At 43.3% G+C, this 72,089-nt stretch overlaps 1 protein-coding gene across 1 annotated transcript; it reads left to right on the forward strand.

The window, feature by feature from the left end:
• The first annotated feature begins 3,596 nt into the window (after window positions 1–3,596).
• Window positions 3,597–36,551, forward strand: INO80C (INO80 complex subunit C). Its single transcript, XM_075706144.1, has 5 exons — window positions 3,597–3,731; window positions 25,684–25,794; window positions 29,676–29,787; window positions 31,507–31,574; window positions 36,338–36,551. The coding sequence occupies exons 1-5, from the start codon at window positions 3,597–3,599 to the stop codon at window positions 36,467–36,469; spliced, it is 558 nt and encodes a 185-aa protein (XP_075562259.1). The 3' UTR covers window positions 36,470–36,551.
• Window positions 36,552–72,089: the final 35,538 nt, after the last annotated feature.

Raw genomic sequence — 72,089 nt, forward strand, 5'->3', positions numbered from 1 at the left:
CACCGCAACCGGCCGCTCTGCCGGGCCAGTTCACCAGTACTGCTAGGAAGGGAGCTGGCACAACTCTCCACTTGCTAGGAAGCCACTCCTGGGGCCGGGGCAGGGAGTAGCTCTGACGAAGCGTATGCTGCCCCAACCGCTTCTGCCTATGGACCTTCTCCATCTGCTGTCCCTGCACCTCCAGATACACATTACTGACATTCATAATGGTAGGCCAACCTCCTCCTCCAGTTCAGGTCGGTCCTTGCTGTCCCGGCGGGTGATGTCACGCCTTGCAGTCCACCGCAGAGCCGCCTGCATGGCAGAGCCCTCCCAGGACCCCCACAGCTCATGGACACAGCCTGCATAGGGGCAGAGAGTGGCTGCTTCACTCTCTCTACTCTGCTTTATCCTAACTCATGCTAAAAAGCCTTCTGCTGGTTTTCCAGACATTTTCTTCTCTCATCACTTTCTTCCTCCACTAAGGAAAAAAAAAAATTAATCTTAAATTATCCTAATCATGAGGCACCCACCACCCTTCATATGCTTCAACAGCTTCACGCTGGAGTAATCCCCTCTGCATGACAAGAAAGTATTGTTAGGGGTCAATTTTCATCCAAAGGGTGAAAAAACCCCCCAAAAACCAAAACCCCACCTCACAAACCTGGGACAGGAGCCTGAGATCTTCCCTCTCTCAGGAGAGTCTTGCATTTCGCATCACTTGTTACCAAGAAAAGTACAAGGAGCCTTTCCAGGTCACTGAAACTATTACTAACAGGAAGGTGGGTGACTGCTCCCATCAAAGAGCATGCAGGGTTATTACTGAGCTGTATTTAATTTTCTTATTAGTGAGGCAGCATATAAAAAACAGACCTTGCAGGACCAGTGAGGGAAACAGTGTTCACCTTGAGCCAGGTTCAAAATGAACAGCAGGAAGAGCCACATCACACCAAGCCAGACTAACAATTGCAATTTGCACTTCTTCAGGCAAGCCCTCGTCCTCCATATGCCAAAGCAAATGCCTGTTTAAGTGTGTAACAGGAACCTAGCAAGATATATTGCACTTATTCACCAGAACAACACCTCTTTATTCTCAGCAGGGCTGGGTGTGGACAGCCACTCAAGGAGTGGGGAAAAGGCAGCCTTGCAACTCCACAGCCCTTCCCACATCCCTAATTCTATTACTCATCCCTTGCAAACACTCTCACAGTTTACATTGCCATTGCTATTTACATTGCTATTTTCCAATGAGTTGTAGGCCTTCTGGGATTGTAAAGCATTTGATACCATGTAAAATTGCATTGTACTTAATACTGCTGCAATACACATGGGCCTTGTGATTTTGTTTTTACTAAACCAATTGATAAAAATGGGTACAGATAAGAAAATGCCTGGCTAAGTGCTACTTAAAAACTTCCACAGGTTAATTCTCTGCATGATTCACATGCAACATCTACTCTGCAGCAGCATTAAAGATGCTCCTCTCGGTAAAAACGTTCCTACGATAAGGTGTGCTTTCTTTTTAATTGGGCATGCCTGGGAGCTGAACACACAGCATGCACGTGGGAAAGAGATGGGACCCAGCCCTGGGAACAAAAAAAGGCTGAGTAAGACAAGATCAACTCTTTGAGCACACAGCAAAGCAGATTTGGCTTTGTCAGGGGACACAACTCCCCTGCAATTCCCAGTGCCCCTGCCAATTTCAAACTCAGGCCACCATCTTGAGCAAGCGACACGAGGCTGTCATCTGAAGCGAGAAGAAACACAAACTGCACAACACCCATCAGCCTAAAACGATCACTAAGGGCAAACGCAGTCGTGTTTACCAGCCTGCTCTGCAGCGCTGCTGGCAGCCTACACGCTCAGACAGAAAGACAGCAGCTACAGTTGGGAAGAAGATGGGGCTTGGACATTTGTACAAGGCCTTGCTTACAGGCTTTTGTCCTTAGCTCTCTTTCAGGCTACCTTCAGCGCTTTTGTTTTACACAGCACTGCCTGGCACCCCTACTGTGACCAAGCTCCGTCCTCATTACAGCACCATCTATAAACGTGACCCAATTTTTATGCCTGAGTATCAACTTCTTGGACCTCTGCCTCTCCACAAGGCATGCACTGGGGCAAGATCTCATGCAGCTGCAGCTAGAAACCTAGTTGTCAGGCACTGCATAGAGGTAGCTCAAACAAATATGGTAATAAGTTGACCAGTATGTTGAATGCAGGTGCATGCAAGCATGAAGCAGCTAAAACAGTTTTATCAGCCAGCAAGCAGCTTGACAACTGTCTGCAACCCCCTATTACCACCAACCAGTTCTCTGGGGTAGGGTATGAAACAGCACAGAGGACTGTGAGAACACTCTGGAGCACTGTCCAAATCACCACAAATCTATTCTGATACGCTGCTCCACTGCAAAATTACTCCAGATTCCAACAGAAGAAAAATTGCTGGACCAGGTCACTAGCCATGTCAAAACAGGGTGGAAGCACCCAAATCTGTAACAGTAGGAATTACCCTGAAGGACATTCACTATCAGTTATGTGTAGTCATATTCTGAAAACTTCTGACAACTGTAATTACCTGCAACTTGCATTTATAAAGATCATACTGTTTAAGTGTGGACAATCACACAGAACACTTATAAGCGGGCTTCTCGGAGCTCATGATCTTAAGAGCTGCAGGTATCAATTAAAACCAGCTGCATGTCTTATCAAGGCAATGGGAAAAAGCTGACACATTTGAGACTCACAGACCCTTCTCATGGTCTGAAAGCATTTGCATAAAGTTTCTCTCACTTTGGGCAGGCCTAAGACAGCAACTGCCTGCATACACAGGAATGTCCTCCAGTGCTCACGCTGTGCATGGGTTAGGTTCCCCATCTACCAAACCACAGCTTGCATTCAGCCGAGCCTTACAGCTTTTTATTTTATACTTCCCAAATGACCGCACACTGCAGGATTCAAAAGCCTCTGTGAAATACGGGACTCGGCCACAGCGCCCTTCCCAGCCCTGCACACCGACAACCTCCTACAATTAGCAAACCCAAAGGTTGGGTCAGCAAACCCAAAGCTTGACACATTTTGCCACCTCCCACGCACACGGGCGCCGAGCCGAGCCCGGGGCCGCGCAACCAGCCGAGGTACGCGCCGGTGAGCTCCCCCCGGGGCCGGCTCTGCCGCCACAGCCAGGCCTCCGGGAAGGGACCCGGGCTACGGCAGGCGGGGGCGGGGGAATCAGTGAGGAGGCAGGCTGCTTCCGACGAGCTCGGCCCCAGCTGCTAAAGCGCCGGCCCCACAGGCCCCGCCGTGGAAACCTTCACGGCTGGAGGCGAAACCGCGGCGGCCGCCCCCTCGCTAACGGCTGCCGCGCGCGGGGCCCGGCCCGGGGGAGGGGAAGGGAGCGCAGCCTCGCGCCGCGGCTGCTGCTGCGCATGCCCGCCTGCAGCGCCGCAACGGCGCCGGCCCGCGCCCCCACTGCGCCTGCGCGGGGCTGCCTCGCACCCGCGTGTGTTGGGGGGGGGGGGAGAAGGGGCGCGCGCTCTGCCGGTTCCGGCCCGCCGACGTGCTCAGCCCCGGCGCCGAGGGGCTGGGAAGGGGCGGGGGGGGGGGAGAAGGAAGGAGAAATGGCGAGTCTGATCCCCACGGCGGCCTATTCTCCCGCCGGCGCCCCATCCCGCAGCAAGAAGCGCCCAGCGAGCCCGGGCACCGGCAGCGGCCCCGCCAAGAAAAAAAGAGCGACAGCGCCGGGCGGCTCGCAGGTAATGGGCGCGGGGCGGCCGGCGCGCATGCGCGGCGGCGACCCCCTCCCCTCCCCGCCCTGCCCTCCGCGCATGCTCGCGGGGGGGCGGTTGGGGCGTGGCCGCGCGCAGGGCGCTGTGTCCGTTCCCCACCCCGTCCCCGGGCGCGGGTGCCCGCCGGCGGCCAGCCTTGCCCGCCTCGGCGGCACCGGGGCATGCGGTGTCCCTGTCACCGTCTTCCCCCCCTTCCTCCTCCCCCTCGTTCTCGCCGTTCCCGACCGCGGCCGGGCTGGCAGCTGCCCGAGCCCTAGGGAAGGGATGGCCGCCGGGTGCTTGCTGCGCAGCCGGGGGGCTCTCGGTGGCCCCCGGCCTGGCGGTGTCTTTCCAGGCGTTTGAACGCCGAGTTTCAGGCCTCTTCTTTCATCCGCCTGTAGCGTGGAGCTTGCGCCCCTTCCGTGTGTAGAGCCAAACCCGCCGTGTAGTTCTTATGCCTTCTCCCGTCGGGAGCGTAACTAAGAAGCGAAGCTGAACCGGGATTCAGTCAAAGCTGTGCTTAAAATCACTTAACTGTGGCGTTGTCTGTGTTGAGGCTTTCTGACCAAACCGTCTCGGAGTTGCTCTTTTTTCTGTGCCTGCCTTCAGTAGCTTCCTTTGTACCTGACATTATGCCATACCCAAGTCCTGTATGTACACCTACATGCACAAACGTCTTGATTGTGATGATTGTGATGATTTTAATTGAGGTAGTTGATCTGGCACAGAGGAGGGACTAGCGTTCAAAGGAGCACAATTTAACAGCTGGTAGTTCTGCTGTGTGCAGCTAAAATACAATTTTGCATTATGGCCTTCTCTCAGTTGAGCTAAGTGGACCTAAGAGTTAAATGTGGAATGAAGGTGTAACCTCAGAGCCTGAGTTTTGGGGAACAGGGTCAGGGGACAGAGAAGGGCTATTCATGTGGGTTTCTCCCAACCTCCTACCCCCAGTCACAGCAGGTAGTGCAGCCTCTATTTCTGCACTGTGTGACACCACCATGCAGCTCCACAGACCCATCCCCAGCCGATGACATCTGCCCCTTGATCATGAGGTAGCATCTCATGGTCCAAAACCGAGCTCCGGAAGAGATTCAGAGTCAGTGTGTGTATGACATCTGTATAGGCTGTAAATGCAGTATGCCTTAGATTAGATTTTAGATTTTAGAAAGATTTTGGTAGCTAAAGTGGTCAAAAAAGGGTTGGAAAAAATGTTTGTCTTTCCCCCCCCCCCCCCCCCTTAGAAATTATTATTCTCAGTGATATTTCACGAACTATTAACAGTAGCATAGCTACAAAGTGTGTACTACTGCCAGTTAGGTTGCTTATTTTCACGAGTCATCAGATGAGGGAACGTTTCTGCAGATCTTCTCTCCAGACAACTAAAAGCCATTGTGCCCACACCGGAGCACAGGCACGAACCCTTCCTGGTGCTGGATGATGCTCTTGTCACACTTGTTTTTACCCTGTGGCAGTGACATAGTTTCTTTTTCTGGTGGGCTTATCCCTGGGAGAGGGAGTATGAACCATAGTGCTTAATGTAGCTAACAAACTGCAGCGCAACTGTGAAAAACTACTGCCTGGCATGATTGCGTTAAACAGCTCTTTCAAGGTCTGCTAGAGAGAACGGCCTGGATTTTCCAGCCTGGAGAGGACTGCTCTGTGTATGTGCACGTGTATGTGCGTATGTGTATGCCAATATAAAACATTATATGCTTATATATAATTGAACTGTGTATAAAGTCTTTTATGCTTAAAAAACTTCCCCAAACCCTTCAGCCTCTGAAACTGTTTTCTGAAGTTCACACCAAACTTAAGCCTGTGGAAAGCTTCCAGACAACCCATGATTTCTTACCCAAACTGGGTTTTGATAGTGTGTGATAAACAGGTTTTGCAATTCTTCTCACAAGTGATTTCAGTGGAGAAAGGAGTAATTTCTCAACATTATGTCCAAGTCAGCGTACGCATTCACTGACTTCAGCAGTGCAGATCAATCCCATAAGGACAAGAAAAGAAATGAGTCTCAGAAAATGTGTAACATCAGGAATGGGACAAGAAACAGCTCGTTGATCTAGCAATCACATTCAATGTTGCTGACTAGCTCTTGGAGTGAGCCAGTTCAAACAGAAACAAAATGCAAACATTTTTTGAGTTAGAAACATTGATCATTGGGCATTTTCTTCTGCAGTACCTTATTTAATCTTAATCTCCAGAAGTCCTTATAAAGTCCTTAGTTAATTGCTGAGTAATCTACTTTTTCTCGATAAGGAAGCCTGTGACACAATGAAACACTCAATAATTCTAGTCTGCTGAGCTATTCAGAACATAGCCAGTCAACAAGCACTTAATGCTCTATTTTATAATTTAGCCGATCTTTAAGTGGCTCAGCCAGTCAGGGGCTAGGTCACCCATGAATTTTAAATACTTTTTCTGGATATGTTATATACCGAATATCCAGTCATTGTGGGATTTTTATTTTAATTTTTTAACTCCAAACAAGTAACATTTATCTGGCAGTCAGATAAGTGCACATCTTTAATACACACCACTTTCAGCACAGGTTTGGAGGTAGCACGTGTTACTCCTCTGACTGTTCACTTTCCTAATTAACCCCTTTGATATTTTCTAACAGCCTTTTACAGGCTATTTTCAGCCTTTCAGAAGCCAAATATATCATGCCATAGTTCAGCACAAAATGGTTTCTATTTTAAGTAAACTGACATTGTGAAACAGAGAAATAGTGACTTATTTCCTCAGTTAATTTGCAAACTATAGGTAAGAGGATCCCTACCGAGAGGTTTGTAACTACTTGCAGGGGCCAGCTTAGGATCTGGAACTCCCCATTATATTAACTGGTAACTTCTGCTGAGAGTCTTGTGCCTGGCCTTCATGAAAATACACTTCGCGTTGTGCCAGCCGTGAATTTACCCACATCTGTGATTCCATGACTGTGAAATTAAACAAAAAGGGGTTTTTGTAAGTTCCGCAAATCACATAGTTTGTTCTTCTTTCGCGTGCTTTATGTCACAAGTAACTATCACAGTGCTTGCCCTGAAAGACACTCTGGTCTGGTAAAACTGTAGATTTCAAAGATGTGGTGGGTTTTTTTTTTTTCATATAACACATTTGCTTAAGTATAGCAATGTAATCAACTAGTTTGAGTAACTGTCTGTATCCTACAAGAAGGCACAATTATCACACAGCATACAGAATTTTGTAAACCTAATTTTGATTGTGTTTCTCCAACATACAAATTGCTACTTTTGCTAAGATACACTTTAGGAACATTACCAAAATCATTCTTCATCATTTGTATGAGTTACTGACCCGAAGGTATTGAGTCATGTTTGTTTTGGAAGCACATCACACATAGGGCTTGTCAGTCATGCCTACAGAAGAAGACACATGCTTTTTGGATATAATGCCTGTATTTACCAAATGTAAAATTAAAAGCAAGTTTACAGGAAAGCCTGATTGCAAATTGATTACATCACTTTCATTAGCCTTACACAATTATTCCTCCCATGTGGTTGTGCCACTGAAAAATACCTCAGTCTTTTTAATGCCAAGGGTTGTTATGTATATTAAATGGTAACACTCATGTGTCAAAATGAATGCTGTTTAGTGGTTTATGTAGCACCCACCGTTCAGTTGGATGTCCTTGCCCAATGATTCTGAATAGCTGCTGTGCTGGTTCAGCTCCATTGCTGGCTCTTGTGCAGACTTGTCTCCAGGTCTCCCATCTTTTTAATTACTATCACTTAACCTGAGATAGAATCTTTGACACTGATCTTAAAATGCTACCAGTTCCTCTACCTTAATGTTCACACCATTATTTTTATAGATTATAGAGCAACGGGAAGCTTTTAGAAGAGTATATTCTGCTTCAAGATGTAATTGGTGAAACAAAATGCTTGCCCATGACAGCTAGCAAGCTTTAAAGATAAAATCCAGTGAGATAAGAGAATGATTTTTAAAAAAAAAAAAAGGTCTCTGATTTTGTCAGAGGACAATTAACAAGAGAAAATATGCTAAATATTATGGCAATGTTTATTTGCTTACATTATTTGTGAAACAACTTCAGACATACATGCTGAAGTACGGTAAATGCCTTACTTTGAGAATGCCATCATGTTTCGTCTTACATTTTGAATTGATGTAAACTGCCCTGTAAACTACAGAAATACACAGAGAATGCTTTTTGCTTCCTTCCTCTCCATCGTTATAGCAACAGCAGGTCTTGGAACCATTTAGAAAATAAAGACTGAACTTCCTCTTCTGCAATAGTATTTAAGAGTTAAATTATTAAATATATTGATTTTATCTTTAATTGTGAATATTGCAGCAGTGCTACTGGCAACCTTCATTTTATGTAACTAGCTCTCGTAGGTATACTTGACACTTTCTGTATTTCTTGCTCTATGCTTAAAACCAGAAGCTATCCAACAATATTAGAAAATAAAGTCAAAATGGTTTAAAGTTATCGTCCTCTTAAATAAGCTCCCCTCATGCATAACATGAAAATAAAAGGAGCAACTCAAAGATATGCTTAGAACTCCATTTTTGTCTTAAATGTAACTGAATGATGATGTTTTATATCGCAAACTGAACCTCATCAGATTAGAGTTGTGATAGACAGCTGTAAGTTCAACAAGAAGACTTAAGTACATGCCTAGTAACATGGTGACTGTTACGTACTCAGAAGCTGTCCACTAAAGACAGAGAGCTTACCCTAGTACATAAACAGCATGGAATTGGAGTCTAAACCATCAGTAAATTTAATCAACTCTCCTGTTATGCTATTTTACCAAGCCTATCACTGTTAAGTAGGAAACCATCAAATCAATTTTAAAATAACTTTGTTTTAAAGAGTCCCATTTGATCTGGCTGTAATTTCCTGAAAAATGAGGTTAGGGAGAATGAGTTTAACTACAGAATTGGTGAATACCACTACAACTACTGAGCTGAACTGCTGCTCTCGCTGTTTTCCTGGGACAAGTACCTCCTCTGGTAGATCACAGTATAACAACTTTATGATCTGAAATTAAAAATTACCTACTTACAAATTCAGACCTTGTTTACTCCAATCAGTATAACACTAAACCGGATGGCCCTGCAGAGGGACCTGGACAGGCTGGATCGATGGGCTGAGGCCAGTTGTATGAGGTTTAACAAGGCCAAGTGCCAGGTCCTGCACTTCGGGCACAACAACCCCATGCAACGCTACAGGCTTGGGGAAGAGTGGCTGGAAAGCTGCCTGGCCAGAAAGGACCTGGGGGTGTTGGTTGACAGCCAGCTGAACATGAGCCAGCAGTGTGCCCAGGTGGCCAAGAAGGCCAACAGCATCCTGGCTTGTATCAGGAATAGTGTGGCCAGCAGGAGCAGGGAGGTGATTGTCCCCCTGTACTCGGCACTGGTGAGGCCACACCTGGAATACTGTGTCCAGTGTTGGGCCCCTCAATACAAGAAAGACATTGAGGTGCTGGAGCGTGTCCAGAGAAGGGCAACAAGGCTGGTGAAGGGTCTGGAGCACAGGCCTTATGAGGAGCGGCTGAGGGAACTGGGGTTGTTTAGCCTGGAGAAGAGGAGGCTGAGGGGAGACCTTATCGCTCTCTACAACTGCCTGAAAGGAGGTTGGAGTGAGGTGGGTGTTGGTCTCTTCTCCCAAGTAGCTAGCGATAGGACGAGAGGAAATGGCCTCAAGTTGCACCAGGGGAGATTTAGGTTGGAAATTAGGAAAAAATTTCTTCACAGAAAGAGTGGTCAAACATTGGAACAGGCTGCCCAGAGAGGTGGTGGAGTCCCCATCCCTGGAGGTGTTCAAAAAACGGGTAGATGTGGCACTTTGGGACATGGTTTAGTGGGCATGGTGGTGGTGGGTTGATGATTGGACTGATGATCTTAGAGGTCCTTTCCAACCTTAATGATTCCTAGTTTTTATGTTCATTAAAAATAATCCAGCCACCAAGCCAGGAAACATGAAATTAATTATTACTCTACCCTTAATTGGTTTAGTGGTGGACTTGGTAGTGTTAGGTTAATGGTCGGACTGGATGATCCTAAAGGTCTTTTCCAACCTAAACGATTCTATGATTCTAATTATTATAACACTATTCCATATAGGACTTTCTGTAACAGAAAAGCATGATTTTCCTTTGTAGTTGGAAATGTAATAAACAAGTTGTGTGTCTCACCAATTGACCTGCCCTGAAACAGACAGCTGTTACAGACAGCATGATAGTAGAGAGATGTAAGTACATATGTATTTGCCAGTTTATTAAAAAGCTATCACGTCATTATGCTCTAGACTACACATTTTGTTTTAAACATCTCTCAACCCTTAAGGTTATGGCAGTAACTAAAAATACATGAATTTAACCAATGAAGCAGTGTCAACCTGAAGCTACTGCTTGGCTGGAACGGTATCTTTAAAAGATGTAATGTGCTCCCAGGAGTTGTCAACTCAAACCTAATTAAATTGATTTAAATGACACTTACATTGGATAAAGTATAGATATCATGATACAGTGCAGTCGATAACTAGTTACTGGTAAGAACTGCTGAGGTGAGCTCTTCCAAGGTCAGCTGCTTGCACACTTATTCACAACCCTAGCCAAGAGTCTTGGCTCTTACAAAACTAGCAGCCTGTTTAAAACAAGTTGCCATGTCTTTACAAGAGTTTTAGCAGGTAGCGTTTGAATTGGGATAGCTGTCCCATAGGTAGGTAATGTACTCTGGCATCACACGGCATGTCACCAGGCCACAGAGCACTGAAAATCCCCCAAACTCGCAGTTCTCTGTATGAAGCGCACAGAGCGTCACTGCTTACATCTCGTAATCCTTTCAGACACATGTGACCACAAAAATACTTTCTGCAACAAAGCAGACAGTGAACAGCTGAAATGCTAAGCATCTCTTCTTCCATGGGGTTTTTGAACTCTTCCCAAAAAACAGCTTATTTTCAGGCAGTCCACTAATGAGAGCCAGGATTATCCTGAGGTACCAGTTTTTGTCACTTGTGCATTGGAAGTCAAATCTGTTAGAGAACCAGAATCTCTCCAGTCCCTGACGGGGAAAAATTATAATTAAAAGACAATTAGGAGATTTTGTAGGGAAATCTGGCAAAATTTATGTGTGTTTTAAGTTTAGCTTTATTTTAAAAAAGGGAATTGCTTTTATAGAGCAGTCTAGATTAAAAGGGAAACTGTCAAAACTGAGAGCTAAGGATTGACTTTGCTTGACATTTATCACGTATTGAAGGCTTTAGATGATCTGTAATCATAAAAGTATGTGAATTTCCAAACCAGACTATGCCAGTCTCAGAGTATTACCAACCCCCCAACCAAATGTGATTAAATTTTAGATTTAGAGTAAACACAGATGTGTTATGTTGTAGAAAGGCAAAAGCATATGTGTATTGACTTTTACTATGGGCATCAGTATGCTGGCGTTGGTTTTTTTACCCTTCTCCCCTTATCCTAGTAGAGAATTTTAATTTTTCCTTTAGCTAACAGGAAATGGAGAGTCTTACTATGATCACACTTAATTTCAGGAGTCATAATAAACATGCAAGAAACATAGGAGAGATAATAAGATGGTTCACTGCTTCTATCATAAGGAGATACAATAGGACAGGTTATTTTTTGAAAGAGAAAGAGCAATCTGAAACACTGCACGCATGTACTTTAGCATGACATTTTGTCTGAGAGGCAGTGCTCCTAAAAAGCAATCTCAAAATCCAGATAGCACATTAAAAGGTTCAGATTAACAAAAGAAAAAAAAAGTTAACTGTCTAGATATTGCAGATTTGAAGAGGTGTCAGACTGTTTTTCACATTTTTGTAAAGTGTAATGCTTGTGTTAGGTAATAACTTCAGTTCTTGCTTTAGCAAGGCCTTAGTAGTTATATAAATGTATTAATTTTGGATTAGAAGGGCTAATAGAAATATTAATTTGGTAGCCTGGGAGTGTTTTGAACACATTTTTTAAGCATTCCAAGAAAACTGAATGGAGACATCGGCTATTTATTTAGACCTGCAGAAAGCCATAAAAGTTGTGACGCTCCGTGTTTTGAAATATACCTCACAGCAGAATTCATATCCATGAACAGCATGTCTTCCCTCACTGCAAAGCACACCTGCAACTTCAAGAGGCTCAATTAGGCAATCTATTAGCCTCTCACCATCAAAAAGGAGAGTCCGACTCTCCTCCCATGTTCTTCACTCTTACCCACCTCCACAAGTCTCAGCTGCGCACTCCTGCCACCTGCGTCATGCCAGCTTTGGCGGTCACCAGACCTGCTCAGCCACTGATAGAGGTCACCAGTCAGAAGACTAACTTACCAAACCTTCCCCCTCTCCCAGGATGCTATTTTGTCCCCTGCTGCATCGGCGGACTGGACTGATTCACAGGGAGGACTAATGGGTGTTGGAGGTAGCAGGAAGAAACAGGACCAAGTGGCAAGGAAAACAACTTTTCCACTACAAGTGAGCTATTTCGTAAGCTTAGATACTCTTAACTGCAGGTTTCATTAGTCTTCCATAACTAAATGGAAACTGGAGCAGGTCAAGATCTGATTCATTAGTAGATCCAGTGTCCCTGCCTGTGGGAAGACCTGGGGAGTAACAGTTTCAGCTGTCATACTGCTTGTCTGTCAGTCTCTAAGTACCTTAGAACTAATTCTACAAACTCCAGCAAGCTCTGTGAGATGCCACCAAAATAAGCTAGCAGGAAATACTAAGGACTAGTCCTAATTCTACTTCTCCCTGAAGGTATAGGCGACTCTTTCCACTTGGCATTCAGAACCATGAACATCTGCCTTTCTGAAAGCAGATATTAAATCCTTTATTTCAAAAGTAGAACAGAATTCACACTTACAGCACTTTTATATTACTTGCTTTTTATATCAGGTGTCCTTACAAGTTCTTGCTGTGTTCTCCACTTGAAGTTAGTCCTGTTCCTGTCACTGCCCAAGGGGATTCAAACCCTCTTTTTCGCCACACACACCCTAACCACCAGGCTGGAAGCCAGTCTGGTGTGGTGGGAGGGGAGCGTGGAAATGTTTTTTTCCGAGGATGGAGGTTCTCTCTGTTCCAGAGAGAACAACCCCGTAGTCTGGTATTGAACACAGTTGTCAGAATGGTCTGCTTGTGTATTTTAGGTATTTACTTCTGTTACGTGTTTGGTTGAATGATAATTTTAATGCAAAATACATGGTTGTGCAAACGGATCAGAAATCTTTTCCTTCCAAAACTCTCGCCAAAAAGCTATATAGTCATGCCAGCTAATAACATGCATTTATGCTGTAATAAAAATGCATCACTGTTAATTCAAGAAACAAATTTGAAATGGATAGAAGGAAACAGTTTTGTGAGTAATATGTAATTAAACTGTAGACTCCATCATTCTGGGAGGGGTGAATAGATACTGATGTAGTTACATGGTTTGTAATCATCCTGACCTAGGATGTAAGTGCTGGCTGGCTCAGGAAAAAAAATTGTCCTTGCTGATTATAAAACCCTTCTATGGACAAGGAGCATTTTGAGGAATTAGAAGAAAAATCCTCTGTAAAGCATTGCAGGCCATTGCTAGGATTTACCACATGAAGAGAGACTCCTAGTATTATATCCGTCCTTTTATAGTTTATTAAACAGTGAAAAATGTTTTGTGGTGTATCATATGTCCTTAATTTTCATTAAACAGACGAAATACCGCACTTCCGTTTGCTTCTGTGCACAACCTGCCTAATATGTGAATTACATAAAATCTGACATAATTTAAAAAGATACCTCAGTTTGCAAACATCCACGGGCCTAGAGGTGAAACCTTCTATACAGTTTTAAGCAAGTTAGGTTTTTTACTTTTCTGCCCTTACAGTGTTGGTATGCTTGTAGCACTACTTACCCCTGTGTTTATAAGGATGCAATGTGCTTATCACGACAGCCTTATTTACTGCTTCCTCAGATTTATGCTTTTCTGAGTTCATGAAAGAAGGAAAAGAAGGGCAGAAAAGGCTGAGACACCTGTGATAGTTTCTGCATAAATTAGGCAAGGTTTACAGACATGGATAGTGTCACTTAAGTGGTACAACTGGAAAAATCAAATAAGCTTTGAAGCATGTAACTCTTTTTTCAAATCTGAAAATGAAAACAGCAACTTCCCAAGCTAGATACAGAACAACTGCTTAGAGTTTGGTTAGGTATGCATAAGTAGACCATCTTTAAAGAAAAGGTTAGTGGCATCCCAGGAGTACAGGGTATGTTAATCAGGGAAGGGAAAGAGTATTATGAAAATACTCATCATCTAGGAGAAAGGAGGAGGGAGGTGAAACCCTGTAGGAAACTACATGAAAGTTATGTGCCATAAAAACAGTCTTTCTATTGAGTCAGTGGTATATTGGTATGCAGTCCATCCAGAAGCTTGTCTTAATTTTCTAGAAAAACAGGTACATTTAATAAAAGATGACCCTTCTGCGTAGAAACTTTGTTACATTTATGCCCTGAAACCATCAGGACTACAGCAAAATACTGCTGAAATGGAACATGCAGAAATTAGGGCAGTAATTAACGTGAGTTATATGACTGCTCATGACCAAAAGAGCTTTTTGTTAATAAAAACAGTATTTTCTGTTTTATAGGATATTGATTTCTAACTAGGGAGACGGAGTGTTGCCCAGAGAACTGTGAAATCTCTGTCCTCAGAGGTGTTCAAGACCCGCTGGGACAAAGCCCTAAGCAGCCTGGTCCAAGGTCAGTTTTGACCCTGCTTTGAGCAGGAGGTGAGCTAGTGACCTCCCAAGACTCCTTCCGGGCTCTGTGATTTGGTGTTCCCGTGTCTCATTTCAGACATCTGATTTATGTGATTAAGATGGGTGCACCCTCTCCCTAGACGAGCAGTTGCACACTCCTTCCATAAGCAGGCCAGGGTTCCTCAGTTGGGTACTTTTCTCCATGATTTATTAATGAAGCCCAAACTCAGTGACTACATTTAGACAGTATTAGTTCTCCCTACACTGTAACAATGGTTAAGTTTTAGTAGAACTGTTTTTCCCTGGGAGGAACAGCAGTGTTCTTACAGCAAAATTAACTCTTAAAATCAACAAACTGGAATAGGGGAAGGCCATTTTTCCTTGACATATGCACGGTGTGTTCAGGCTTCTCAAACCAAAGTAGTTAGCTGGAACGTCCTTATTCCTTAAGTTGGTGATCTTTGTTTACATAGTCTAGAACTAGCAATTCTAGTTTGAATCTCACATTAACAACCTTAAATTTTCTTAAGTCAGAAATGCCATTTTCTCCTTAATTTTTGTTAAACGTATTTGTTGCAGCCACAGAATTGCTCTTTTTATCCTCCTCCTTTCCATCTGTCCAAAAGGTATTTTTTATTTGCTAAATAATTAATTGTGGAAAACTTCTTAAAATATCCTATTAAACTCATCACAAAATGTTAAATACTATGTATCCTACGATTGTGGATATGACACCAAAACTTCACTAAGTCTAATGTAGTGGAAAAGTCAAGTCTTTTAATAGTTCTGTTTCAAGTTCAGTGAGAAGGGCAGTCGGGATATAAGTTTATATGCGAAACACTGAACTGTCTGGTGCTTTTCAGATGTGCTGCAGTTCCTCAACTTCAATATATAGTAATAGGGTGAAGTGTATGGCCACAGAACTTGTACAGTTGAGTAAACAACCACCTACTTGTACAAATGTTTCTGCAGAAATATTTCAGAAATCTGTCTCTCCTCCCTTTTCCTCCTGAGCAGCCTCAAAATAGTCTACAATAGATAATTGTATTACCTTATTTTCATCTAAATTAGAATTTGCCGTATGTTTATTTTGGTTCAGTCATCAGGGGTTTTTTTCATTATCCAGTTAAATGTAGGTATCCATAGGATAATGCACCTACCATATTGCTGAGTACAGGAGACCTGCTGTGCTGTTCAAAGCAGGAATGGTGGGTGTTGAGTTTGCTAGATGAAGTAAAGTAGATGTAGTATTCAGGGCATGTACAGCCATATTTTTTTGTCCCATAGTATGAGACAAACAATAAAGATGACATTTATAGTCTGAAGATTTTTAAAAACTAAGGTATAGTTTCTTTTCTTGTCCGCTTTTAAAGACCTTTGGAGCATCTGATACAATTACTGCTCTCTGATACGTTATGTCTTTGATAACTTTTGAAGGTTTGTAGAAAGAATGTTTTTATTCTCAATTGCTTTAGAAGTGCAATGTTCCATACATCACTGTACCTAACATTTGTCTTTCTGACATTGTGTTTGGGTATGACAGTCTTAAGTACCTGTACACAAATGGAAAAACCTTCTTCTGAGTAACTTTAGACTGTAGTGCTAAGTCTTTGCAGTATGACTGCTAGTATTTACTAATGCATCACGGCAGCAGTAGGTGTAGTTAGCAGAAATGTAATAGAAATAGAATTTTTATCATCTACTTAAAAGTGACAAGACAGAGGGAAGTGCTAAAATATGCAAAAAATAGGGACAATGCAAAAGTAAAGTTTTGTTTTCTGTATCGGTTTACCAGTTAGTCCATAACACCTGAATGTAAACTTTGACTATTCTAATTCAGGTCTATTTTTCCTAAGAAAAATAGATAGAATAGGGGCTCTGGAAGACAGATACACCTTATCTTTACTTGAAACTAATTAATTGCCTTTCCTGGAAGAAATGTTGTTTCATTTTTGTTTGTTACTCAAACGTTGTTTCCTGTCAAAATGGATAGTGTTTTAGAGAATGAACTAGAATCAGGAAAGTGAGCATTTTTTGCAGAATGGAATTACCTTCCTGCCAGCCATAGGAGCCGGTATCTTTTTGCTTTCCTTGTCCCTGGTTCAGTCACACACAGATGAAGGGACTTGGATCCTACTCCTACCTTGGCTGAAGCCTGTTATTCGACAGAGGGCTTTTGATATGCTCCCTGAGCAGCATTACAGTGTTGACAGCACATGAGCATATTGTAATCCTCCAGTCTCTTCTCCTGAAATACTTTGACCTTAATTGTTCTATATCAGATGATGTATTTTAAACTTTAAGAAGAAGTTTAGCCAAAGTCCTTGACTTACCTGAATTCTTCTGATAAAGGAACGTACTGGCAGTTTTTATAAAAATTCAGTTGTGATTTACTCTAGTCTTTTTTGCTAGTATGCTTCCATCCATTTCCAGTCTTAAGGCCCATCAATTTAGAATACTTTTTTTCTCTTGGGGAATCAGAATATTCTGTTATCTGGGCTCAGTTTTACGCTTGGTGAAAGTATGAACTAACACGTGCTTTTTCATTCCATATATACTGAAATTTTTAGTTCCAGAGCTGCTTCAGCATGCCATTCAGCTCATGAATTTGTCCAAGTTACAATTTTCTTAATAAAGAAAACTGTCAAATGTTATAAACAAGGAGGAGTCCCAATCCACCAAATGAAATCTAAAAGTGAGAGATCCTTTGCAATTATTTCAGCTGAAGGGAGCTTTGTGGCAAATGCAAATTAAACCAAGCTTTTCTGGGATAGTGTGAAGCTATTCACAGTTGCGTCCCAATTACATTTTATTTGAGGCTTTTCCCCATAGAAAATAGTAATTTTTTTTCCTTGAAATATCTGTAAGTTATAAAACTTTGTCTATCATAGTGCTTGAAAGTTTTTAAATGGAAAAACATGTTTGGCATCTGAAATCTCTTGAAAGGAAATCAAAGCTTTTTATTGAAGATTGTTAGTCTCTTTCTGTGTTTCAAAGTTCAATAATTTTGAAGAGAACAAACTAAACTTGAGTTTTTTGGATTTTTTTTTTCCTTAAGTGAGCAGTACCAGTAAGAAGAGAGTTGTTGTGTCATGAAATTGCTAGGTCTTTTTCCTCTAGGTTTTCAAGAAATGTTCGAGAGGTGGGGAATGTAATTAAAATCTTATTCTCCCTTTGGCTGCATTTTTAATCTTGAATTCAAACCCTCACACAGCATAATAGAGCTTTGCTTTAGGGTGTTTTATACCTCTATCAAAGTGACTGAAGTAATTAGTATTTTATACATTTGGTAAGTATTTTGTCACTGGAAGCACCAGTGCAGGTGAATGATAATGGTTTGAAGCTCAGGCAGTGACAGGACCCTAAATGAGAATGTCACCTTTTAATCAAGAGCACTTGGAGTCTATGGTATTGAAATGCCCTACAGAGAGCATAGAAAAGCCATCCATCACCTTGTGACAGTCCAATCTTTTAGTGCATGAGTAAAATTTTATTCAGCCTTTCTAAGGCAGTTGGAATGTAAGATGTTTTAACTCACCTCAAAACAGCAGTGTAAAAGTTCGAAAGCATAATGTACAGATTGCTTTCTGGACAACATATGTGTCTATGTATTATCTTTATTTATTTAGATTGCAATTGAAACATCTTCCGTGTCCTGCTTCAGACACCTCCCCCCTCCCTCTTACACACCCAACAGGCAAGATTATTTCTAAATTTTAGTCATATGTTTGGAGCTAATTTGCATACTTGATTAACTCTTGATGCTCAGCGGAAATACTCAGCAAGCTAGAGAGAAAGAACTGCTGCTTTAGGAAGAGCAGATTTTCTAAGTCTTCAACAGAAAAGTAGTTTGACACGTGACTCAGAAGTCCTCTAGGGAATGCTTAGAAGAAGCTGAAGTGACATGTACTTGGAATTATAAACTATTATTGTAATAATTCAACAATGTAATTGCAAGCTTTGTGGTGTTATGTTTGTTTTTAAGAACCCTCCTTCAGCTTTCTTTATAAGTGAAAGCAGCAGCAGCATCAAGTATTTTTGTTGTCGGGCATTTGGGAAATTTTCTTTTGATGTCAATGGAAGCAGAAGCCTGTACCAGGAACCTTGTCTTTTAAGATGAGTTGGCAATGTTGAAGCCCATTGACTTAAATGGATTTACTCCCAATTTACACTGTATGCATGACTGTCTTGCCCACCCTACTAGCTGCTTGAAATCAAGGACATTGATCTGCACTGTACTTAATACTTGTTTTCAGCTGGCTACTACTCAGTTTTTTTGTTTAGTAAATCGAGTTTTTCAGTACCCTGTGGAACAAGATCTGCTGTGAATATGCAAGATTAGGTTTTTTTCCTTCCTGGCATTTGAACATTTTCAAGCTGAAATATTTTTTGCCCTATGTCAAAATAAGGTAGGACCTTCTGTGAAGGGAGAATCTTCCTAAAATGCTACCAGGTACCAGAGTGCTGAGAGAGAAAAGGCTGGGGAAATTGTATTAGGCTTCATTTTTGTGAGTGGAAAGGAAGGGGCAAAAAAGTTCTTCCTGCTGAATCCAAGAACCAGTAAAATGCAACCAGATGGTTAAGACATGTTTATACATGTTACTGAATAAGTCTTTCCAGCAAACCTTTCTGTCATGGACGTGGAGAGAGTTAATCTTGTTCAAGACAGTGCTATTTCTTCAGTTTTACATGGTTATTGAATCTTGAGTGAGTTTGCTTTCAGAAATGCACTATGCTAATAACGTTGGTGATGAGAAATTTTTTAGCTATCATTTTAACTTGAGCTTAAGCATGTCTAATTCTGACACCTTTCTCTGTGAATTGTTCTCAGCAGTGTAAAGAGCTGCATTTTTGTCTGCCAGAGTGTACATGTTCAATTTTTAATGGCTCCTGTCATGTCATCATGCAAAGTTAAATAAATTAAATACTCAGAATGTGCAAGAGCCTGTGCCAAGCTTGTTATACAGTGAGAGCTAATATATTAATCAAACAGCTTAATATATGTTCCAGTATGAGCAGTATTAGCTGGGACTCTGTTAAATAGCTGACATTCAAAGTCTACTCCCAATTTTGAAAAGTCTGCTTGTATCATCGCTGCTGTCATCAAGTGACATTCGTGCTCTGTTTCCGCATGGCATTCTCACTCACTGTAATTGGTTGCTAGTGAAAATACAGGTATTATCCATCTATTTTATAAATTACCATTTTGTTCCCTGGCTGTATGCCACAGCTTCATCAGGATGTTACAGAACTTACACATAGCTAAAAGCTGAGTAAGTTGCTACAAGTTGGATATTGCTGCTTTAGAAGTAACCTACTACAGGAATAATTAGACATATACAATCATTGAGGCTGAGTAAAAAAAAAACTGCATCAATGAAACTGAGAATGTCATTGCAGTATTATTGTGATTATGCAAATCAGCTGCCAAAAGTAAGTAAAACTAATTTAAACTATTTACTGAACTTCACGTACAAAGATTGGAGACAAGTGGGTTCCTCAGCAAGCCAAACTGGGTGCTTGGGGCAAAGTTATCACCAAGTGTGAGGGCTTAATTTAGAACCAGACCCCTCTTATTACTTATTTTTAAATAGTGACGTACAAGCCCCTAGTCATCACTGTAAGACAAAGCCAGAGTATGATACTCTGAAATACTGAACACAGAAGCAAAACCAAACTAAAAAAACTACATATGTAATCACCTTCATCTACAATTGCTGTACTCAATATAGTGTTAAAACTGACTAACGAATGAATGATTTGCAGAAAACAAAACAGACAGAGGAAATCAATGTTTACAGTATTGTTTTTGCTCCCTTGAACTAGAAACTCCCTTTCCAGTTCCTACGGAATTTATTTATGCATTTAAGTTTTGCTTTACCAACACACTGTTCCGTTTACCTTCTATTTTTGAGTTCTGTTTTACCATCTAAAACTAACATCTAGCGAAAATGGCCACTGACAATCGTAGTGTACTTTCAGTGATGTGACAATCCATTTTTTTTCTAAGCCATGACATGCATGGTATGCAGTGATAGGATGCCAGAAATGTACAAATTTACATCTTTGACTTTTATGTTTCATATTTTTTTATGTTTTTTACACTTCGTAAAATCCTGTTAGTCTAAAATAATGAAAAATATTATAGAATATAATCCAAAAGTAAATAGGTAAGAAATGTATTTCAGCATGTATCAGTTATTCTGTTATGCAGTTTTAATCCTTGCTGGGGCGGAGGTGGTGGTGGTGGAGGGGATGATGATTCAGACAAGCACTTTCATAATAAGCTAATTCCACTCGGTATTTAGTCCCATCACAGACACCCATCCCAAACCCCACAATGCTGATTCTACCTAGAAATAGCCAAAACAAAGAATTTAGCTTCCATGGTCTACAAGTTTTGCTTGTCCTCTCCCTAAATAAAACCAGACAGATGGAGCAATCTTTAGAAATCATGCGAAAACCAATACATCTGCGGTAGGGAATTTGGAACAGAATATGTTGAAAAAATTAATAGATCTACCAAAACCTAAGATTGAACATAGTATATGCATAGGCAGCTTCCCAATGTGTGTTTTCTCCCAGTACAGACAGCATATACAGTAGGGTCCAAAATAGGCTCATTCCTGGGGTTTGGCTTTATTCAAAAGAAACCAGTGTTAAGGTAGCAAAACTTAGCTCAGGTCTCTTCCCCAGACTCGGCTGCTCTTATAACAAACCTCTTAGGACTCCCAAGTGTTTGCTGCAGGTCTTTGCTCTCTCTCGTATTTTTGCTGTCTCCTAACCAAGTGAAGTCCTCAGCCAGCTTCCTCACTCGGCGACTGTCACCCAGTCCCAGTACGTAACAGGGAGGATAGTGTCTCAGCCAGCTGGGATGCACTGAATACTCGATAGATGGTCCTGTGAACAAAATGCCAAAATGAAGCAGCACCTCTCACTATTGCTCCCATCCATCCCAAGAAGGATAGAGGTTGCCAACCTGTCACACTGTGGTTGTAGTTAAAATTCAGCTAAGCACATAAACACAACTTTATAGAGGGAAAAAAATTGCACAAGTGGTCCTACAACAAGCCTTTGACCCGCTGCCTACAACTTTTAAAGCATGCCACTCCAGTCAAGGTTGGTCTACGCCTGGCTAAGGATGATGCAGGGAGGAGGAGGAGGAGGACAGAGGGAGGTAACATGAGAAGTGGTGGCAGCCTGGATTTCTGTGGAGGTTAACAGCCAGAGGAAGAGTCGATGGGAAAGGATGAATGTAGTTACTGATGGCTTAGCTACAGTCTCTACTGTAGTGTTTTTATTGTTATTTGGGGTAAAACTAGCATAAGCATGTTCAGCTGTACTGAAATCACACCTTCATTTGTCAGTGCAGATGTACCCTGTAAATGTAAAGGCACTCCAAAGTCTTTGTTATAATCTTCAACAGCCTGTATGTGGAGGAATACAGACTGCTTAGTGACTATTCTAGCACAAATTCCCTGTAGCCCTAGTTACAGAAACCACCATTTAAAAGACACAATTTAGTTATAAAGTGCACATTAAAAGCAGCTTCACTGTCTCTCTCCTTGAAGTGTACATTGAGCTCCCCATAAAGGACGTCTACATTACAAGATCAGTTAAAAAAAAGCTTTAAAGAAGCTATCAAGAGTTTCAGCCCATGGTTACACTTTCTTTCTAGCCCTACTGCAAAGCATTTGGGATTATCCTAGGATGCTGGGGTGAGGGAGCTAGCTAAGAGACTGGCTGGCTAGAGAAAATGTGCTGGGCACCGGTTGTGAATTTGGCAGGAAGGGGAAGTTACCCCACACGTGACTTCGGGTTACAGCACACATTGAGCAGTACATGTTTCCCGGTGACAGGTGCTTCCTCACTGTGCTCACAAGACCGCCGTCACTTCATGGGACTACAAAGGGGATTTGAATTCATTCCTGTTTGTTTGCCCCAACACATGACAGTGAAGAATGAACTACCTTCCAAACTAAACGACCAAGCAAACAAGCACACTTGGGAGAGATTTGTTCAACTAATGTTAAAAGTTAAAGATTGCTGTACAGTAATTGTTCACTGAGGAATCTTCTTTCAGGCTGTAAATAATGTGTTGTATTATCACTGTATTAATCACTTTCAGGAAACATGGGTTTTGCAGTACAAAGGTAGATCCATATGGGTTAAAATTCATTTGGCATCTCTCCCCCGCCTTTAAAAAAACTTCCAAAAAACAAACCTGAAACATTAAATGATGTTTCTTGTGCTTTAAATCCTGGCATTTTAAAACATAGGCTGGAGAGGTTTGTAGATTGTTGAGAGACTTTCAGTTTGTGGCTGAAAAAGTGCTGAGGATATCAGCTGAGACTTGTGCAGGCTGCATGGAAAGAGCATTTCAAAGCTTTGTACTTGCTGGAGTTCACTCCTCTGTGCAGTAGCACATTGTTCTGGAAGCAGTGCTTCTACTCAGCTCTTTAATGTTTTTCCAGAAAGAAAAGCACATTAGCTGAGTATCTCTCTTTGATAGTGCTACTGGTAAAAAAATCAGAATTGTCATATAAGCAAGGCTGAGTGAGGGAACTGGCATGCCTCTACAGTGTAGCTTTATCTCAGTTCCCAGCATTTAACTGGGATCATAGTACTCAGTCCTGTTTGCTTCCCAGCCTATCACAGGGCTCTGAAATCATGGTATCAATCACATACCACTATGGTATGCAAGCTGCTGTACAGTCCTGCACAGCAGCCTGCACTCTTTGCCTTGGAGAGGAAACCACTGCTCTCAAATTGTCCATGACAGCTCCAGAAGCTCCTGCTGGCGTTACGTCTCGGTGGGACTGGAGGATGGCTTGGGTGTCCACATGGCCCAGAAAAGCAGCAGCTGCTGCTCCAGATCCTGCTGCCTCTGCCACTGTGCAAGGGATACCAGCACAAACAAAATTAACATCTGGCCTGTAACATGAGTTATCCCGACTCTTAGCAGCACTAATACCTGAAATCCCTTAGGGGTTGGTCCGGAAAAGAAACGACGTGTAGAATTTACATTTAGGAATTGTCTTGCCAGGAACAGTTCCTTACTTTCCTTGCCAATGAGACAGCAAGATTAGCACTGAATCCACACAGAAAAACCCACTGAAGACAGTGAGTGTAATCTGTAAATGTATCCAGCTGCAGAAATTAAGGGCTATATGTATAAGGAAGCTTCTTCCCCTTTAGTGGTAAATGATTTTTAATTTGCTCCATCTGAAAATACTAGATGCTGTTTTGAGGTATGGTTGAAATGCTACTCAAAACCTGTTTCATAAACAACAGAATACTTAGGAGAAGATTGCTGAAGGGGCAAAAGTGATAAAGTAATTAATAAATAACTGTAGGATTGGATTTAAAACCAACCAAATGGTACCAAATAAAAGGCGAGAACACTTTGAAGAATAACTGCGAGTGCCGATTCCTCCACTTACAGAATTTACATGGATAATGAGCAGTGTCAGAGATACTTTATTAATCAAAAATAATCTTGTACCTCAAGCCTTGTCTTTCTCAAGATTGACTTTAATGTTTGCTGCTGAAATCCAAAGGGGTGGAAGCGTGCGTGTGCAAGAATATAGTTTGAAACCTCGCAACTCACTGTATAAAGCCGCTTTACTCAGCATTGCTCAAGATGTCATCTTCTCTACTCACTGCCACATAATGCACATGTTTCTGAACATCCGTCTGTATTTTTAGTGTTTCTGTGACAGTCACTGCCTTTTAATGTTGTCCTCAGCAAGGGAAGAACCAAGTTTAAGCTACAGACTTCAATGCTGCTTCCACTGATGTTATTTTGGCAGTATCCCCTGTACTAGGAGCTTACAGAGGACTGACTCTGGTTTTGAAAGTAGATCATCTCTATTCATATATTTTAATAAGACTCTAGAAACGTGACTATTTTACTTGAATGCTTCTTTATACCATACTTTGAATATTTAAGACCTCTCTTTGCTATGTTAAAAATAGGCACTGGTGAATAACTGATGTATTTCCCCAAAGAAGAGTTCAACTTGCCTGGTTCCTAACCCTGCAATTACTTATGCATGTAGTTAAGAATACAAACACTTCGCTTGTAATCACATGGAGAAGGACAGAATCATGGCCTTTGCTATATAGCCTGTTTCTAGAGGTACTTCCATAATTCACTAATAACAATGATCCTTTTTTTCTCCTACTTAAGAGAGTATTGTGTCAACACAGAAGGTTTTGCAGTGCAGGTTTTCAGAGGAAAACTTTTTTTTTTTTGTTCTAAGTATTATCTGTCTGAAGGTAAAGAAACATTTTAACCACCTATTCAGTAAATATTGATTTAGCTTTTTGTTCTTCAAGAAAAAAGAATCGAGGTATGAAATCCTATTGATTGAACTGCCAAACACAATGGCAAAATTCTCATTGGCTTCAGTATGGATCAGGATTTTGTGAGGAACATTTATGTACGTAGCGTGGGCTAGTTCTGGTAGTGTGGAGACTTACAGGGCGCTCGCAAAATAAAAAACCAACATGGACTCAGCCATGCAGAACTATCAGAAATTTAGACTGCCGCACAACTTTTTTACCTTTCCAATCACATCACACGCACACCTTCTCCAACTGCTCTTCCTGCTAAATAAATAAACCATAAAAAAAAGCCTAGAAAACACCCATCTAGTACCAATGTAGATTTTGTGAGGGTTGTATATTAAAATAATATATAAAATGAAATCTTTTTTTCCCCTCAATCCTCACTCAGGTATGATTGAAGCCAAATATGGAGAATAAACTGATTAATCAATTCTTCTTTAGAACCTTGACAATAAACTTTTTTGTAAATTTTACATATTCCTGTTAATGCTCTAATACTGAACATTCTGAAACAAATCCAATGTACATTTCTGCTGTTTCTGGGTTCACTTGCTGTCTTGCACTTTACAGAGATGGCTTTCATTAATACTGAAATAAACCCGATGCTGTTTTTACTCAGTAGGCTTTGGCTGCTCTATTCCCCTCCTCGCCTTTATGTGTCAGTTGTAAATTGCTTGACAAATACTCTGTTTCATGCTTCTCCACTTCTGGCATGCAACATCTTTAAAGATTCAAAAGAGATAGAAAGGCTAAAAAGGAAACAGGTAGGTAGTGCAGCAGACAGCTCTGTCTCCAGTTAAACTTGCTCAGAGTAACAAGCAGTAAGATTGTATTTTTCCTTCAGAGTGCAGGTGGAGAGGCCATGAATGAAAACAAATTTCTGAACACAGACTCCAGCACAGGATCAGTGGAAACAACTGTCAAGCCGTTACCATTTAAAGATCCAAACTTCATCGTAAGTATATTATTTTAACAATTTGAAATTCTAAACTCTTCAAATAAAACATTAACTAGGATTCTATTTAAACATATTGCTAATGTAAATATTAAGAAAGTCAGCTTAACAGCCAAATAAAAGGTTGGCAATTTTTAAGAAATTCACCTCAAGTCCATGCCACACTATGGTCCAAAGTGCACACTATATTATAGCATGAAAATGGCATTGGTCCAGAGGCAGAACTATTATATTGTATTCTGGAACAGAGTCAGAAAACCTGCTAGATTAAGGTAAGTGCAGAAGTTTTATGGTGTGGTATCTCGCAAACTACCACATCTAGAGAGGAATAATTTATACCGCTGTGAATGTAGAATCCCATCTCCCAGTTCCTAGCCAAGGCAGGCTGAAAAACAATTGAACTAGAAATCAGCCAGAGAGTCATTAGCAACTGGCATTTTGCTCCTCTCCCGGTCCCTGAAACTCTAACAGACCTGTGGTGTCTGTTCTTCCAGTAATTGCTAGATTTAGAAGCAAACGCTCTGTGAGGTTTAAATTGGGGGAGAAGGTGGAGGAAAACTGCAGCTAGTAATGCTGTCACTGCTGGGTTTGTTTTTAGTATCTTTTTATCTTGCTGTGCCAGGGCCAACTCATTGGCACGCTGTACAAATGCTTTCTAGGCAAGCAAACTTCTCAGACTGCTGGTCCTAAGCCAGCTGTGGTGGGTTGAGCCTGGCTGGATGCCAGGCGCCCACCAAAGCCGCTCTATCACTCCCCTTCTCAGCTGGACAGGGGAGAGAAAATATAATGAAAAGCTTGTGGGTCGAGATAAGGACAGGGGGATCACTCAGCAATTACCATCATCGGCAAAACAGACTTAACTTGGGAAAAAAATTAATTTCATATATTACCAATCACATCAGAGTAGGATAAAGAGAAATAAAAAGTAAATCTTAAAACACCTTCCCCACCTCTCCCCTCTTCCTGGGCTCAACTTCACTCACGATTTCTCTACCTGCTCCCCACCAGCAGCGCAGGGGGATGGGGAATGGGGGCTGCGGTCAGTTCATCACACGTCATCTCTGCTGCTTCTTCCTCCTCAGGGGAGGACTCCTCACACTCTTCCCCTGCTCCAGCGTGGGGTCCCTCCCACGGCAGACAGTCCTCCACCAACTTCTCCAGCGTGGGCCCTTCCCACGGGCTGCAGTTCTTCACAAACTGCTCCAGCGTGGGTCCCTTCCACGGGGTGCAGCCCTTCAGGAGCAGACTGCTCCAGCGTGGGTCCCCCACGGGGTCACAAGTCCTGCCCGCAAACCTGCTCCAGCCTGGGCTCCTCTCTCCATGGGTCCACAGGTCCTGCCAGGAGCCTGCTCCAGTGCAGGCTTCCCATGGGGTCACAGCCTCCTTCGGGCACATCCCCCTGCTCCGGCGTGGGGCCCTCCCCGGGCTGCAGGTGGATATCTGCTCCACCGTGGGCCTCCATGGGCTGCAGGGGCACAGCTGCCTCACCATGGGCTGCACCAGGGGCTGCAGGGGAATCTCTGCTCCGGTGCCTGGAGCACCTCCTGCCCCTCCTTCTTCACTGACCTTGGTGTCTGCAGAGTTGTGCCTCTCACATGTTCTCGCTCCTCACTCCAGCTGCAGTTGCACAGGTGTTTTTTTCCCCCTTCTTAAATGTGTTATCCCAGAGGTGCTACCACTGTCACTGATGGGCTCGGCCTTGGCCAGCGGTGGGTCCATCTTGGAGCCGGCTGGCATTGGCTCTATCGGACATAGGGGAAGCTTCTAGCAGCTTCTCACAGAAGCCACCCCTGTAGCACCCCCCGCTACCAAAATCTTGGCACAAAAACCCAATACACCAGTACTTAGAAAGAAGGATTTTTATCCCAGATATAATTCTGTATGAATAAGATACAATATCCCACAGCATAAAACCTGAGTAATTGGGCATTGCACAGCTCACTAAGCACAGATTTGGCAGGGGGTATAAAATTAATCTCTGACTTGCAAGTTGCTCTATGTCTGCTTTGCAGACGATGTCTGGCATGAGCGTGCAAACGACTGTATACTTTGCTCACTCTAATCCTCCGGTGACCACCAGGATCGCTGAGAAATGGGGCTTATTGGAAAAGCTCCATTTGCGCCCAGAGGCATTCCACGTAGCTTCCATATAGGATTTAAATAGCCATGAGGCCTTGTGCTTATCCTTCAGTTCTCAGAGGGACGTCACCATTTCCAAAGAGGCAATACTAATGTCTGCATGCTTGAAATAATGAATGTACTGGGCCTTTGGCAACTGCTGCAGAAATAATAGGCAGTTTTAATAAAAACATGAAATTATCCTCCCCGATACAGTAACTAATTTGAGAAGAAACGTATTGAGTTTTGAACCATTAGCTCACTGCACAGGATAGACTTAAAAGCAGAGAAGAAGGAAGAAAGCACCTTTTTCTAAACTTCCTGAATGGAATTGGCATCCCTTGCAATGGCAAAGGGGAAGAAGACCTTCTGACAATTGTGTAGAGCAATGAACAGCTCCACCTGTCCTAGCTCCAGCTTTCCCTGAACTTCACTACTGCAGAGGTAGCTTGGTTCATTTGCCCTTGGCAGTCATTGCCTTTTGATTGTAGGTATGTGAGGTGATAGCCCCATTTCTAGGAGGCACAAGTTCATATAAACCCAATAGTTGCTTTTGAGAAACCAGATTACTGAAAAAAAAAATCATTATGCAACGATTTAGGGGAAAATTCATGTAATGAATTTGAATAAGTAATGTGGTAGTACATCTATTTTCATCTCATATTCCAGCAGTCTCTATTTTACAATGATCTCTAGATTACTAAGGTGTTACTCTCAGAGGAAACATTTGCATGTGCTTTCTATATTGGATATCCATTGCCAAAAACCCGATACATCATCAGCTCATGAGCATCTTTTCTGAATATATCTTACATCTACAGAAAAAAGCTTTCTCACGGAATCCTTCTTCCTATCATTCTCAGCAATTTAACAGGCTGATTTATAAACCAATCACAGCAGAAGTGTGTTTGCAGAACTTTGCTGAGTTTTGATGAGACTGATGTGGCAGGTAGCAATTATTAACAGAAATAACAACAACTCCCCAATTGTAAGAACATTTTCTTTTCTGAAGTAAAGCTGTAAATCTGTGTCCTTTGATCATTTAGAAGTAGTACAGTATGTTGTGCAGCTTCTGTCTCTGGAGGGACATAAATAAATTACTCTGTAGCAGTCACATTTGATAACTGAAACTACCATTATAGTACCTGTGGCAAGCCTTCCATTAGTGTACCTTTCAAAATGCAAAATTGTCTTGGCAGCCAACATTCTATTTATTATTCTTTTTCTATTCTTCTGTCTTCTATCCTTTGAAAGAAAAATAAAATTTCCAGAAAGTTTCTCTTAGTATTCATTACATTTTGCAAGATCAGTTGTGTTTTCTACAGTCACGGATAATTTACAAGAGCTAGAGCTGCACCTGTAATATGCCATAAAAAGGAGAGAGAAAATGTAGCTGTGTAATCACAATTTTCGACACAACTTGATAGTAATAAGTTCTAATACGATGAGAAGTACATACAGTATCCTGTAATCTCAGGCTAAACCTAACCACATTGATTTTCTATTTCCATGTAAAAACCAGATTTTCATTTCCTTCAGTTAATCCTAAACATAGTAGCTTTGACACAGTCCAAAAAGCTTTGTTTTTCTTGCAGCCAAGGTTAAAGTGTACAGTATATTAGCCTGCTGATGAAATAAGTGAGGATAACAAATAGATCATGACAAGATGAGAAGTATCAGAAAGACTATGAAATAGAAGTGTCACACTCTGAAATAGTATTCTTTATTTATTTTTTCTCTAAACACCATATTTTTAATTCTAGCACTCCGGCATTGGTGGAGCAGCAGCTGGCAAGAAGAACAGAACTTGGAAGAACCTAAAACAAATTCTTGCTTCCGAAAGGGCATTGCCATGGCAACTAAATGATCCTAGCTGTAAGCTGCTTAGACACTTTGCATGTATTTATAAATAATAAAATCCACACAAATATCTTTCTTTAAAACAAACCTAAATTATTTCATCAGTGCGTACAGTATCCCCCTTGAACAGGGTCCAGTAGCACTTTTAAGACTAGTCCAATCACACTTGCCAACCCTAAGTGGAAAGTAGGGGGAAGCAAATAATTTGGAGTATTGTGAGAAAGTTCAAATACATTTGGGGATAGAGTTTAATAAAGGAAATTTATATATCCGAACCAGGTCAGAAACGCCTTATTCCCATCAGGTTTTTGTCACCTCTTCACTGCTGAGGAGCCTCCTCCTCTGCATAAAGCCCAAGTGTCTTTTGACAGCTTCTGACTGCTTGATTAGCTATATTTGAACTCTTTTCAAATACATTCTGCTAAGCCACATACCTGCAGTAGCTTAGACCTCAGCCCAAGCTTCCTATCCAGCTCCTTGTCCTAGATTCTTGGGAAATTTAAATCCTACATCCCTTATTTCTGCACAGCTGAAACTACACTATTAGCAGTTCTGATTGCAGCTAGCCGGTGCTCATCTACAGGAGCAGAGTTACAGCAGTGGTCTTAATCTAGATATACTTCAAGTCTACTCATAAAGTAGGATAATATTGAACGTAGCTGAAGACAGAATGTGATCCTCAGATTTTACTTAAGCAAGTGGAGGCATCTCAGAATTGAGCAGATGCGTATACTTTTTGTCAGAGTTGGTACTTTATCCAAAAATAGCTTGCCATTTTTTGAAGTGTTTTAGACGCAACTGTTATAGGAAAATGCAGACTACTGTGTGTTCCTGGCTATTGTAACTGACAATCTGCTGATATTGCTATTTCTAATACGTTCTATTTGCAACGGTAAATTTACAGGCTTTTTTTTAAGAAGGTGGGAAAAGAAATTCAGTTGCATATTTAAAACCAGCTGTCTGTGGCATTAGTGTCTTTTGAATTATGAGATGATGAGTTAGAAATTTGATATGCGTGGAGCATTTGAATTGATCATAGCATCTGAATGAGGTGCAAGGGGCATCAGGAAGGAGGAAAGAAATGAGTCAGGTACAAGATATTTTTGTAAACATCCAAAATTGGGGATTTAACTACTTAAACATACCAACTGTATGTTAAAAATGTTTATGAATGAGAGTTGTTATCTAAAGGGCACCAAAGAACAGCAATTTCCATCATTTAATTTAAACATTCAGACAATTTTCTAGGTCATTGACTGGGCTTAAAGTGGTACATGCTTAAAGATTTAACTGATTTGAAAGATTACTTTGCTTTTCTGGATTATAGTTTTTCAGAGCTGCAATCTTGAGCAATGTTTCATGGTCTTAATGTATACCACACATATGATAATGACTATTCTTTGCAAATAACTGCAAGGGAATTCATTAAGACTTGAAAGAAACCAACACATTTCAGATAGCTGTCTTGCATTTTTCCTTTTGGGGAGGGCAGTTCTGCTTACTGAACTCTTATTTAGAGAGGTGAGCAAAATCAGGCTGTTTATAGTGCTAACAGGCTAAATGTTTTCACAGGTAATCCTGCTTCCTATTTCTTTGCCTTAGTGCTGCTAGTTAATAGAGACCTCAGAAAGTAAAGGCAGCACTTTAAAGAAGTATTTTTACCTATTTACATTTTTGGGTTTGCATTTCAAAATATATATAGCACACTGAATTTATCCCTTTGTTTTTCTCTAGATTTTAATATTGATGCTCCTCCTTCCTTTAAGCCTGCCAAGAAATACTCGGACATTTCAGGACTTCCGGTAATATTTTATTTTATTTTTCTCTTCAAAACTGGCATCTCGCTTTCCACAATGAAATAAAGCTGGTGCATGCTTTTGTAAAAGCTCTACTTGCTCTACTTGCTGAGGTTCCTGTTCAGCGTTGCGCTTAATAGTTGTCCAGTGGCTTAGGGCCAAACCCCAAATACTGTCACTACCTGACAAAATCCTTAGGTTGTTAATAGAAGTCCGGACAGATTAAATACCTTGTCCAGCTAAGTGGCTCCTATCACACCACTCTCCCAGCTGTAGAGTCTGCATTGGTCCCCATAATTTCTGATTCTTTAGATTGTTACAGTGAAAACTGGTGGCCCACAGTTTCCGTGACTCCTAACTTCGCCAAGCTTTAACCACACAGACTGAAACTTTCCATGCTGAGTGTTTGCCTGAGGCCAATTTTTTTCATTGTATCTTTCAGAGAAAGTTTCAAAAAGATGGCTCAGCAATTTCCAAGAATGAAATTAGGCAAAATTATATTGATTGGCCCAGGTTAAAAAAAAAAAAAAAATTGTTACCATTACTTGCAAACTTTCCCTCAAACAAATCAGCCTGAGATAGACACTTGGCATGGACTTTTGAGCATTTCAAATACCCCCATGCTTCAGAGCTGAAACTTGGAGTTTGGCAGATGTATAGCCTGTATGTCACAGATGGGCTCTTTTACATGGTTTTATTAAAGAAAAAAGAAAAGGGAAAAAAAACCCTCCACATTTGACATAGATACAGTTTGCACATGCTCCAAAAAGTCTCAGTAGTTACAATTTGGCACCTGAATTCCCCAGAGATTCTGTTGGCACAAAGCAGGAGTAAAGTCATTGAATTCTGCCCAACAAAGATTTTCTATCTGCTGCTGACACTGTTCTATGTGACATGAATAAATTTACTTAAAACAAAACAGGTGTTAGTAACAGCATATCTTTTCACTTTTCACCTTCAGCCCTCAGTGATTTATTTTGAAGAAGCCTACACATTCATTACAATTGAAATGAATGGGAATGTTGTATTTTGGACTAGAAAAAGGGCTAAGTAATGGCTCCACTAAGTAACTACAATAATGAAAACTTCGTAACGTCGTATAGCCTTAGACAGAATTTCTGGGTCCCTTCCCCCAGTTTAATCTGTTTCTCATCCATAGGGCACTAGCCCACCTCACAGGGCTGGTATGACCTCATAGAGATGCCTGTAAATACACACATTTGTTACATTGATGCAGGTTAACACAGCACCTTGCATTCAGGAATTAGGTGAAAGTCCCCGTTGGGAAAGAAAAAAAAAGGTGAGCACTTAATTAAGGACTGCCTTATAGGGGATACACAGTGCAAGCAATCAAAGAATAGCTATAGCGCCAACTGTAATCGTGCACATCCTACCATTTGAGTGCTTGATTTGGCAGCGTATGTTTTCTTTGACTTTTTTATTTTTTTAAGTAACACATTTAAATAAGGCACCTAGGAGGTGGCATGCTTCCAGCCTGTGCCTTTGAGCATGATTTGGAAATGGAGTGGGTTGCTCGGATCGAGGCTGGTAACCCTTGGTGTTCAAGAGGGAATGGGAAAGCAACATCTCCCTCGCAAATGATCTGGCAGACAGCAAATGGAAGAGACTGCTCACAAACCCAGGGAAAATAATTCCCTCCAGCCAGGCAGACTTACAGTCTTGTACTTGTAAGTGTATTGTTTTGATAGAATAGCAACTTGTTTCAGACAAGGAGCAGGGGTCAGTTGAATAAGGAGCTTTGCATAAGTACCCCACTCTATATAAACATGCAGTGGATGGAGGAAGCGGGGATAGGTGGACATGTGAAATAATAATGAGCAGATTTCACCAAAACAGCAAAAAATTCCATACTGGGTCACTTAATGGTGTTCATCTGTTTCCTATCCTCTCCCCTTAGAGTTGCTTTGCAAGTATTAGTAGCATTCACACCCGGCGTTATTAGTGTTGCAGCAACATCTCTGACCTGTGAGGGACTTATGTGGGGCAGATGGCATAAAGGCGTAAGTCCCTTTCACTGTCCCATCTCCAAGGAACCAAATAATGCTTTCCAGCACTGGCCTTTGATGCATTTCAAAACTAGTCAGTCGTTGCACCTATAGTGAGATGATGCAGGTTATAGATGTGAGTGAAGACAGTGCCCCTACCAGCTAAGGGTCAGTTTAGCCATAGGAAATACGAGTCTGTCTTTCAGTTCCTCATTTTTTCTTTGCCAGCTCCTCCTTTCCATCAGTGATTTATGTACTTTAACTATTCTAGCTCAGTATAAATATTCTCCTTTCTGTACGAATCCATTCAGTGCTGCTTTTGTTTCCTTTTTTTGTCTTTCCACTTTCTTTCTTATTTGCTTAATTTTCCATCCTCTAATTGCATTGTGAGTCAAGTTTCCTATTTTACCTGGCCTGCAAGGTTTCTCCAGACTATGATAAAAATACTGTGTTTAATAAAATCTTTTTTATTAAGATAACCGAGACAGCGTTTCCTTTAAATTGCTAAGCCAGAAATGTTTCATAAGAAGCACTAAATTTATTTTCAAGATCGCTTCCTAGTATGAAGATACGTGGAGTAATATAATATTTTAGAAATCTAATATAAGAAAAATATCCCTGTATTTTCTGTGTAAAATCTGAAAGCATTTGTGTAAGAATATATTTTCTATGGGAATGCTGGATTCCCCATGGAAAAAAAAAAAGTAAAATAAATTCCTTAGCATTACCCATTTGGGGAAGAATTAAATGGTCTAGCAGGTACAAAAAAAGAGAAGTGTATTAAAACAATCTCATCAGTATACCTGCAGTTATATTAAATGCCACAATTAAATTCTACTGATACTATTCTCTTTCTGTGTGTAACACAAATGGAATTAAATTTACCAATGGTCTAAGCAGAGCAGCCAATTTATATTTGTAAGGCATCCTAGAATTCAAAAGCTATTATCTACTATATTGACACTGCAGAATAAAACTTTATTTCCCAACTTGCAAGATGAGTATTTAGATATTTTAATATGCAAAACAACGTAATTTATTGCAAAGTAGATTTAAAAAAACCCCAAACGTTCAAATGTTTATATTCCTCTTCCTTTTCTGAAAATGGATCAGCCTTGTTACTATAGAAACAGATCGAGATAACTAATTTATTGTATTTGAAGAGCATGTATCTGTGGCCTTTGACTTAGTTTCTAAACATGAGGGTTTTTTTCTTTGCAAAATCACCTTACTTCACTGTTCTAATCTGTTTTAATTATTTCTGAAGTAGCAGTAAAGTTCGTTTTCAGACTGAAGTCATGGCATGAATGACTGGTTACCATACATTAGTGTGTGCAAACAGTACAGCCCAATACGAAGTATCAGAATGGTGAAGAACTGCCATAATGTTTTTAACCTAGATTGGTGTGCCACACAAATTGCAGATATTGCTTGGCTAGTTTATTACAGAATCATGCACGTTTGAAAAGCAGTCTACTTGGTTAGCTTTTTCTTAGATACATGAGGCCAGATTTGAAGTGTGAAATAAAAATAAATCTATACCTGCTGTAACCATGAAGTTACCACCAGGGATAATTTACTCCTAATGTCCTAACTGTGCTATTTGTTTGAAAATGAATTGATGGTTTGACAGTTAGCTGACTACATTTAATTAACCTTGTAGCATTTCTTTCTAAAGAAACAAGCTACAAATAACACTGAATTTTCTGCTAAGTCTTATCAGGCCAGACGATTAACTGGATTGCCACCGTGGTCAGCACATCCTTTCCAACACAAAAATGGTAGAGGGCTCTGCACTTCGACAGTATGGATGGGGGAAATGCTCCAGCTCTTCCTGGCCTTTTCTTTTTTAGTAGCAATGTCTTAAGGGATCTCAACTGCCCGTGCCTGGCAGCCTGCCACCGTCTCCTGCTAAAGAAAGGTACAGAAGACAGTTTCAGAGCCTTGGCAGGCACTTGGTAATTCAATGCTGAACGGGCAGCGATTGTCCTGGAGGCTGAAGGTGGAGAGGCGATGCCCTGAAGCCTACCGTCTTCCAGCCCGGCCTCCTGTGCTGCCCCCGAGCTCATCTGAGCTCAGGGTTTCTGTAGCAACGGCGAAGGGGAGAGGGTGGAAGGAAACTGGCACCGCTCCCAGGCACCCAGGGTCCAAATATAGCAGAGGATACAAGCGTAGCCCAGGGTTAGCTGGCCAGGCTGCTAGCCTGAAAGCAGGCGTCTGTAGCAAAGCACAACGCCGAGTTCAAATTTCTTATCAGTTCAGTCACAGAACCATAAGCTGAGACGCCCTTGCTTTAACAACCACTTTAAAGTAAATTAAAAGCTCAGTTGTATGCAGGAAGAGAAAATCAGTCCAAAGCTATCAGAGCACCCATAATTCAGCCTCTTTGTGCGTAATTTATTGGCAGCAGCCTGACTCTTTGGAGAGCTGCCGTGTGAGAAACTGCACAAGGCACAGAGTTGCTAGGGTGAGCTTAGAGAGTTGGGGAATTTCTTTTGCACTGTGTTGTGTATGAAACTATTTCAGCCCTCTGTTATGTTTAATGCATTTCTAATGTGATTTTATAGGGGCCTGTTAACTTCTCATAAGTTCTGACACGAGGAGAAAGAAAAAAGTACAAACTTTTGGTCACATGGTAGAACAGCAGTGCTGTTACTGGGAAAAGAAATTCACTATTTTGCGGTCTTGTAATTAGACACTTTTTTTAGTATTCTGTTTCGAGATGTTCTTTGAACAGTATCTCTGCCATTGTTTCTTTTTCAGGCAAATTACACAGATCCCCAGAGCAAGCTGAGATTTAGTACTATTGAAGAATTTGCCTATATTCGGATGCTCCCTTCAGATGTGGTTACTGGATACCTGGCTCTAAGGAAAGCAACAAGTATTGTTTCCTGAAGGGACCAAATATTGTTGCATATTGCTTGTGAATAGTGCTAATTTTGAGAATCATGATGGAAACTGACTGCAGGACTGAGGTTCCTTAAAACTATCCGTGGATATTTACATCTGGAAGTAGTTGATGATACACGGATTTGAAGAACATATGGATTTAATTTTGATAAATGCTGATATTTGTTAGTTTGCCAATTTGTAAGCAATTTGGTCTGGTGAACAGAATAACTTAGAACTTAAGGATATGTATCTGCACCATAATGTCTGAGTTATATTAATTTCTGTAGAGACAGGATTTCATCTCCACCCCGTGTATTTTATGTACTGCTCTGGCTCAGAAGAAACAGTCATTTGAATTAAGGAAAAGGTACGAAGATATCCCCACTTCTAAACCTGCCTTGCCAGATGCACTTGCCACTTGTCTGTGAAGAAGTTTGTCCTATCTGTAAAATGAAGCTAAAATACCTAGCAAGTGCTGCTATTCTGATGACTGTTTATGGTATTGAGCACTGTGGAAATGAACAGCTTCACACAGATATTTGTATTGAAGAACTGTCAGCATAAATAAAGTTGGATTCAAACTTGTTTTTAAAATATCCTAATGAATATGTATAACAGGATCAAATCAAATCACCAGGTAACTCTTAATCATGACACTTTGTAGTGTTTGAGTGAGTGCTTCATTTCACAACCTGACTATTCTTCTACCTTTCCTAGTTAGTACAATATTAGTACTATTTAGTACAAAAAAGTAGTAATTTCCCGGACTTTTTAAAAATGATGCTAAAAAAAGTAGGAATTCCACTGGCCAGTGGTGTTCTGACACCCAGATGGTCTTCAGCAAGGCAAGTCCTCCTACGTCAGGACACTGACCTTTGCCCCATGAGGTATCAGAAGAATAACCTATAGCAACTCCTCCCTTTAGAGGAAGGAGACTGAAGGAGAGTTTGGACTCTTACTGGGGCGGGACTGACAAGTACCTGCCAACATCAGAATGACCATGGCTTCCTGAAATGAAGTCCAGGGGCAAGGGGGCAGAGGGTTTTCTGCCCATTCTTGCTTTTTGTCCTCTTTCTTATGACAGGCTGCTGATTTGTTGTCTTCTCACTTCTGCACCTTGCCAAGTTTTACTCTGGACTCCAAGTTCAGGCTCAGCCATTCCTAGTTTCCAGCCACGTGGCCTTCATGCCCATACTCCACCAGCTGCCCTGTAGCTGTGGCACTCACCCCCTTAGCTCTCTGAGCCAGTGGGCCTTAGCCAGAAAGGCTGCTAGATGAGTTACCACTTGTTGTGGGAATGCTCTCTTCCTAGGTGCAAAACTGCCAAGTGGAAGACTTGTCCCATAGCTTGTTGGTCCTGGATTGCCCAGGTCACTAAGGACGTGAGACACTGATCATGGGACAGCAGTCCTGCCAAGCTCCATCATGGACACTGGGATCTTGTGCAAGACACCTCTTCTGAGTGCGCAAGCAGCAGGCATTGGTGCCTGGTTACTGTCTAAGCTGCATCTTCAATGCACGTTTCTATAGATGTGATAATTATTACCACAGATTTTTTTTTCTCATTGAAAGAATAAATATGCAGAGTGTTACTAATGCTAGTTTAATTTCAACTCCAGAACAGGAAAAACAATAATGGGACACATTGTTTAATGAAAGTCTGTGGGACTCGTTCCTCAGTTTTTGTGATCTAATATTTACAAACCCAAAGTAATTTAAAAAGTCTTTGACATGCTTACAATAGATCCTTCAGAGCCCTGGATACCAGATAATGCTACAACTGTATCACAGAACAAAAAAGAATAAGACAGGATATCTCTGTTCATGCCAGTAAGCATCCAAGCCACATTCTCTTTGCATCCGAGTTTTAGAATGGATGTTTTCAACTTACTTTACGTACTAAAGATGTGTTTATAAGATAAGCTTAACATTGATATGGAAAGAAAACACATAGAACTGCTTTAAGATTTATGCTTTAAATAAGCAGATAGCAGCTCAGAAAATCATATTCCACCAGCTTGTTCTCTCCTACAAATATTTTTAATGTTCTTTGGGAATGACCGTTTAGGAACCCAGGCTCCCTCACCATCAGAAGTGTTCTACGCACTCCTGTGCTGTATATTAAGATGTTGCTTCTCAGCTAATTTCTACCGTGCAGTGTTTATGCATTCCATTTTCAAAACCTAAGTGTCCTACTGAATCAATCAGCATCAGAAAAGTAAATACAGCTTAGATTTAGCAAAAATGTTAGTGACTCTTCTTTCAGTGTTTTCTGTCCATATGATGGCTGCTAGATTCCCTTTTCTTTCCTTGTTTCTCCCTTTGTTAGCTACTGGCCCTTTTTTCTTAGTCAGTAGTACCTCACTTTTACTCATTAGGCTGTGCAGTAGGCAAGCCAAGAGTGATGAGTCAGCCAGCAGCACCGCTCAGCCTTACATTGATCAACAACAGTTTGCTAGGTGGAACAATCAAAACGAATTTGTTTTAGCAGGAAGCTGAGGACAGAAAAGGTCTAGCAGCCAACATGTACAACGTCGTTCAGTCCGACTAGGTTCTTTTTGGGAACAGCATGTGGACCTGCTGCTCTCATCCATGCCTTCTATGAGAGAACTGAGCAATACCCACCTTGCTGCATATAAGAGAAAATACAGATAAGTGAAGAGCTAGTCTGTGCCAAGGAGTAGTTTTAAAGTATGTTTTATTGCCAGCTTTAGAAGAAGTGAAAATTGAGGAGTACATTTATATTTAAAAGTACTCATGGGATGTTATCTAGATAAACAGAAATAACTTGAATTTAAACTGCAAAGAGGTCAAAAGAAAGGCATTTGAAAAGAGAAGCAGCGACGAATACCATTTCAGGATTGGGGAGAACATATTTTGCCTAATTGTACTGCCACACCTGTAAAGCAGAAAGCCAGCAGTCAGGGTAAGGACTAATTTGTTCAGGTACAACTGTTACTATCTGTGAAATATCACCTGAATGCGTTACTTAATACAGACCACGGATGGCTTCAGCCTCACATGCATTTGCATTAATCTGTTCCCCTGTCATCCCCCTGCGTTACCCCTGTAACAGCTTGTTGCACACCAAACTTCAGCTGTGCTAAGCTCCCACAGCAATCCCACTGACATTAATGGGAAGTGAGCTTGTCCAGCAACTCGCAAGGCGCAGTCCAACTGGCAAAGCTTTACCCTTAGTCTTTTCAGTGGGTGGAAAGCATATTTTCCTTGCCTTATCTGTCCTATCCCTTAGAAGGAATGAGGATGTTTGCCAGAGGCCAAGCTCCTGTTTTCCTGCGCAGCTGCCTGCCCCAAACACTGCTGGTCCAGCAAACACTGGAGGTGGGGGGTCGCCTCCAGTTTACTGTGGGGTTTTTGGGGGTACCTGTGCCCATGGAAACGTCCTGCCCCAGTCCTGCCCTCTGCTGCATCTGTACTAGGAATGACTTTGGCCCCGTGACCTGGAAAGCAGCAAAATTCAACTCAGAGAAGCCCTGGTCCAACTCATTTCGAAGCCCCTGCATTTCACTGTCCTGTATTTTCCGGCTTTCTCCCATCACAGCATTCTGGATCCCTCTTACAATCTCTAACAATGTACATGGTTTACATACTCAAGATGAAATAGCACATAGTTTTTCTTTCTGAATTACTTCAGGGAAGACGACTTTCAAAGACTTGATGTCAGATTCTGGGAGAAAACCCCTGAGTTAGTGCTCTTTTAAACAAGAAGAGTCAAGCGGTATCTATATTGTTACTGAACACTCCAGGCACACTGAGATGATGATACCACTAATATTAGAATTCACATAAATCTCTTCATATTTCTCTCATTTTAGTATGCATCCCCCAGTTAAAAACCACTTTTCTCTGCTTGTTGGAGAGTGGATGGGTGGGACACGATAAAATAATACATCTTAAGGGAAGAAAAACATTTTAAGTCCATTTGGTATCTGTAAGTGTTGCTTGACTTGGTTTTATATTATCTGAGAAGCTTAACAAATCCAGTCTTTTCAGATGATTACGCTACTGTAAATAACAACCTACAGACAGCAATAGCAGTAATCTCTTGGGAGAAATAATAACAACAACTAACAAACACTGTTTAAACTACTGGTAAGTAGTGCTTGTGTAATTGCACATGGTTTATGACTATGAGATCACACGTGTTAAGTACAGAACATTGCTGTCTCTGACACCATAGCCTAAAATCAATAATCTCTACATAAAAATTATAGTACTCGTGGACTAGACAACAAGTTGGTTTTGAGGCTGGCTGTGGTTACTGTTTGCCAGTGTGTTCTCCTCCGGGCAAGAGCTCCCGTCGGTTGCTTGCGTGCTGACTGCTGTGGCTCCATTACTTGACTCCAGTACACCCAGCACAGCACCCCAGGAAACTGCATCTGGTTCATGGACAATCTGAAGTCTTCTCCAGTGTCCCAAATCTGGGGTGCAAAAATTACTCTTCTCTCAAGTGAAGAAATTGTTTACAAGCTGCTAACCACGCACAGCGCATGTGAACATTGTCCCTTTTCTCTGAGAGTCTTGACTCCAAAGCATAGTTTGTGTAAAAGGAGAATAAGTGCCCCTCTTGTGGGTACCTCTGTTTCAGCACAGGTCACACACAAGCAAGTTCTCAGCATCAGGTTTTGGAATTTCTGAAGACAGCTGCCTACCTGTTTGTGGGAAGAAAGCGTTTCCTGCCTCATCCTATCAAAATAAATTGGTATCCATGCACATTCAGTGCCTCCGTATAGATCTGATAAATCTACAGCAATAAAAGCTTATGAGCAGAGATGCAGGCCTGGTCTGCTTGGTCAGTACCTGGCAGGTGTTGGACACTGGGTAAGCAAGGGTAATAGGGAATGTCTGAATTTGGGCTGTGATCCCATTTACATCCCGAGGAACAGCAGTACTACAAGACAGCTTCTCTTGATTCTCTTCTCCCAGGGGAAGGAGATGCCTCTAAAAGGACACCATAAACACACACATGCATTGCCTACACGCAGTGTGTTGGTCATTACTTTCATGACTAATCATGTTTCATGACATCAAGATGACACAGAGGGGACAGAATTAAGAATCTTCTAATATAACTGTCTGTTGGCCCAAATCCTCTCTCATCTTCCAGCTTAGATGGTGACTTGGATGCTGGTAACCCCTGCGTGCTCACAGAAGGGAGTGACGGGGTGACCCCACCCACGCGGAGGAGTGCTCCTGTGGTCTGAACTCCACCCAAGCAATTAGAGCGGTTAATTGCGTGAAACCTTCAGGCCACAGCTGCTTACCAAGACAGCGGAGGGCTGGCTGTACAGTGTGCGTCTCCCCTGTCCTGTGACTACAGCTGCATCCCTCACCAGGTGGCTAAGCGAACATGGTGGGGGTGAGTACCTGCAGGCAATCTCATGGTGGGAGTCTGCCTTCCAGCTCAGGACCAAAATGCAGGCACCCACTTTTAAATGACTGGAAAAAGCCAGCAGCCTCTGGCAGTGTGCCTGAACAGCAGTTCTTGCATGAGGGACAACAGAGGCAGTATAGGGTCTGATAATAACCTTAATAAAAGAGGAAATCTCAGGAATTTCAACAAGAGCTAGACTTAGAGCAAGGTGAGAGGACTGGAACCAGGACTGCAGACAAATTGCCCAGACAATATAAGGCTATGCCAAAGAGAAAGCATTTATAAAACACTCTGTGGGTGATTCTTAATGCTTGGAAATAACACATATGGCATTATGGTGGTTTTATATTTGGAATAAAGAGCATAAATAGAGCATAATTCACTACTTCAAACTGCCTTTCTGGAAGGTATGTCATAGCTGGTGATGTGGAGTCAATGGCTGCCATCAGTCTCATGTGCACAAGTGACAGCAGCTAATAGGCACAAGCCTTGTTCTCCTCATATTAAACGGGCTTTTGTTAGTGAAGCTGATCGCAAAGCACAATCAAGCAAATATTTTTGGCCTCTAACAACCAAGAATTTGTTTGTTGGTCATGCTTCATCTTTTGTATCAGGCTGTACAAAATCAGAGAGCTAAGAAATAAATACCAGCAACTCCTTTCCAGCATTATGTGAGCCCTTCCCATGAGTTTTATAAATTGAGAATTATTACCACCGTTTTAGTGAAGTATGAGATGTTCCATGCCGGTACCCTGGTTCGGCCCCATGCTTCCTGAACACTTGGGTATGTCAAACCCCACTGTGAAACCCCATCTGCAAACGGTTTATTTCAGCAGCTGTCTCCACATTCTTATAGTTTACCTAATAATTAATTTACCTAATAATGAATTGGAAGCCAAATTCTCAGTGTACCTTGAGAAGTCCTTCTGAAGGATCACACTGGGACAGAGGATGAAAAAGCCATTCAAAAAGTCATTCTTCCTGTACATTTCCTGTATACAGCGCCACTGGGACACGCAGACCTCTCCGGAGCCTTTGGGCAGTGATTCTCACCCCAAGGTCTGTTTATATCTTTCATAAAAGATATGCATAGGTCACATGGATGATTTTTGGAACAAGCAGCGGAACCCTGCTCTTCCACCTTTCACACACATGCTCTGCTCAGTGCACATGACAGTCTCTCGATTAACCCCTCCAACTCTACGCATCATGGGATTGCACCCACTGCAAATCAGTTGTACAGCCCTGGTAGTTCGGACACTCTCCAGAGAGTGGGAGGGGTGCTTTGAACCTGCTATGTGAAAAGAGGAGACTGAGCCCATATCAAAGAGTGAGGAGGAAGCACCCTCACCCCTGGGCGGTTGGATAAGGAGAGCAGGAACTGCAGCAGCATCCCTGCACTGGCTGTATTTCAAGTGAGGGCAATAGCCTACAATAGCCTTTTTACAGAGCGCGATCTGGCAGGGTGCTGCATCTGCTGCTGCAGGACAGAACGTGGGCAGGAGGCTGGCACCGAGCTGCTCGGCTCTCTTGAGGCTGACACGTCTCTGGGCACGCTCAAATGCAGAGCTTCAGATGCCCGGGTAACCATCCAGCATCCAGTCAGCAGCTGCATGAGGACATGGATGTTTGGGCACAGACTGTCTAAACTCAGCCCGGATCCCTTTTGGGGATCTGCTCCTCTCTGAAGACTTGGGAATAAGTCTTGCCAACTCAGTGGATTTTGACTCAACACCCGTATCATCTGACCAGCTCACATAACACGCCTTGTCACCAGAAGGTGACCTCGTATTGCTACCAGTACTGGATCTGAAGTGGTGAAAGCATGAGCATCCATGGAAAAAAAAATTATCAAGGCCAGACAGGGGCCCTCTTGTCATTCTCCCAGAACTTCTCTGCCTTTCAGGCCACGTCCTTATTACCTTCATGACCTATTGAACACTACTGTCTACCTCCAGCTTTTCCAAACTTATGTCATGAGCTCAAGCCAAGACACTGGACAAGGTTAAAAATCCTGTCCTACAACATACATTTCTAAGCAGTTCTCAAAAGACATAACTTCCTTTGCACCTCTATACTGGGTGTAGCTGGCAAGGTTTTGGCAGGAGGAGGGGCTACAGGGGTGGCCTCTGTGGGAAGAGGTTCCAGGGCTGTAGGATGTGTAACAATTACAGATGCAGTTTCCTGACCCCCTAAAAATGAATATTTGAAGTAGCAGCCTGGTTTTTGGGTCATACAGAAGGAGAAGCTTTATTTTGTCCTAAATAGCACATAGAAGTTTGATCAAGTAGTAATTATATCTGAGCTACTAAGAAATAATCTCCAAGGCATAATTAGTAACAGCACCTTCCCTGGGAAATGTGATTCCCTCCACCTCCCACTTCCCCTCCCTACTCCAAAAAAACCACCAACCAATCAACCAACCAACCAAAACCCTTCAAACCACCACAGCCCTGTGATATTCATCTTAAAAATGAGGACTGAAAAATAAATGACCAAGTCAATCAAAGGAAGGTGTTTATATAAAATTAACAGAATTCACCTGGAGATCTGCAGAAACTGCTTACTGAATACAGAGAAGCAGCACTGGAAGAAGAAAAATTGCAAGTGGAAAAGCAAGAAGAAAAGCTGAAACCACAAGAGGAAAGCTAATGGCCCACGTTGCCAAAAAGACAGCCTTCTGCAAAGGGTAATCGAAACCCCAGGATGGGCCAAAACCAGAAGCATCCTCTACAGCAGTCCTTCTGTCAAAAGGGCCATTGAAGCAAAGCTTAAAATGGAATGAATTCACCAGAAAACCAAAAATGGCTTGCCATGGAGCCAGCCAGCTATCCTAATATACAAAGCGTTTTCCATCAGCAAGCGTATTTCTGTTTCTCAAACTGTATGGCTACCCAAGGCTCGCAGTTACCACTTGAGAAACTTAAAACTTAAGTAAATAAAAAAGACACATGCACACGCTGAGACCTTCCAGATTTCACTCAAGCAGGCATGCGGGCACTTCTTCTGTTCTTAATACTGTCTCTTTCCTGCCAACTTCTCTAGATTAGGGATATTTGCCACGCTGTAACTTTATCTACAAACCCTGAATGTAAATATATGTACAAAACCTTAATGTAAATATATGCATTGGAAAGATTTTGCCAGGAATTTAGAGTGCATGAGCACTTCAGGCTTATCTCTGGGTAATGACTTCCATTTGATCCAGCTAACACAAATTCTCCTCTAGATGAGCCCACGTCCAGGGCTGCGCGGCAGCGGGCAGGTACCGACCTCCACGCCTCGGGCTCCTGTGGGAGCCAAGACCCGTGAGCAGCGCTGGGGATGGCACTGGGATCACCGTCACAAGAGTGCCAGGGCTTACGGGCAGATTTCTTTGTTTTTCTTGGCTCAGACTTTATATACATCTCTATACAGAACAACCCCCACGGGTACGCGTTTTGAATGGTACTCTGTTATAAAACTCGTACAACTGGAAAACTATTGTACCTGCGCACACGTGGGGGTGCACCCTATAAATAATTTATCACAGTTAAGCAAAAGCTAAGGGATAAACTTTGATTTCGTTTGCTAAAATAGAAAACCTAAAATTGCTAATAAGTCACTAAGAGCTATTCAACAGATTGTCTGTTACAGGAAATCTTGCCAGGATGCTCAAGTGGTTTATGGCCATCTCGGATATCTGGGGAAGAGTGAAATGGGTCTAATGTTTCTGAAGTTTCATGGGGTTTTGAGAAAACCAGACATCTGCGTTTTAATCTTTGGAAAATCCTGAGATCAGCAAGACTATCGTCTGCAGGATTTAACCACAAGTTGGACCCACCTCTTAGCAAGTCTAAAAGTCTTATGATTGCTGTAAAAAAAAAAAAAAACCAACCAACCCCCTTTTTTTTATACGTACACGTAACGATGGGGTTTGTGCGGTAAAACATTTGTCTTTAAATGGCAGGGTAAGAACATGATAATTCATGCTTTCTGCGTAACCGAGTTAACTGGATGTGTCTCAGTGACTGATTTAAATCACTGCAGCTTTTCACCTGCTTCTTTGTCAGCGATATGTTTATTGCAGCTGTGTGTGTGTCAGCCCACTAACACCACCACAAAAAGGGGTAAGAGCAACTCTGAGGCAAGACTCAAAGGCTTGCAAAGCGCTCCTCCTGCCTTTTGGCCACTCCTGTTACCCAGCTATCGTCACCTCTACCTTCCATGGGGAAAAATTTTTTTTTACACACCGGGTATGCGGTTCAACCGAGAGCTGCCGTGTGTGCACACAGCGCTTTTTGCTGACAGGCGCACTTTTTAAAGTTTCACTTTTCCTCTCTTATTACTCGTCCTCCCAACTTTGCAAGTCAGGAAAGAACTGAATGCAGGTCTAAATCTTCACAATATTTGAGATTTGGAGTAGAGTGGGACATTGAAATAGCTCCAACACTGTCAGGAGGGACCTCCAACTAAAAATGTGGTAGCAGAAAGACTTCCCTTTCAGCGTGAAATCGAGCATGTCAACCGGTCAGATTTACACATCCTTTCATATGTACTAATCTACACCACCTTCACTGCTTTACACATTTCTAGTATTTACTTTGACTTCCTACATCCTCTGTTAATCAAGTCTTACTTTTCCATGACACAGGCAGCTATCCTGAACTTTTCTAGAAGCTGATATGACACACTCCCCTTTGGAAAATGCAATAAAGCAGGGGTGCACGCCCAATGCAATATTTACAGTAGTTAGAGCACTGCTCATTAACAAATGAAAATAGGTGGATTGTGCTGTACAGTGCACCAGTGCTGTGGCAGCAATACTGCATTGCTCCATAAATAAGACAAAACCCAACACCATTAAAGCCATTTATGGCACTTGTTTCCAACAGGGACACTAGTTCCAGGCATTTGGAACAAAGAACACATTGTATTTTACTCTTTTTTCATCTTTCTGCTTCTAGGCTGGGCAAATTAACATTGTTTTCTTACCACAAACCTCTGGAGACATCATGGTATAAGAACATTTTTCTGAACAATCACGCTAAAAAAGCAATCAGCCAGCTACTGCGCTTTGGAGGAAGGAGGTGGCATCTGCATTCATGCACCTTGAAAACAAGTTATCCTGCAGGGAGCCAGGCTGGGTGAACAGGGGGTAGGCAGAAGTACTGCAAAATCTTCTCCCTTCCACACAGGGCCAGCGTAGCTCATTAAAGTCACTAGAAACAGCAGCACATGCCATAGCGGTGATCACAGATGAAGAGACTTACACACTTCTTCAGCGTGCCTTATCATAATCTATCCCCACCTATACGCTGATTTAGACAAGTAGAGAGGCATGTTGTCCCCCTTCCCTCCCTCTCCACACAGGGGGAACGCACAGGCCAGCTCCTGTCCCGGACAGCTCATCTGCTGCCGGCTGTCCCGCCCGGCCGCAGCACAGTGCTGCGTGATGGAGGTTGCCTAAAACTGCAGCGATGGGAACCCCACCACAAGGAAATGTGTGGGCACCGCTAAAAGGGAGAAATACAGAAAAAGGAAACAAAAAGGACCATCATCCAATCTGTAACATATTTCTATAGAGAAAATCCACTTTATAATAGTAGCCATTATATTTTTATATCTTTTTTTTTTTCTGTGGTGGCCAAGCTTTAGTGGAGCAAAGCTTTAGTTAGTTTCTGAGAAAGGAGCCAGAGGTTTGGTGCCTCGGTGTGGGGTGGGGAAGGGAGAAGAACCGAGAAAATAACTTTTTAACTTTTGCAATAGGCTCACACGGGACTATCCGCCAAACCCACCCCCAGCCAAGCAGCTGGGGAGCTCAGGGGCTGAATCAGTGGTGCAACGCGTCTATCTGAACTTCACAGGACACACAGATGCTGGGCTTGATATCTGCCAGACAGATAGATTTCCGGGCAAAAACTGCCCCCCCCCACCCCCCCGCTTCCCTGCTTCTCCTCTGCCATCAAGTACAGGAACCAGCCATCTGCTGCCATGAGCTCAGAGGAGCAGTGCCTCCATCCGAGCCGGTCACAGCGTGTGCTCCCCGCAGCACTATCCGCTTTCCGCTCCAAGCGGTGACGCACCGCGACGTTCCCCTCCGGCCGGGGACTCCAGGAAGCGAGCTGTTTGAGTTGGATGCGGGCGCAATGACACAGACACAGGTGGCTCCATCTATTGCGACACGGGGTCAAGCCTGCCGAGAAGGGTCCTACTTTCCCCAGTTGTTTCCCTAGGGACCAGGAAACAGGCTGAAAAGCCGGCCCCTTGCTGGAATTAAATTATATTAAAGTTCACTCCATGAATACCTGCGCAGCTCCCTGGTGTTTCTTGATAAATCAGCCCAGGCCCCAGCAACAGGAAGAGGCAAAATCTCACTTCTGTACCACATTTGGGGAAAATTACAACCTAGACTTGGAAGTCACTTTGTGGCTGACGTGTGTTTCCACTGCAGAGTTGGCCAAAATCCCGCTCCCAGCCGACTCCAGTTGCAAGATGGTTGGGTCTGGTGCAGAGCTGGACGGGTACCTGTCCTTTGCAGTAGGAAACCACTTCCAAAGTAGCCGTCTGAAAGATGTTCTTGCTAAAATGAGGGACATCTCAGGATGCGTGCAGTTTTGATTTTAAACTCCTCTTCCTCGTCTGTTTTTTTACTCTCTGGTTGATTTTTGTTATAATACCCACTTTAATCATAGAATCATAGAATCGTTTAGGTTGGAAAAGACCTTTAAGATCATCCAGTCCAACCATTAACCTACCCTACCAAGTCTACTCTAAACCAATCAAGGGTAGACTAGACTAAACCATGTCCCAAGTGCCACATCTACCCGTTTTTTGAACACTTCCAGGGATGGTGACTCCACCACCTCTCTAATGTGTTCACTGACATCTTTTACCTGGTGGTATTTTCCTCCAGTGGGAGAAAGAGTCAACATTTTAAATGTATTTGAGGGAAAAAAGAAAAGCCAAGAGTCAATCTCTCTCTCAACAATGGGGGCTCCTTCCTTTTCTGGACAGTCTGCATGTGCTTCATTGCCATTAATGATTTTATCCTGAATAAAATTAGATGGACACCCCCACCCGCCAGGCCTGAGGCAAACAACCCACCGCCTGCCTTGGCCAGCATGTCAGAAGTCGCTCTCAACACTGACTCTGCAGTGTCAGCACCATTTGGTTCGGATGCAGGAGGCAGATACTCCAATTAATGCTGGCGAATGCTGCACGAGAAGACACGTATCTCAGAGAGGGGAAAAAAAGGCGCAGTTCTTCCTGGCGGGGAGCAGGGGAGGCAAGTCCACAGAGCTCAGCTTCAGTGGTCGCTTCCCTCCCCTTTCCGTCTGCGGACTCCTGGGCCAGCAGGAGCGGTGATTCACAACTTGGAGCTCCTATCACCCTCACCCCCTCTCTCTTTTTCATCACTGGTCTGGCAGTCGAAAGGCTTCCCACACGATCCCCGAGCCAAATCCTGCTGGAGCTGCAGTTGTCTCATGGTGCTCTCATCCCAAATAGCTCAGCTGCTATGCTGGCTTCTGCAGTTAGAAGCCGCTTAAATTTTCTGCTGCCTCAATAAAATATATTTCTTGGTAGGCACAGTGAATCTGGGATTGTGAGCAAGACCATGGCATGAGGAACAGAAAGCCCAGTATTGCACAATTGGTTTGCATCTCTGCTGAAGATTTCATTTGCAATGCTCTTCTGAAGTTAAAGCAAATTCACTGCCAGCTACAGTTACAGAAGTATTCAGTAAGAGTAATTTATTGTACCTGATACTTGTTCTGACCGCAAATGGATAACATTTTTACAGTCTTTTTTATAACCATATAGTGAAGAGGTTCAATGAAAGCAATTTCTGCCTATGGGTTGCTGAATGGTACCAATATCTCCAAGTATTTTTGTTCAGCATTCAAATATGCTGTGTGACTGCTCACCCATGTTAAACAATATGGTTTCTATTCCCTAACCAGATTCCTACAAAGGCCAGGACTATCTGGAAAAAAATCAAAAAGGCATTGAAAGGGGATATAGAGAGAGAGGCAACTTTAGAAAATTCAGCAATCTTCTCTCCTCTTGCAAAAGTACCTCATATAAGGCTGTGCGTGTGCAGTTCAGACTTTAAAATACCCACGTTCTTTCTCCACTTGCAGACAGGCCTGTCTAGATGGTGTTTTACTCAGCACATCTACTCCAAGTCCTGCCTTGTGCACATATGCTTCGAGTTTTTTATTGCAAAAGGTGTGGACAGGTCTCAGTTTGGCTCAGTTTACTGCTTTCAAGTCTAAATGCCAACTTGAAGGTTCACAGAGATGCTTACTTTCATACGGCGTGTACCTCGCGTTATTGCACATATTTACTGGTTCGATGAATGGGTCATGTCTGCTCTCTGTCATGGTGTGGCTGGCTAACTACAGCACTCCCGACGTGTAAAGGGCACAAGATGGTCCAGAAGCCTGTGGATCTTCTCAGTTCCTGGAAACGTCAGGCCTCACCTAGCTAGAAGTCCTCTATCGCCCACTTTTTGCCACCACAAAGAACCACAATGAGATGGAAACAGTTGAGGCCCTCTGATGGTGTGCCCAGAGGGAAGTCTCCAAACTGGTGAGAAAGCCAAACAGGGGCCCTGTGCCAGGCACGCTCTTTCCTCCTGAGGTTTCTGTCCTCAGTGTTTTGCTACTGAAGAACGTGTGTTTAATGCTCGAGGGAGAGGAGACATACCATGTGCTTTTAGGCAGAGGACCTCTCTTTTGGTCCTCCACGACCACAACCCCTTAACCTGCTTTCCTATACCCTGGTACTCAGGCTAATAAGTTTGAAAACACATTTTAAGATGTACCCACTAGATAGCAAGATTAATGCCCAAATTCTAGCAATAGCAATGTCACAATGAACTAAACTGTCAGCCTGTCCCAAAAACCTTATCAAAGCAAACTGCTTGCTGTCTGTGGCTTGAGGCAACTTTATATTTCATTTTGTAGTATAAGCTCTGTGACTTCTCATGCTAGAGACTGCCTAGGATATTTAAACTCACAACTTCCATTAGCGTAAGTGTTATGTCTAAATCCACTAGTCAAGAAAAAAAAAAAAGGAGGAAAAAAAGCACTTCTATTTTGAATGTGAAGGCCTGCACTCTGCATTTATGACTGGTGAATGTGTTGTTTCATAACCTTGATGTAATATAAATGGCTTTCACACAGATATAACACAGGTTTCAAAATACTTGAAAAGTTCTGCAGCATGCACATAAACAGCTAGCACTACTGTATGGGGTAAAGTTTTCTTTAACTTCATGGGAACAGATAAGGAACGCTTCATTTTAATATGAGCCCTAGAAACACAGTATTGTTGTTACTGGTCTTTAAATGGTAGTTGGCTCAGAGTGCTGACTATCGATAGTAATACTGTGTTAAGCTTAGTGAGTACGGATAATGGTTAAAAGTCTTAATGTGTTTCACTTATTTAAACTTGCATAAGCACACTTAAATAATGTACATTGGGCTCTTTTTATAGCCAGTCTTAGCTTTATATTTTTTATACTGAAAACACATTCACACTTCTAGTACATATGCTCCTCAAGATATACATGCTGCTGCAGAACTTCAACAATAAAGATGATAACATGCAACCCCTCAGAAAGCAAGGCAAAAACCCACAAACCAAATGAGAAAATACGCAGTGCAGAGAATCAAGTACTGAAAAATATAACCTCGCCAAACCTCGACTTACGTAACCAACTGTTTGAGAGCACTTCATATGTTGAAAAGAGATTGAATAACAAAAGCTGAATCCTGGCTGCCTCTGCTACTTATACAGGTAATCTTCTGGGGAGGCTCAGACAACTTAAATGCTGTGTTACATAAATGCAACTGGAAGTTTAAACACCCTACGTGGGTTTCAAACCCTCCATCATCACCTCTCCAATGTTCTAAATGGTTTCTCAGATAAATCACAGAATCCTATTCTAGGTCACCCTAGAATATTATACAATGAAAAATTGCGCATTTTAAGTGAGGATTCGGTTAAAAACCCAAACAAAATCTCTTCTGCGTACCAGGTAACAGACTACAGAAATTAAACTCTTTAAAAATTGTGAAAGAAGAAGAAACTGGTAAGAGTGCACATTATCTGTGTATCAAATTCAATGACAATACAAAGTGTAATTTGAATGGAAACTATTAGCAAAATACATTTACTGGGCACCAAAGCAGAATATATGTTATCATTTGCTGGAACCAGCCTAAATAATATCTGCCAAAGAATAAAACCATTTACAAGGAGACCTTCCTGTATCTAATTGGGCTATGTGTTTAACACTTTTTGTCTTCATATCGGTATTTGAACTGGGTCACATACATTCCTCTTAAGATGACATTTTAGAGCCTATTTATAGAAACTCATCCTGTCTGCCACATCTTGTTTCAATTAAAATTTGATCTTGAAACAAGACAGAAGGATGCAAGAGGGGGGACCCTGCAGTACCGGCTACTGATGAACTATTAAAAGTTTATGCTGCACTTTGAATGGAAGGGAAGGCTTGCAGGAAAACACCAGCATAGGAACACTGCCCCGAAAACCTGCAAAGCCTCCTTCTGCAGCAGGAGAACAGTCCTGGACACCTCCTGTGCCACCGGCACACCGTGCTCCCCCAAGTCCCCACCTGCTGGGAGTCACTTCCAGCTCTGCCCGCCCTGCTGTTCACATGCCTTTTGCCTTTTTTTGCAATGCTTCTTGTCCCATTTCTCTGGGTTTTTCAGAGTGCAAGACCACTGCCTCACTTAGAACAAGCTTTCCCATTTCAGGCTTTTATTTAAGCAAAGGTCTTTGTGGATTTTGGTTTCAAATGCGCTTCTGGGACACAGGTAGGTTCTTCCAAGCATTGCTGAACTGGGGAATCCCCTGGCTGGTTTGGGATTTTTAATCAACTTCCACATCCCCACCCTTCCACCCCAGTGACTGCAGTTCATCTCTCCCATCCCCGGTGATCTCAGCCTTTGCAGTATTTACTGCCACTTCTCTTTTCCATGAATCTCCTGCCTGCAGCGTTACCTCTGGCTGCCTCCCAAGTCCCCTAGGTCCCCTCCGGGGAGGACTGAGCTCTCTTCCACATTTCTGACTGGCTGAGACCGACACGTGTGGACATGAGCAGGGTGAGAGATGAGGGAAAATTGGGGGAGGAAAGACGGATAGAAAGGTTGACAGGCCTAAAGAGATAATCTGTAAATTTATAGCTGTTGCACCCCCCTTGCAAAAGACAGTGCCTTACTTCAGGCTGCATATGGTGCAGTTCAGACTTTAAAATAGTTGTGCTTTTTGAGAAGGGCAGAGGTCTGCCTCAGGGCAGCTGGAAACTCCCTCTGGTCAACCTCCATTTCCACACAGCTAGAGAGTACCTTAATATCTAGTGACCCCCTGCCCTCTCAAGTGAGACTGAAATCAGCCAGCTGGTTCAAAACCTACTGGAGAAATGGTGGAGAAAACGTGCACTATACCTATGTAAAATAAAAACACCAACACTGTAGCTGCTGGTGCCCTCACCCAGCATTGATGGTGGGAAGCGAGATGATGTGGGAGCATTGCCCCGGGCTGCCAGAGCACAAGCCTGGTCTTGAAACCACAGCTGCACCTCATCACAACAGGCACTCTCAGGGCTGCCAAAACACATAACACGAGTTTCATACCTGGCCTGAAGAATGGAGAGACTCTTGGGCATCTCCACCCTCACTCCTGGGACTCTCGCTGCCCCGCACCTCTCCTCGGCTTGTCCTGCCCTCCAAGGTGACAGCAGCCCCCAGCTGTGCTCCCTGCTCCTGCATCCCCCGTGTGTGTGTGGTCTCCCCATCCCGATGCTCCTCGGCAGCTGTGCCCATCCACGTGCTGACCTGGGCCCCCTGGTCTCCCCCTTCTGCCTCTGACATTACCCCAGACCCCTGTTGTCCCTCCTGCATACACACACGCACTCACATTTCCTTCCTCCGTTCTTCTGTCTCTGAAGTTACACAATTTTAATGTTTTTATGTTAATTGCTTTTGAATAACAGCCTTTCCGGAAAACAAAAGGTTTCCCAGAGTACTGGTTTCTTTGGAAACATTCCCATGGCCAACTACAAGCTGAAATAATAACAATAATAGGAAAATTTCCACATAAGTATATAAGACTCTTTTTTTTTCAACAACTGGAGAAAAAGTTGTGGGGTTCTCTTCGGTTGTTTGGGGTTTGGTTTGTTTTTTTGACATTTTTGGGCCAGTTTCCCCCTCTAGCTGCCTAGTCTCCCATTCCCGCTAGGAGAAAGGCATAAAGCGGAGCCTCGCTGCTGTCCGCTTCAGGACAGGGAGAGGCAGTGACCCTGTTTACTGAGAGCACCCTTGGTGCGTACGAGCGAGGAGCTGTGCGGAAAGGCTGCCCGCCTTGGCTGGCATTACTCTGTTGTTAAAGAGCACAGGAAATGATGGACGTTTCTAAACCAGAAAAATTTGCAAGCAAGCTTCGGCTAACCACAAGAAACTAAAGCACATGGCAAGAATCACAAGGCTCATGGCAGAAGGGGTAAAGCTGACAACTTTTGATTCATGGACTGTTAAAGGTTATGATGCTGCCATATAATACTATGGAAATGAAACCATGGTTTTAAACACTAAGCAGGTAGCTGCTTCAGCAAATAAACCCGATTTTCGCTCTTTTTCATGTATTTGTATGTAGGTGGTGGTGAAATTGGGCTGGTCTCAAAGAAGGCAGTGACACTTTGGGGTGGGGAAAAGGGGTTATGAGGGCCAACTCACTTGCAGAGCAGTACAACCCCTCTCTCACTCGCCTGGAGCCAAGCCATTCGGAGTACAAGCCTGCTAAAGCCCACCTTAATCTGGCTCCCATCTCCCTGATTTTATTCCTAATGTCTCCTTCCACCTTTAGAAAGTGTCTGATGACAGTATATGGACAGAGGCACAAACTGAGCCAACTGCTACCTTACAGCCAGTGCGAGTGGCTGAAAGATTAACAACCACACAGATGCAATCCTACCTTTTTGCCTTTTGCCCTGATAGCCACAAACCCGAAGATTTTCCTCTCTGTTGTTTCTTCTCAGCTTGCCCCGTCTTCCTCTTATGCTCCAATTCCACAGGCTTCTTAAAAAAAGAAAAATTGTTTAAAAGGTGCTGTAAAGGAAGACATACATTACACACCATCTCATTTCGGTGTAGGATTTTTCTCACAGCATGCCCATAATGTTTGTTAACTACTAAAATATCACAAAAAGTACCACTGTCTCATATGTTGAGTTGGCAGAAAGAGAGGAAAAGCAAATCAAAACCAGTGACTGGCACTCTTGGGGGCTTGGCAAGCAAAGCCACTGCTGAACCATCTGCTGCCAGCACAGAGATTCCCCCTGCGGTGGCACTGGCACAGCTGTGCCTGCGGACATCTGCGTGTGGGGCTGCCGGCAACGAGGGGGGAAAGGGAAGGAGGTTTTGCTCGTGGCCCCACCTTTGTACCAGTGACCCCGTGGCATGCGTAGGGTAGGGGAAGACAAAGCAAAGAAGCATGGTGGGACTCGGTGCTTTACAAATCTTTACCTTCTGACAGGGCTAAGGGGCTTCACAAGGGTTTCCCAGCACACTGCCACACAAAGGGGTGCTGGGAAGAAAGTTGCCAGAGTCCTCCACCCAACTTTTCTCATGACCAATTCTTTTAAATCACAGAGGGCATGAAAAGGGAAGAAGAAAGGAGTCCAAAGTAACATCAAGGGGGAAAAAAGGAAAGGAGTACTTGCAAGCTGGGAGAGAGAGAGAACCCCAGCAAATAACAGCTGTTACAAAATAAGTCCCAAAAGGCTGCAGGTGCTCGTTTCCTCTGGGTTTAAAGCAACAGCTTGCAGCAAGGCTGCTGGAGCTTGCAGGGGGCCTTGGAGCCAGGCAGGGACCATCAGTTATTCTCAGCCTAGCCTATCAGCTTGAGCACAAAGAACAGAAGATATGGTTTTACACCTTTCAAAAAATATTTTCTGTGTTCAGGGATAGCCTTGGTCTGCCTGCTAAGTAAAATTTTCATGAGGTTTGTGAAGCTGCCTATCTTGATTCCACCTGCAGTGGTAAAGCAGCCTTCCCTGTGAGCCAGGTGAAAATATGGTTCTGAAAATGGGGATCCATACAAACCATATTTTGAGACTGAGCCAGTTATTAGAAAGGAGTTTCCATTTCCTTAGACATACAGTGCTTGCACTATCTTAAAAACAGACAGCTTGCCGTGAGCCTGCAATGCTTGTCCGATACCCACTGCCTGTGCATGCATGCGGAGTTGAGCCGCTGAAAGTACGGTAAGACACAGAAGGATCAGAGCACCTGCTGCTTGAAATTGTGTTATGCCAGTTCAGGCCCTGTTCTCTTCTAATATGTGGAGCTCTGCATCCAAAAGCTGCCTCCAGAAGCCCTTAGTAAAAAATTCCTTGCCCAGATCCACTGACCTAGGTAGCCTCTGCTTATTCCGGTAGAAATGGGGCATGGATGGACAGACAGAGATGACATAGAGCCTGGTACTGGTATTGCAGCAGACCATTTACACAGACACCAGGGTTCCTATTCCCAAAGGTACTCAGGCATTTTGTACATGCTGCAATCACAGGGGTCAGCTTCCTAACTGCTGCAGGCCCCTATTCCTGTAGGGAATCCTGTAGTATCTCCCTTCAGATCCCAGCAAACAGAAGGCTGGTATCAATATATATCTTAATTGTATGTCTCTGAGTACCATGTAGAGTAAAAGTAGATCCCCAAGGTATGCAACAGGTAGGTGAAAGTTGGAAGGGTCAACTAAAAGACAAATATTGGTGAGCCTGCGGTTATGAACATACAGCTGCTCCGCAAAAAACATTTATTCATTCAGAGATGGGAAAATAAACAGAAAAATCGATACACTGTCCCTCTATGCTGCACGTATCCAGATGAAAATAATTAAAATGCATCTCACTGCCTGTTGTGCAGATTTAACAAAGCATAAATGCACTGTGCTCCTCTACTACTCTGGAAGCATGGAGGAGGGACAAATTAATGTCAGACGCTGAAATGGGTGAAGTAGCCACTTTGGCTTTGCAAACTATCATGAAGCAGTGTGAGGCAACCACCAGCCACATGTAAGCACCACTGCAGAGCACAGGCTGCCTCTTGGCTGAGCTGAGGTCCAACATCAAGAGAGCACAGAGGGAGAGGCTGCTCCTGCAGATGGATCTGCACAGCGGCAATGTACACTCACTGCAAGGCAGGGGAATGTGGAAAGTGGTGATTGTGCCTGAAGATGTGTAGACATCAACAGCAGAGAAGGACTTCAGTGTAATGATCTTCATCACCATAGGATTTTGCTCTTAATCTCCCCCACTTGCCAAGAGAAGCTATAACCATCTCGAGTTGTTTCAGTTGGGGCTGTCTAAATGCTGCCAGCAAACTGTTTGAAGTTGTTGCAATGGGAGGATAAGAAGCTTTCATGCAGAAAAAGCTGGCACTTCAAAATTTTTAAAAACTAAATTCAGACATCAAGCAAGGAAGTCTTTAAAAGCTGCCACTGATGCGGATTTTGTGTAAAGAACAACTGTTTTTCCCTCAAACGGCAGAAAGGCAAAGAAATGGCATTCTCCCCTCCCAGAGTGCGGAAAGGAACTATGGGCTAAACCTGTCAATTCATACGCAGTTTAAAAAAGAAACTGAATGTAAATGCAAAAATACAAAAGCATGTTGAGTGACATACATTTAAAAAAAAGTTTGCAATACTTTCTACTAATTACTATTATATACGGCAAGCAATGAATGCACAGCTCCCTGAGACCGCGTTGCCGAATCGTCTTAGTGGTAACACCACCTTCTTTCCTTTATGTTTCTTTTCTTTCTGTTTGTTGCCCCTTGTCATTGCACCGTACACACGGCAGCGAGCTCCCCCCAGCAGCAACCACACCTGGCAGTGCATGGGGTCTAGCCCTCTTGAGGGCCTGTGTAAACACAGAAAGGGATTGTATTAATCCTTCGTGCAGGTTATTTTCTTGGGGACAGCTTTGGACATCCACACAACAGTGTTTTATTAACTATCTGCTACAGACAGCTTGAAGAGTGCCACAGTGCATATAACCCTAACCAGCTCGCCTGCACGCTCTCAGATGCAGCAAGCGCAGAGCGTGTCAGCGGTGTCCATTGCAAGCAGTTACGTTACTGTAGCCAAACTAGAAATCAATCCTTTATTGGTCCAGGGAAACCCCAAATCTTTTCAAGGACACATGTGAATCATGTTAGACCTGTGTGTTATATATGTATACTGGTGTTTAATTTGCTGCACTTTCAGTTAGTATCACCAGCATTCACATATTGCAAACAAGAAAGCTGAGGCAGGACATCTGGGAACTTCTTTTCTCTCACAGATGTGGAAAAAAAAAATTCTTAAACAGTACATCTGTTACTATATAGAATAACAGACTAATAAATTCTAGTATTGCATATGCTATATAGTAAAAGTTAACAATCCCTTATTCTTTAGATTAAGCATCTTCTCTCACAAAGCACACCCTGAAGGGCTCAGCAACAATATTTTTATCATCTATCTAGGTACTTATATGGCTCCCATCACTGCTGTACCTGCTTTTATGGTAGATGTGAAATACAGAGCCATAGACTCTAATATGGAAGCAGAACCAGGAAACATTGTTTGTCCAACTACGATATAAGCCAACAAAGGAAACGAAACAAGAATCCCAATGAGTTCCAAGCTCTTTTTATGATGCTGAGTCACTTGACTTCTAATTTATCGATCACAAATTCCTATTGTTAAGATTAAGTATGAATGTCACCTGGAAGAAAGCCACCACTTCTCGAGAGACTGTGATGTGAGCTACAGAGAAGGAGGGAAGAGTGTGATTCCCATTTCTTCTCTTACGAAACCCTGAAAATGGAGAATATTTGTCTTGCCAACAGCAGTAAATTGGTATGAGTGACTCTTACCTTCGCTTCTGTAAGGAAACAGGAAAGAAGAAATGAGAAGCTCACACAAGAAAGTAAGTGCACATACATCCCATCTGTTATGACCCGTATCTCAGAACAAGATGATATTATCTCCTCAAGGGAAGATCCACTTCATTTTGGTCCCACAGTCATTAGCATCTTCACAAAGTAAATACAAGAGACAGCACTGGGCATCGTTTTGCACTCTCTGCAGGGATGTGATTGCTGGTAGAAGACAGGTTACTGTAGGAAGAACCAAGACTGTTTGAACATAAAGCTTTCATATGCCTTTTTTTTTCTTGTGAACATGGCTTACTTTTAGTAATGAACATGCTCAGGTATTTTGATCTCAGACAGAAGCAGGAGCAGGGTTTTTACTTCTGAGAAAAGAACCATTTGGGTGAACAAGCTGAAGCAGCCAATGCCTGGGGCTGATGTGCAGGACTGCCGGCAGCTGCAGCGCAGCAGAGTGCCCTGCTCCTGAGAGCGGAGGCACACATGGATCCCAAGTTGGGAGACCTAGTGTGCAACAGGACAAGCACCCTCAGAGCTGAAAGCAAACTGGATGAGAGGTAAAGCAGGCTGGTGTTCAGCAGTACATCCTTTGGGAATAGGGAGGTGTAGGGAGCAGTATGTGCAAGAGGGGAGATAGGTTGGGTGTCACATGGACATGATATAAGATCAGCTCAGGAACACTCTGATTGCCTAGAGGAGAACAGCTGCTATGCATATGGAGATGCATTGAGACGTTCCCCTAGGAAAGGTTCCCCAGGAACCTCTACAGCAGGAAGGCTGTACCTGGCAACCATCTTACCAGTAAGTCAATGGAAACACAGAAAGTTGCCCTTCCAGTTTCACCTCACTCAGCTACAGACAAGTCCCAAAACCAACACTACTTTGTCAGGGATCTGCCTTGGCTTTTGTGGGAGTCTCAGACAAACTCTTAGTCTGCAAGACACAAGAAGTCTAGACAGCAAGACAGGGAAAGAGCCACCCACCAGAGAAAACGTGAGGTCTCAGCCAGGAGATGCTTAGCAGACAGTATCGTGGCTGGCCAGAAACACGTGCACAAGCAAATGTGGGACTTGAGACAGAAACAGTGTTTGTGAAGTCAGTGCTGGGTTTAGGTCTCTATGTCAGACAAAGAATGTCTCATATGCTGTAGTGAGCTCTAGGGCGACGAGCCTGTACATGAAATCTGCATTACTTGATTAAAATAGAGGCCAGAACCTTCTTAGTTCATCCATGGAAATGTCAAGGAGCAAGCGGAAAAGGAGGTGTTTCTTCACAGAAACGACATCTCTCTGAGGCTGCCACTTCAAAGACGTCAAAGTGACACAGGGAAGACACCTGCGGTGTTGTCTGTTCTCTGTTCCTGAGGCAGGGGCAGAGGGGAAGAGAAACAGTTGCCCGATGCCATTTTGAAAGCAGCTTTTCTGTGTCTGGTGTTACCAGACGTACAGGGCTCCAGGCTACCCTTGGATGTAGGTGATGCCCGTGCTGACAGACCTCGCTGAAGGGTGAAGCCAGGGAAGGAGGCACAGGTGCTGCAGCACCCAGGGTCACCCACAATCAAGCACCTGGCGCGGGGGGAGAGCATGTTGTAAGAGGTCCAGACCCACTGTGGCTGTCATGGTTCCCTCGTCTGGGGAACCAGGTCCCACGTCTGCTCCAGGGCTTCGGAGAGTTAAGCCTAGAAACAGCCCTGCACAGGCAAGGTGGCAATCCACACAGTCTACACAGGCCCATAGCTTCTTCACCATTAATGCTTGCTATTCCTTAGCTTGTTTTTAAGGCTGTATTGCAGCACCCCAGGCGGCTGTAGAGGTGGCTTCCTCCAACTCTGTAAGACCCTGTGTGCTCCCCCTGTTCACCCCCAGCTCTGAAAATGGCAGCTGCTGGGTGGGTGCCGCGGGGCAGGAGGAGCTGGGGAATTACACCTCCGCTGCGAGGTGACTGCATGGCAGGGAGGAGGGAGCACACGGGGGTGAGGGCCATAGGGCACCTGGAGCAGGTAAGGTGTGGGTCCTCGCTTCTAGACAAGAGCCTGTTTCAGAAGCAGTGACCCACGGACTCCCTCCTGCCCCTCTCTGGGTCTGGTAGCTGTCTCAGCCACCATGACTAGGAACAGTCTTTTCCCGACTGTTTTCTGTCTCAGCCTAAGTGACAGAGAGGACATCAGGTGACAGAAGCACCTACTTATTCCAGGGCATGGGTCAGAAGAAAGAAATTAAGTCGAAGCCCTGGGTCTCTCTCCTGCCATCTGATGCCTGCTCCTCTCCTCCCTGGAGAATTCAGGGAGAAAAAAAAGAGATCAAAATCGTCTGGCTAACAGTCTGTGTCTTTTTACCGCAAACACCTTCTGTTCTGGCCTATGCAGTTGCTTTCACAGCTGGAAAGGGAATACTTTTTGCCTTAAATAAAAAGAAAAAAATGGCTGGACTCTTTTCAGTGTGCTCTGGGGAGCTTCAGGAAGCCACATGAAACTAAAATGCTCTCTATCACACCTCTGGCACCTCTCCACAGCTCCCTGGGTGTCACTGCGAATTAAGTTATGTTGGCTACACTTACAGTTTTTTGCTGAACATAACTCATCAAAGGTAAACACATGGAAAACCTCTGGCTTTGGTAGCAATTAACAGAGACATCTTGATGACGAAACCACATGTTCCCTCAGGGCTGGCCCTAAGTGTTCTGTGTTAGCATGCCTGCACCAGGCTCTGAATTTTGAAGTGACCCTCGAAAGACGTTTTCTACTGCCTGCCTCAAAGGCTGGGCGAGAAGATCTAAGGGGAAGCTAAAACCTGTTGCAACAGAGGTTCTGCTTTCATAGCAGGAGACAGCAAGCTCAGACCCCGTACAAGGACTAGGCACAGGCAGTCGGGAACAGAAGGCGGGTGTCCATTCTCTATAAAACACTCCTCAGCTGTCGAACATTTCCCGTGACGCTCTCCCACCAGAGCAGCTAATCCCTCCAGCAACCTGGGTGACCAGCGCGGTCCTTCAGCCAGCTTCCCCTCACCGGCTCTTCCCATACGTAGCCCAACCCCTTGGTCTGCCTTCCTTCAGAGGCACTGTGCAGTGGCCAGGAAAGTTTGTTTGGGTTTTGTTTTCTTTTAGCGCAGGCCTCCCTGCATGGCAGTAACTCTCTCTCACGCCGTAAGCCACCCCAGCCCCAGGAGCAGCCTGTGGGAGAGCATGCACAGGACCCCTTTGCAAGGACTGAACACTGCACAGAGGGGCTCTGAAGAAATGATGTGGCTTATTCCTGAGGGAAGGTGAGGAGGAGAGAGATGTGGCCGTGGCTGCTCTCTTTCCACATGAGTGTGGACATTCAAACAGAGGAGGTTTCCTTCCCCATGCAGATGTGTGGATAGAGGTGGTTAACATGGCTTGCATGAAGTGGGGGCTGGGGGACCGAGCACCTTACATTTTTTCCTTCTTTTCATTCCCCCATTTTTAAGAGAGGAGTGTTTAACATACTGGGGCTGACCCTGACCTTATACCAGTACCACTTAGACTTCATTGACGTGCATTTCTATTTATACTGGAAGAAGAAAAAACAGAATCAGTTTCTACCCATAGCAGCACTACAAAGATGAGAAGAAAAAGGACTGTGAGTGCTATAAGACTAAGTTGTCATAGCAGCATAATTACATTTGAGTCTCCTTTGTATGAAAGCAGACTGCCAGAACCTCATTTTGGAGGGAGAATGACTGTCAGGAGAAAAAGGGAGTGCTGCGCTGCTCTGTCTAAATTGTATTAGACAGCGAACAGCAAACTGGATCTGCATCTCCCTGCAAATGTACCTCCTTGTAGGAAACCAGCCAGGCCATTTTCATCTGTCGTGAATTCAGAAAGAGATCGCATGAAACACTCCTTCACAGAGTTTGAGGAAAGTACATCAAATTGTAAACTACAGCACATAACAATCTATTAATTATAGATGTGAACAGTGTTTTCCAGAGGTTACATTTTCACTGAATTAAAATTTAAACAATGATGAATTTGTTAGGTTGCCTTCCTGTTGAATAAGGAATTTCAGTAATCATGTAAATACGGCTTCACCCACCATCAGCATGCAATCCCTTGTAGATGCACCGATTGTGTTAAAAAACCCAGACAGAATGTCCAGAAAAAGACAAATCAAAACAAAATGCATCTTAATTGCTTATTCTCTGAGATGCAGACAGGCTAGCTGCTCAGTTCAAGTTTTCATGGCGCACCTCAAAGCAACATTTCTTGTGGGTGCCAGCTCTGGCAATTCTGTACACCCCCTTCCTCCTTGACAAACTATCCTAAGGAGAGCTACTTTCCCATTGCGACATGGCCACATTCACAACACATTTACAGTGTTTCATAGCCGTTAGGAGTCTCGCTTTCCTCCACACACCTGGAATGCTCATCTCGAAACCCCTCTGGCAGCAGCTGCTGGGGTGGAGGTTGCCCACAGTGCGTCCCCTTTTCTTCCGAGAACCTCACACCCTCCTGCACCAGTGAGTAACCCTGAGTCAGCAGGGCAGGCCAAAGGATGCTTGCTGCTGTCAGGGCAATTTCTTTCAACACCTTTACATAAGGTTATGTTTTGTATGACTAACTTGTAAATTGGGTTTTATAAAGAAACAGACAATAAGAAACGCAAAAAATAAATAGTGGACATGCTCCAGATGGCACAGGATTACTAACCAGAAATAGGCAGACACACAGTTTCTGCAACAACCTGGAGCAGCTACAGAACAAGGCAAAACCATACAGACAAAGTTTTAGGTTGAAGGTTGGAGAAGTAAAATAGGAGAGACAGTGTCAGCAGGAAAGCAGAGAGAATAAACTTGCTAGCAGAGCATTTATTATAGCTAACCAAACCTTTCATCCAGAGTAAAATAAAACTCCTCAGTAAACTTTTCCCCCCCTTCATTTGACCCTTTTATTTCTTTTTTTCACAATATAAGGACTCTTTTTTTTGTTGATGGCTTGTATAGTCTTCATGCTTTTGCTTGTGAGAAAAATCTTTATCATGAGGAAAAGGTGTAATTGGAGTGGTGTCTGAAAACAGCACCTATCGTATGATGAAATAATATTTCTGAATCATAAGCAGCTTCTCCAGAAGACATTCACACTGAAGCTTCTCTGTGACCATTTGAGTGTCAACATTGTTAAATATTTTGCAGTCACTCAGTGCTCACATTCCAGGAAGAAATTGTTTCCTACCAATCTTTCTTCCTATGTGGATGGCTGTAGTTGTATTTCTGAACAGTCAATATTGTCTGTGCTATATTTTATTTTCATGGTATAAGTAAACACTAGATAAAAAGAAAGGACTATTAGTTATCTCCTGAATTTTACCAGTCTGGAAAAATTCTTTGTCATATTCATCATTTCCTGTAAGATCCTGACATACTTTCCAGATAAACATTCACGTTATAATACATCTTATGGGCTCCTACTTTGTTATTCATGTGACTGTGCAGTCATTAACATTATCTACCTCAGAGTTAAACTTCCTCTTCTTCTTGGGAGTGACATTCAAAAAACTTTAAAAGCCAAGCGTTAGCTCTACCTTTTCTCCTTTTTTTTTTTTTTTTTTACAAAACATGGAGCTGGATCTTCCTGATTTTTAGATTGGATGTTGTGCTGGGGTGGAGTAGGGTGATATTAAGAGGACAACACTGCCAGCCAGCACAGCTGCCAAAAGAAGGCGAGACCTAGTTTTCAATCATTTGGTTCTTTTTTCAAAAATGCTGCAAGCCCAAGCTCCTCACGAGGGCTGATGGAAACCCTGGGAGGTCCTCGGGGCACGGAGGGTGCGAGGAGACCCCGTGGGCAGCACCCACACCCCCACCGCCCAGTGCTGCCCCACAGAGCACCAGGGGCAGGGGGGAGGCGGTGGCACCACAGCAGATTTTAATGCCAGGGACAAACCCTGCTCTAGATTGAAGCGTTTCCTCCCATCTGTAGCAAAGGCTGTTCTTATTCCTTCCTTATGTTTTCAAAACCTTTCTCTGATCATGTTCCCTCTCTCTCTCCTATCTGTTCCGCAGCCCAAGAAGACACACTGAAACCAACAGCTGTGTGCCCTAGCAAGAAGCGGCAGCTCCCTCTCACACCCCGGAGAGAGCAGAAAAGCCGCTGGCTGGCCACAGCCGGGAGCCACGGCACGGCCTCCTCCCTCGCAGGAGTCCTAATACGTCTAATTCCCCAAGCCCACGGCTGCGAGTCCCAGGCGGCGACATGGAGACAAGGCGGTGTTATTTAGAGACCCTAATTGAGATCACCACCTCTCTCTTCGTACCCACAGCTGCTCTCAGGACCTCGCGTCCGAGCGTGTAACTATTATTGGGTCTCCCAATGAGGTCTGCGTCTGCTCACAGAGCTGCTGCGGGAGCGTCCCCTCTCGTCCCGGGATGAGCCAGAGCTGTCGCAATGCCCTACTTTCTCCCCTAGCCCAGATCTGCTTCTAGCTCCAAGGACGCAGCTCAGCCCGCATGTCTTCAGGTTCACTTTGTCCTTTTCTCTAATGATCCCGTTCTTGCCCCTGCGCTGCGTTCTGCCTGTAACTGTACTTTTGCAGCAGCTCGGCACGTCAGGTTAGGAAACTAGTTCAGCGGGGAGAAAAAAGCAGTACGTTTTCCTGGTTATTTTTCAGCTGGATCAGTTTCCCAACTCGGTCCACTGGATGGCCACAGAAATACTTCTGCTAGCATTAGCATGGAGCTACCCTGGGGTCAGGAAGAAGCAGCTGGGGGCCAGTGATTTGTTTTAAGACAGATCAGCTCCTTGAACCGAGTCTCAAGATGCCCATCTCTGCACCAGTGCCTGCACAGTGGAGGAAGCAGGCATACAAGGGTGGGGAAGAGGGCCTGGCCAGCAGCTGGGGCTTGGATTGACTTAGTCAAACCAACTTCAATTACTAAGGGAAAAGAACCAAAAAGAGACTTACCAGTTGCTTACACTTATTCTGTTTTCCAGAAAAATAATTTAAAAAGATTGGGTAGCCAGACACCCTCCAATGAACATAAACTTATAAACCTCTTGGGGTTTTTTTGCTGTCCTTTGTCAGACCTGAAAAACATCCTAAGGCTTGTCTACCGTTTCCATTTACATCACCTGATGTAACAGAAGATGCTACACCTTCATACAAAGGTGGTCTCTGTGTTACTGTTCGCACTGATGAAGAACACAGCAAGCCCAGTTATGCCCATGGGCTGAAAGGCAGTTCCTGGCATAAGGGATTCAGGACCTAAATAGACTGGGAGAGAGGAGGCCAGGAAAATTATTTTGGATATCAGACTGCAAAGAACAGCAACAGCAATTGAAGTCATAACTGAAAAATGGCCAGAGTACCATCCGAAGCTGTAATTGCCCATCTTTTGGCTAGTTTAATGATAGAGGTTTGACAGACAGATCAAGGGTGGAGAGATGCTGCCCAGCGCACCTTCAGCTAAACGCACCATGGCAGGGCCAACTACGGCGTGCTACTGCGGCAGCACACGGCCCACGGCATGGAAACGGCAGAGAGCAAACACAGCGGCCTCCCAAACACCGATCGTTAGTGGGTCTCAAACAGGGAGAAATGAACGGGGAAATGGCCATTTTTCCAGAGCTTTCTTAGAGCCCCAGAGAAAACCAATCCTTGTTTGTCACAACCTGAACTGGATCTTGAAATAACTAAAATATACCCAGTTTACCAAATGACCTCTAGTAACGTAGCTAATTCTGAGTCTCATGGGTTTTTCCAAGTCAAACACACTCTGACATCTGCTCGCAATAAAAGCAGATGACAGCGCTTCTACACGTACAGCGCAGGCTGACTCCCTGTTAAAATAAAAGCACTCCCCTGTCCATTAAATAGAGCGTAACTTTTTACTTGCTCGATACATACCTCAGTGGATGTAACTTGGAGGGTTTGGGATCTGAAACAAAACAGACTGAAGACAACCTTTTAAGAGCCTGCGCTATTACAAGTGGGGCTCTTGGCTGCTGTGCCTAAGGACTTGGGTGGGTCCCACTGCACGGAAAAACGTGCCCCCTTGTCTCCACAGCAGACAAGCCCACGCAGCGGCGAGGAAGGCGTCGAGTGCCGTGAGTTGTACCGAGCAGGGAGCATAGTTATTACCAGCCAGCTCCAGCCTGCCGGATGATGAGTTAACATGCCATTTTCCCTGTGCTGTCAAAGCCTTTGTCACGGTAATAGCCCGCTTCCTCTTTTTGTTAATATTTCTGTCAAGAGAATGAAGCGGCAGAATTGAAAGTGCCACGGTGTGTGATAGCACTGCTCTGCTCAGGCTGCGCTGGCAGCCCGCTGTGTTTTGATTAACTGGATGTTCCTCTGAAATTTGTATGAAATTATTTTTCCGTGGAAGTGCGGGGTGATGAAGGAGAAAGGAGCGGCCGGGACAGAGCCGGCAGCCGGCTGCCTGGTCACTCGGGAGCGGGCAGGGCCACCCGGGCTGCGGCCCCTTGCATCTCCTCCTGCTGCCTTGCCCGTGACCTGGGCTCCGGAGAGGAGAAACTGCTCTCGTCCTCGCAAGTCACTTCCAGTTTCTACTCAGCAATCCCAAGAAGAGCCTGTTGATAAATGTAAATTGTGCCCTGAGATATGTGAAAGGTACTTTGGAATGAAACCCAGAAGCCTCGAAGTTTTACAAAATCTTAAATACCTGGCAAGCAAACTTAGTGCATCAGCCTGCACACACAGCCACTGTCGTCCCCGCCACACGTGAGCCCCGCGCCACGGGGGGGAGGATGTGCTGACTTTCAGACGTTCTGCAAATTTCTCCAGTGACCCCAGGTCTCGCTGAGGTCAGTGCGATGCCACTTGCATGGGGTGCCTCTCTTCTGCCCCTTCTGCCAGTAAGGCCAATGAGGATTTTGCTAGCTGGGGGGGGCTTCGATCTCCTTGCACGTCTGGTTGGGATGTGCAAACAAACAAACAGAGGCAGCTTCTCTTTGCCTTTTATTGATCCTCGAATGGGACAAAGCTGATGAACAGGGGACTCTTAATTTTATTTCCTAGGGCACCTCACTTCTCTGTAAGCTGGGATCCAGAATCAGGGATCCCATTTCCAAGATTAAGCACTGTTCACCGGCAACATACGATGAATCTAAATGTCCTGCTGTAGAAACAGCTGGTGTATCACACCCTGTGTTACTTGCTGCAGCTCTGAGAAGTGGACAGGCTAGTCCAAACCGTGACAGTGTTGATCTAATTTAGCACCAGTGCAAATGACACAGGATGCAAGGTAGCTAGGACTCAGTCATTCCTTTCATTGATCTCTGGCTTTATTGCTTAACTGAAGTTGCAGAGGGCTTGTGTGTTACAAAACGATTTGTTTTCTGCTCAGAATTCATTAGTTATACAGTTCTGGCAAGTGCAATGTCCATATCATTCCTGTTGACTTACATTACAGACTTTGTAACACCATTGCTCTGCAATCAATTGCAAGCTGGTACGGGATTAACTGTCCCGCCACTTACAAACTCAAGCTCATAAATGTTTTAGCAAATATTTCAAAGTTGTTCTAATGAGTTGGTTTGACTTTTCAGTCTGCACGCTTACTACAAATCTCTCAAAATATTTTATGCGTTAATGGATAAATTTGAAATGTATTTGTGATGACACCTCCCTCCCTCTTCTTCTCCCCCCTCCACTTCTTACACATGCTTTGATAGACCCTGTGTACTCCAGCAGCTTTGTAAGACATGTAAAAAGTTTGAGGCATGGATTTTGGTTTGCTAACTCAAAGAACTGTATCAATAGATTTAAAGAAATAGAGAGGATTGGAGAGACACCAGCAAAACCTGATGTCTGACCACCCCAAGAAAGTGTGCCATTCACTCCACTTAAGCAACTTTCAGTCCAGTGCAGACAGTCCTCCCGCACTCTTCCCCATGCAGAGGACTCTGAACGCTGAACACGGCTTAGACCTCTGCAGCTTGCTGTAAGAGGGCAAATGATTTTATCCGCAAACTCCCTTTTTATTGCCTAACTCATTTCAAAAGAAAGTACTCCTGCAAAAAACTTCATATCTTAAAGCAGACATTAAAAGATGAGGTTTGACTACTGCTAACTTGTGTTAAACTCACTGAGAGCTGGTTTTGATTTCCTTTGGGGATTCTTGTGTGTGGTTTGGTTTTTTTTTTAAATAGACAACAACTATTGGCATGGAAAAGCAGGATGCCATTTATATGACACATTGTTCTATAGGGACTTTTACCAGAATATTGAGACATACTGCCTAATGAAAGAACATGCCTGGAAATCCAACCATTTCTTAGTCAGATAATACTGGGCATTTAGCTGAATCTTTACTGTAATGCTTGCAAACCACTGTTTCTTACTAAAGATCAAGTGGACAAAGACAGAACTGGGAAATGTATTGAACAAGACTGCAATGTATAATTAACACAAATAGCACATGACACCTAGAAGAGACATGAACCATGGGTATTTCAGAAATGAAATATGACAAATAAAACATAGGAAATGAGGACTTACAAATATTAAATCCAACAGAGGTGCACCAGAAGAGAAAAAGAAAGAAAGGTTTACAAGCAATGGGCTGGTTTTGCTTTTCAAAACACCGGATAATGGTGCTGGATAAGAGGAAACAAAAAAAAAATATGGAAAAGATGTGGGAAAATGACGAAGGAAGTTTTGCAAGAAGAAACTGCCTTGGCAGGGAATGTGGATAGGATAATGTGCGTATACAGAATACAATAGTTAACTGCAATAAAGCATCCACCACGCACAGCCAAAAGCAGCAAACTGTCATGGCTGGGCTAGAGCAAATGAGTGAGTATTTTGGGTCACAGCAGGAAACACCACATGCTATATTTTGTTAGGCTGCTGCAGTGTTTTGCAAACATGGAGGGGGGGATTGTAGATATGAAAAGGCAAGGAAGGTTGTTTCATTTGTTTATATTAAAAATAAATAGCTTTTGAAAATATGACTGAATCAGTAAAGAATATGAAACCCAATCCACAATTTGTTATGATTCAGCAAGTAAGAAGTGGAGAGGTAAAACCCATGCGAGAAACACACACAATAGCTTTCAAAATCCCACTCAGTCCACAGAAATGCTTTCAAGAGGCCATGCTGGTATTGTTCTAAGACGACCGGCTTGCTTCAAAGTCCAGCAAAAATAGGCAGGTTTTATAAAAGAAGCAACTGCCCCTGCCCAAGACCAGGCACAGCACACACCCCAGGACGAAACACGGCGTAGCATGATGCCAAAGGAGTTCACTGGGAGGAAACCTCTAGCAGTGCGTCGTGTCGCTAAATGAAAGCAGAGCACGCTTAGGGACTGCAAAGCCCTGTCAACTACCCACTCCCTGGCTTTAAATTTTGTATTGGTTTAAGAGCATAACTCTCAAGTTTTTTCTTCTGATAGCACCATAGCTTTACCTAATCTGAAAGAGTTACTCTGTCTGACCTCCAAGTGGCAGGGCTGTGATAATCTCAGGATACAAACAAGGTAAAACTCAGAGGGAGAGATAATATCTTCTATTAGTCTAACCAGCAGAGCTGAAGAAACCTGCCAAGTGTGGACAGAGCCTACATTCATTAGAAGCAGAGACAGTGATTTCTAGCTTTGTGTGCTGTAGGAGTGCTGAGACTGCAGTTTATATGGGTCACAAGCAAGCAAGCCAGCTCAAGCATCACACCCAACCTACCTAATTCCTCATGGAGCCTTTGCAGCCAAGGTTTGAACAGCTAGATCACTGCAAATACTAAGCTGGGTAGGTTAAGGCTAACCTGTGTGCTATACTCTCTTGAACTGAGACTGGAGTGCTTTTGCCACAGAACAGCGGCAACAGCCTCATGCAGTGATGGGTTCCTACCCAGCAACGCCCTGGAGCTGCAGTCTGGCGGTGCTTGGGATGTAGGGGTCCTGCCTGGCCCAGACCCCCCTGCTCCTGCCCCACATATCAGCAGGACCGAATCAAGACTGGGGCATGGGTTCTCTTTAGCAGAGCTCTTTCTCTGAATTCACTCAGCTACTTCATTTCTATTTGTGCACCCTTCAAAAGCTCCCTAAATGCACTCGGCTCATTTCACAATGCCTAGTGTTTGTGTTTGGTAACGATATGAGGCTGGAAGTTCAGGTTGCAGTGATCTGTTCTCCCACAGGATGAAGGTGGTGGAGGCTCTCTAACAGTTACCTCTTAAGATAAAACCATTAAGAAATGAGAAATTACTAGAAGAAGAAAAAGCTACATAAACTTTTTATTAATAGAAGCCTTTGAAAAACTGCGGGGTTAGTTTTTAAGCCAAGACTAAGAGAAATTTACAGCATTTTTGGTTTGTTTTCTTTTATGTATTTTTGACTTTGAGATGGTGATAATGTGAATGCAAGGTGTTATGATCTCTTTATACTTTCATTATCTGAAGTCCACAGACCTTCATCTTTTCAGCATCCTTTGGTGCAAATATATGTGCACAAACTTACATATATTTATACATATCAAGTAAAACATATTTCAAGAATAAACACATGGTATTATACAAAGGGATGGGTCCTGAGAGACTTATGACACTAAAGGTTTCTCTCTGTCCTTTGAAGTACTATCTTTAAGGCATGAATTGCCACCAACTGCCTTTTTTCTTTATCTTTAAATTAGCTCAGGCCTTAAGGTATGGCTGCCTAGAACTGCCTCTGGTACCCCTAGGAAAATGAGTTCTTGCAGGCACACAAATTATGTAGATGAAATCACATCTCTCATGTATTAACTTGACGATAGACTCAGGCCAGGATCTTCTTACTAGGATCACATAAAAAAGGGATGAAGAATTTCCCACAAAGGGCTTTTGAGCAGCGATCGTACATTTGAAAGGAGGAAATTAAAGCCCTCAGTGCTATCAAGCTTCAACTTTAAAAGACTGAATCCTCTGTTTAAGCTTCATTACACGAGTAAATGACTAAATTGTCCTCAGACTATGGGAAGCAACCTGCAGGTTACGGTAGCTAAGTCTCACCAACATAACTGCAACAGAGTAGAAGCAAAAGAGGGGCACACCATGTTCAGAATGATGCATTCACTTTAATTTCAGTTTATAAAATCTTAGCTCTACAGAGGTCAGCCTAGGGAGCAGATGTGTTGGTTATGACTCTCTCATTCTCAATACGAAACTGAGAGCACCCTCCAGAATAGGAGCTCATGAAAGAGCAGGTTTGACTCCGTAAAGCCTTCTCCCAGCTCACAGAGCTTGCTCTCTAGGTGTTTGGCTATTGATAACTTCTTTCTGTAATGGAGACAAGGTCAGCTGCAGTCATTCAGAGAGACTTGTAGCTT

Source organism: Pelecanus crispus, chromosome 2 (assembly GCF_030463565.1).
Source record: "Pelecanus crispus isolate bPelCri1 chromosome 2, bPelCri1.pri, whole genome shotgun sequence".
In the NCBI taxonomy this organism is placed as follows: domain Eukaryota; kingdom Metazoa; phylum Chordata; class Aves; order Pelecaniformes; family Pelecanidae; genus Pelecanus; species Pelecanus crispus.

Coding starts and splice junctions, on each gene's coding strand:
- INO80C (XM_075706144.1), top strand. CDS start 3,597: ATGGCGAGTCTGATCCCCACGGCGGCCTATTCTCCCGCCGGCGCCCCA. Junction 25,795..29,675: donor TTAAAGATCCAAACTTCATC/GTAAGTATATTA, acceptor TTTTAATTCTAG/CACTCCGGCATTGGTGGAGC. Junction 31,575..36,337: donor CGGACATTTCAGGACTTCCG/GTAATATTTTAT, acceptor TTTCTTTTTCAG/GCAAATTACACAGATCCCCA.